The sequence below is a fragment of the Gopherus evgoodei genome, chromosome 23, assembly GCF_007399415.2.
Source record: "Gopherus evgoodei ecotype Sinaloan lineage chromosome 23, rGopEvg1_v1.p, whole genome shotgun sequence".
Taxonomy (NCBI): domain Eukaryota; kingdom Metazoa; phylum Chordata; order Testudines; family Testudinidae; genus Gopherus; species Gopherus evgoodei.
Window position 1 is genome coordinate 354,288 of NC_044344.1, and position 71,392 is coordinate 425,679.

Sequence of the window (71,392 nt, forward strand, 5' to 3'; positions counted from 1 at the left end):
TAATTAGCATTTGACACCACCAGCAGGGTGGCTTGAGGAGACCACATATAACAGACAGGACCCAGATGACATAATCCTTTTCTGAATTTGGCTTTTTTATTAAATGTTTCACACCAGTTCTAACACGGGTGCTGTCAATATATCACTGTACTGTAGACATGCTCTGAGCTGAGTTAGGGGGACAGTAGTTAAAACAACAGCAGTTCCATAAAGCACTAATCCACCTACAGAGCCTGGCTCTTTAGCTCAAGTACAGACTACAGAAGTTCATGCTTTCTGCTCTGGAGATGCCTGGTGTGTCAGACAAGACACAGCCTCATGAGACATCCTCACGTCTTCTGGGGTGTAAATGAATGTAGAGGCCTGGCTACTGCTTTTCAAAGAACTGCCTTCCACAACCAAAGCCGAAGCACAGACAACAGTGCCTAATGGTGGAGGGTGGGCTGCAGTAGCAAAATTGCACCTTGGAGGTAAGGAAAACTTGTGCACAAGCAAAACAGGAAGGCATTTCTAATTAAAGCCTTGGATCATTTTTCTGACTCAGACCTCGCTGAACTGGCCTAGATAGACCCACAAGTAGAGCAGAGAGCAGCCTCTAGCTCTCTAATCAGTTTAGTTAATCCTTTAAAGTGATTTTCTTTGAGATGTGAATTTTCGAGGAATATGTGGAGAGGTTCTGTCAGGTGGCCGAGGTGGCTTTTCCTGTTCCTCTTTCCCTGCCTGTCGGTGTGTGTGTGTGTGTGTGTGTGTGTGTGTGTGTGTGTGTGTGTGTGTGTGTGTGTGTGTGTGAGAGAGAGAGAGAGAGAGCGAGAGCACCTGCACTGTCAGTATCGAATATTCACATCCGTGGAAGGCAGTTACACCTAATGCTGCACTGCACCGCTGTGCACCTAGTGTGCCATTCATGCCAATGTAAAGTGGATGTACATTGCTGCCTGTCTGATCCAGGAGTGTTTTACACCCACTTTGCACTGGGGTAAATGATAGCACAAGGTGCAAGGCAGCAGTCAGCCCTTGCCTAAGGCTTTGGGTTCCAAATGTCTCACTTTTCAATCATTCTTACCCCAACCCTCCACCCCCCAAACATTGAAAATATCATACAATAAAATGTACTTGTGGGGGAGGGGGCTCCTAAAAGAAGCTAAGCCAGAATTTGAGTTGTTCTAGTGACCCTACAGTAAATAAAACATCTGCCTCGCTGTCTTCTGTGCTACATTCCCTTGTAGCAAAGGAAAGAGGCCAGAGGCTCCCATTTCTGTTCTGGTTTTTGCCCTCTTGAGATTTCCTTGTCCATTTTTCTCCCATGTCCTGACTGTAGGATTCTTTTTGGCAGCTCTCAGAATTAGATTTGATGTGGATTGAGATTTTCATAAGCAAATATGAGCCAAGGTCCTAGTTAATCTTGGAACACCCTGCCTTAGAAAGCACTGCTCAGCCTCTAGCCAGGAGGACCCTTCTGGCACATAACACCATTTTCTGCCCTTCCTTCTGTGAAAAGTAACAGCCTTCAACACCTACTTACTAATGTGAGGGGAGTTTCCGCTTAGGAAAAAGTTTGTCTTCACTGCACAGAACTGCACCCTCCCTCCCCTCGCCCCCTTTCGACTACAGCCCAAGGACTTCACTTCCTTAGAGAATGCAGACTCTTTATTCTCAGGGTTTTTTACAAAAAAGAGATAAATCTGCTTCTGAATATTTAGGGCCTGATTATCTTCTCATCTGCACTGTTGTAAATCAGGAGCAACCCCAATGAAGCCAGCAGAGTTAGACTGGGATAAAAACTGCTGTAAGTGAGGCAAGACCCCAGGGCCTAAAACTGTTGTGAAGTCCAGTTCACGAGAAAAACTTCTTTTCTCCCCCCAGGGTGGGCACAGGTGATGGGGGAAGGGAGCATCACTGATAGGTGCTGTCCCCATCCTTGCCCCCAGCCAGATGTTTTCATAGCAGCAATGGAGCCGCCCACTCATTCACTTGCTTTACAGCTGGAGGAAGAGTATTTGACTCAAGGGTGCTTGAGCAGGGGGACAAGGTGGCAGTGGGAAATGGGATGGAAAAACAGAACCGATTGGTGGATGTTTGTAGAAAATCATGGGGAATTTTCCTGATTTTCCTGCAGACTTTTAAAGATTCTTTTACAGCCTGGTCACTCACGCTCCTTATCATGCTTCTTAAAGGCCCTGGCTGCACTATAAACAAAGCCATGGTTGTAGCCCATTCTTCATTACCTGTGCGGTCAGGAATAAACATGTCACAGCCATGTTAGGGAACTACTTTTAGCCTCAGTACATACCAGGGTTAAAAGCATGTTATTTTAGAAGCTTTTTCTCTGGAACTGCCAATCACCATGGTGTCAGAGCACCACACAAACATTAGTGATATTATCCTCTCCAATCTCCTGGAAGGTAGAATTATCTCCATTTTAGAAGCATGGAGAAATTAAGTGACTGGCCCAAGGTCACAAAGGGAGGCTGTGATAGAGCTGGAAATTGAACCCAGAGCTCCTGGGTCCTACCCCAGTGCAGTAATCACAGGACCATCCTTCCTCTGAACCTAATCCTGTCCCTGACTACCACCCTGCTTTCTCCAATGCTGTAGCAGAAATAATTCTTAATAATATTTAGGACTAATTCTGTAGTATCAATAATGCATTTTGGTTCCAGCTGAAGTGCCAGAGCAAAATGCATTGTAACTAGGGGCTGAGACAATTCTTTTCCCACTGTAAGAGGTTCTTAGGACTGGCTTCAGTCTTCCCCTTCCAAATACTGTAATAAGGGCTTGGCTGCACAGGAAAGTCATACTGGTGTAAGCTAAGGTGTGAATTTAAGCTTCTCTGGTTATACTGGTATAATTCCCCATGTGGATACTCTTATTCTGGTATAAGTGACTATTTTTAGTTTAGCTTTTGTTGCTTTGGGAAAGATTTAAACTAAACAGAAAAATGACTCTTCTATACTGGAATATTGGGGGGGAGGGTGGAATTACACTGGTATAATTATATCGGCATAACTGGTGAAACATTCCCATGTAGACAAGGCCTAAATAGCTGGTCTTTGCAAAGTCCTCTCTTGCCAGATGATCTGTACAGCAGTTGGGGTACTCAGCTTTGAGGATCATACCTCATTCAGGTGCCTGGGCTGCTGGGAGCTGACGTTTACACCTTGGCTACTGCTGCTGATCTCTGGGCTTGAGGAAGCTTTCTGAAAGGTCTTTCGACCAGGACCAGGGCATGGTTACCCTGGGAAGGCTAGACATGTTTCTCACTCACCAGAATGCTGTGATGGCTCAAATGAAGGGTCCACACACTGGACCTGAATGGATGCAATTTCCACTCCGTCTCCTCAGAAAGAGTCTAATCCAGGGGTAGGCAACCTATGGCATGTGTGCTGATTTTCAGTGGCACTCACACTGCCCAGGTCCTGGCCACCGGTCCAGAGGGCTCTGCATTTTAATTTAATTTTAAATTAAGCTTCTTAAACATTTAAAAAACCTTATTTACTATATACAACAATAGTTTAGTTATATTATAGACTTATAGAAAGAGACCTTCTAAAAACTTTAAAATGTGTTACTGGCACAAAACCTTAAATTAGAGTGAATAAATGAAGACTCGGCACAGTACTTCTGAAAGGTTGCCAACTCCTGGTCTAATCTCTTGGGAAAAGAAATCAGAAGTCTTCCATGCATCTTCTGCCTTCCAATACACTGCCCAGTGGCATGGTCAGTGCAGCTGGGCATGGTGGGAGCATGGAAGTGTTACAACCACACCCATGTGTATTATTATCTATCGTTTATATCGCAGTCATGCCTGGAGGCCTCAGACGCATCAGGGCACCATTGTGCTAGGTGCTGTACAACACATGGTAAATGATGGTCACTGCCCCAAACAGCTCACAAGCAATGAGAGAAACCCCTAGTCTCCTGTGCTCCTTTTGATAGTTCTCCTGAGCCACTGGCTCATGGGGCTGATGTGATCAAGGCCGGTCAGTTTCACAGCCAATGGTACTGACTGCCCTAACCAATGGATCAGGTACCCATTTTGCAGCTGGATGAGTTGGAGGTGGCTTTGATAGGAGTGCATGAATTTTTCTTTTTAAATGATATATATCTGTTGCAATTAATCCTTTCAGATATTAGGAGAAGAGTATGAAATTGGGTGGGTGAAGGACAGGCTGCGTATTTTCAGGTGAAAGGCTGGGGCGGCTCAGTTTGAACTAGTAGAGCCTTGGAGTCTCTGATGTTAATACAGTTGTGTGTGTGTGTGTGTGTGTGTGTGTGTGTGTGTGTGTGTGTGTGTGTGTGTGCGTGCGTGTGTGTGTGTGTGTGTGTGTGAGTGAGAGAGAGAGAGAGAGAGAGTAATACAGTAAAGATTGCTAGGAGGTCTGTCTGTATTTTTCAGAGGTATGGAAAGTACAAAGAAGACATTTACTGAGGCCTTGCCTTCCTCCTGCAATACTGCTATTGCCAGCTGGGTAGGAAATTAAAACATTGTAGAGTAAATAAATATTGCAGTAGAAAATCCCATCCGGTTTAGAGGTCGGAGTGTAATCATATTGTTGAAATCAGAGCTGAAATAACAAAGGCTCCATTATCTCTCACCCAGGAAATGTGCCACTAGTAAAAGTCAAGTTGTTGTTTTACTGCCGCCTGCACAAGGGAGAGTGAATAGCATGGGTATCTGGTGTTAATTAATTATTTTAAGCACAAATGGAACAGATAGTCCAACAATAACCTAACTGGGAGGGTTCTTCTCATTCAGTCTCATCCTGACTATTAAACACAGATTAATATTTATAGCCTGTTTGTTGTTATGGAGGTCACAAAATAGCTAAAAATTCACAGAAACTAAAAATATCCAGGCAATTTGCCTGAGCTGCAATCTCTACAATGTGATTTCCCCCATTGAGGACTGAGTTAATATATACTAAAGTCCCAACTAAACTACACAATTGCCATGGTTGTGGGGAAGAGGGGAGGAACTATGCTGAAAGATGTTAATTTCATGATAGAGTTAAAACATTGTTCAGTCTTGTCTGTGCAGACAGTGTTGAATTGTGATTGAGCTATCAGATAATACTACAGCCTGATTTGGCAGAAGGGTTCAAAAATATTTAATTGACTGTTATGCATCCACATACCAGAGGGAGAGAGAGAGAGAGAGAATGTTTTGCTTTAATCTACCATACTGAGATTCCACTTTGATATTAGTGATGTGCAGAACATGTCACTGTGCCTAGTTTTCATACTTACAATTATAAAGACTCACTCCTCTTTCTTTCTTTCCCTTTTAATTATGACTCTCTCTCCAGTACCAATCTTTGTCTAGGGGATAATGTCCCCCATAACAATATCTTCTTGTAACTGAGTCCCTGGCCCCATGGAACTCTAAAGGAGAAATGAAAAAAAAAAAAAAAAACAAACAAAAAAAAAAATGAAAAAAACTTGAGCCACAGAGGTTTATGAAAACAGATATTTATTTCGTATGCAAATGACATTTGAACGTGTAAATGCAGGAGATGGAGCACCTGGTTTGCACACACAATGTTGGCTGTACATGCAAGTGTTTACTTCTGTGTGTGCAAATTCAGGGACTGGAATTTATTTTATTTTATTTTATTGGCACTATGTAGTTATGCCAAAAAATTGGTGTTGAAAGCCAGGGTTGCCTGGCTGGTACAACGGGACAGAAGGAGATTCTAAATGTGAGAGATATTTTCAAAGTCCCACTGAAACTTTAAAAAAAAACAACTCGTCATAACAGGATGTGATACTTTAAAAGCTGCTTTAAAATGACTCTTAACGTTGAGTGAGAGTTGTCAGGCCTGGACGTGTGCAGTCCTGGGGGAGTCTGGTGGTGTAAACCGTGCACACGCCGTGCCATGCACACAACTCAGCTCAGCACGGCTCTGGCTCCCCGTCCCTTGCAGACCTTTATGAATGAACTTTGGGAGTTTTTTTATGAATGGGAGCCCCAGCCTTGAATGAATCCCAGAGTGACGCGATTTGATTGGCCCTGGAATCTGTAGCCGCTCCCCCTTCTGCGCTGGGTGAGGGCCAAAGCAGAGCTGTGATTGGCGGGCGTGTCCCAGCCCGGGGCTTCATTCACAAAGTCAATGAAACAAAGAAGCAAGAAAGCTGAGCCTGGGAAGGAGGAAATGCACCAATGGGAGGCTCCCCCCGGGCACACAACTGTCTGAGCTGCCAGGAAAGCGAGCCCTTTCCGTGGGAGCGGGACTGGGGGAACAGGTGAGAGCCCGGACTGGGCAGGGGTGCAGAGTGGCAGTTTCCATTGGGGAGCGAGGCATCACCCCGCCTCTTCGCACAAGTTTTGCCAGATGCAGCGCGAACGACGCCTCGTTGCACATCACACCCAGCACTGCAGCCGGGGAACAGGGAGGGGCGGTGGAGCCGCTGCTGGTAACCTGCCCCGGGGTCGTTTTAGGAAGGGCCCCGCTCCCGCAGCTAGGACAAGCCCTGGGGGTCGGGGATGGGGAGATGCCACGAGGCCCAGCCGGGACGTGGTGGGCTAAAGCAGGTGCAGCCGAGACTCCAAGGGGCGCTCCCTCTTGCTCCCCAGCCCTTGTGAAACAGGCCCTCTGCCCGCCCCGTCTCCCCGCAGGTCGCTGCAGTGAGCTGGTGCTCCATGCCCACGAGGAGTTCACACGCGGACGGAGGATGAAAGGGTACTTGGACCAGCAAGTGCCTTACACTTTCACACACGTGAGTAGAGCTGGAGCCCCCGGGCCGAGGCTGCAGGCAGCGCCCAACACTCAGCCCCGGGGAGAGGTGGCCAGGGCCCAGTCCTGACGTGATTTTCCCAAGCGGGTTTGTCCTTTTCTTCAGAAAACCGCCCGGAAGTGGGACCCTCAGCAGCCGAGCTTGATGGGCGCCAAGAGACCCATGGACCCAGGCTTAGCCCCACTTCAGGACTCGGAAGGTAAAGGCAGTAGCAGCACCCCAGGGGCAGTGGGGAGGGACAGGGCTCATGGGGGACAGCGGGGGGAGGTGGGGGGGGAGGGACAGGGCTCATGAGTAGGGAGTAGGTAGGGATCAGACCCTCCCCTCTCTCTTCTTCACTCCCCCATTTCCCTGCAGTGTTTGTGTTTCTTTCCCATCCTATATCACCAACCCTGGAGCATCCTGCTGTCAGTCCAGCCCAGGCCAGCCTTCAGTAAGGGCACCTTTCACTTTTCTTGCAGAACTCTTCCAGGATCTGAGCCAGTTTCAGGAGACATGGCTGACAGAAGGTAGGCACCCATTCCTCTCTTTTTGTCTGTCAATCATTTGTTTGTCTTTGGTGTTTGCTCTGTTTCCTTTACTTCATTTGCCTAGCTCCAAACATTAAATATATTTCAGCCTGGCCAACTTCTAGTCTTGTGTAAATCAAGGATTATGAATCACACTATTGTGCTGGGTATTTGCTTATGAATGGAACTTGGCCCTTGGCCCATTTTCAGTGTCTGCTGGCAACTGCTGGGATTTTGTGTTAATTTGTCACTTATCTTTGTTAGTTGCCAAACACTGATGATTTCTTTAATAAACAATGGAATGTTGCCTTCAGTTTTGGGAGCAAAATGCTCTTCTGCTAATTCAGAAAAGCCAGTGCTCTGAGGAGATTGTCTTGGAAATCTTTGTGCATCTAAACTGTGTATTTAGTTTTGATGTTTAAACTGTTTTGCCTTTTGACTTCAGCACTGAAGGGAAATTATCAAATCTCGATGAGCCCAATTAATTTAAATTGCAACTAATGCTAAGTGGTCTTTTGTATTTGCTTTAACTGCAAGGATACCAGTGGCCTGTCCTCTGAAAGAGTTAAAATGTTTGTTTAATTTACTTATTAGCTGAAGAAGTAATCATGTGTCTGAGAAAGCCCCTAGTATGTTGTTGGTTTAACAAATATTTAAATAATATCCTAAATACATATGGTAATCTGAGCAGCAATCTTTCCCCTAATTCTACCACAACAAGAAAATACTCCTGCAAAAGCAGGGTTTTTTAAAACAAAAATTTGTCAATTGAATACAAAAAATTGGCTTTTATTGAAAAAAATGTTTTCTATTCAGTTAAAACCAAAGTGAGAAGACTATATTTGATCAGGCAACATTCAGGAATGCAGACTTCATGGGCACAAAAATCCTGGAGGCCAGTCCAGGATTAGAATACCCATCCTGTTCATACTACAAGGGAAAAAGAGGATCGATTTGCTTGAAGTCCATCTATGTAAATACTGTTCATACGCTCAGATTATGAAAGAAGTCCTTTTTACTTTCAAAAACTGTAGAGGTGTTAGCAAAGGACATCATGTCAGACTTGGGTTCTGGTGGAGTTTCCATTCGGGGCCTTCTGCTCTCTGATAGTGTTTTAAATTAAAGTCAGAAGAGCTTGCACAGAATCTCTTGTGCAATGTTCCCATAAATAATAGCGTGCCCTGCAGTAACTAATTTGTGAAATTACTAGAGGGGGAAGGAGAGGCCACATCAAGGTCTCACTGCTGTGGACAGAGATAAGACATTGTTAGATAGTAATGCAAACCAAGAAAAAATATAGTGAAGAAATTATGGTTCTCTGCCTGGACATACGTTGGGTAAAAGTTATGGAGAGCTGCCTAATGGTTAGAGTGCTGGACTAGAAGAAAGAACTCCTGGATTCTGTTTCGCAGCTTTTGTCATCGGCTTTCTGTGTGACCTTGGACAAGCCAATTCACCTCTCTGACCTCCAACTTCCCTACTTGCAAATTCATAATAAATATTAATCCTTTGCACTTCTATAGTAACCTGCCATCCCAGGATCTCAAAGCACTTTATTGACAGCGATGATGTATACATACTCTGAAGTATGTATTGCAATTCCCCTTCTGAGGCATGGAGCATCTGGGAGACTTGCTCCAGGGCACACAGCGAGGAACAGAATCCAGGTCTCCTGATACTTGGTTGCACGGTAACTTGAAGACCACACTCCCTCTCATGGGAGATAATACGGAACCACCTTACCCAGGCAACTAGTGTTTGTAAAGTGCTAAGTCATCTTTGGATGAAAATGCAGAGTTTATATTTGATTGTTGAATATTTGGAGCTGGGAAAATGATATTTTTGGGGAAGGAGTAGGTAGACTGGGGTAGACATTACCCTTCCCCTGACAAGTATATATATATATTAGAGAGCTAAGAGAAGACCATCCATGATAAGTCTATGTGAAGCTGCCTGCACCATACAAAACCCTATGGACTTTCCATTCCCACCACCTCTTTCTCTTTCATAAGATCCAACTTCCAGAGCAAAATTAAAGAAATCCTGAGCTTCCCAGTTTAGACCACACTGCATTATAGAAATGACCAACTATAACAAAAATAATTGTATTTATTTGTAAAAAGTGAGATGCTGTTTCTGTGGACACAGTTCTCCTGGAAACGCCAAACTTCTAGTATTTTAAATCTAGCTCACTGAGTCTAGTCAGAGTCCATTTGGAGCCTTAGTTGAGATCGTGCACAGACTTTCTGTTCCTTAGACCGTAAGTGTGTGGTGAATTGGCTCTTCAGCTAATCTGAGCTGCTGTAAATTTGTAAGTGAAACAAACAAATTGCAGGCTGAGGATTTAAGTCCCAATTTCCCTGAGGAGAGCTCCCCTCTCAAGCAGGCTATTATTTGTTCGCTGTACTTGCATTTGCTAACATGTTTGATAATCAGTTATTATCTAATGTCTGTGTATGTGGAGCTATCTGCTAGCATTTTTGTATCAGATTTAGACAATTCTAAGCTACAGACATATCTTTGAACAGTGCAAGGAACTGAGAAATTTAAGAAATACGAATAATGTTAAAAAAGTGAAACTTTGAAATATTTTATATATTTCCTGCCTCCACCTCATGCAATTGAGAAATATAGCTTTGTGCTAAAGGCTCCTGCAATTACTTTTAAAATAAAAGACTGAAGGAAGGAAACAACTTGTAAATATAAAATCAGGAATTAGTTTGTGCCAAGTATCCAGCTATGCACAAAATAAAAAATTTAACTATGAAACTTAACTTTGTTTTACAATTAGTTTCATTCAGGAGGTTTTTATAGCAGCAAATAGGGCCCAATTTCCACATTGCACTGGTATAAATCACCAATCTCTGTACATGTGCAAGTCTTTTTTAGCAGACACGGGAATCTTAGGCCTTATAGCCATAACTTTGATGCTCTTTTCCACATCACTTTCTGTCTGAATTGGAGCATGTTAGAATGAAATGTGACTCTGGCAGTAGGTAACTGTGGAGCTAGTTTTGTGCCAAAGCTTTCATAAATGTGACTCAGAATTCAAAGATGCAAAGGCTTCCCTGGAGAAAAGTTTCTGTATTTTCCTTAGTTGTCTGTGCTGACTCCTCTGTTTTTAGAACCACCGGGGAAGCAGGGTGGGGGAAATATTCTTCCTTGTGTGACTCTGGTCTGAAAGTGTTGGTTGTAACCCAATGGAGACTGTAAGTGCTATGGGATAAGATCGGGCAAGTGTTGATGGATTCAGTTTAAATAACTAAAATAAGCCAGGAGAGAGGCTATGAGAAGCCTCTTCAGTTCGCTACTCTCTTGGAAGCACGTCTGGTGGCTTAGGGGCAAAGAGGATGGAAGTAAATTTCTTGGACTATGTTTCAGTTATGTGAGATGGAGAACAAATTCGGAAAATTATGGTTCTCATGTAAGTGAGACTGACTGACAGCTCTGACTTCAGGGCACGGGGCCTGTTAGTGCATCCTCCCACTGCCCTCCCCCAGCCCTAGAGGGCAGTAGTTCTCAACCTTTCCAGACTCCTGTACCCCTTTCAGGAGTCTGATTTAGCTGGTGTACTCCCAAGTTCCACCTCACTTTAAAACTACTTGCTTACAAAATCAGACATCAAAATACAAGTTTCACAGCACACTAGTACTGTACAACTGCTTACCTTCTCATTTTTACCATATGATTATAAAAAATCCATTGGAATATAAATATTCTACTTACATTTCACTATATAGTATATAGAACAGTATAAACACATCATTGTTTGTATGAAATTTTAGTTTGTACTGACTTCACTAGTGCTTTTTATTTAGCCTATTGTAAAACTAAGCAAATATCTAGATGTGTTGCTGCTCCCCCGGAAGACCTCTGCGTACCCATATGGGTACACATACCCTGGCTGATTGCCACCGCTATTAGGCATTACACCTCAGAGTTGCATTCCAGCCATGCCCCTTCTGTTTGATTCCTCCACCTCAGAGCAGACACCATCCACTCTGTGGGGCTGAGATATGGACCATTGCCCTTTGGCAGCTGGTCATGATGCTCTATTAAAAACAACAGAATAGACACAGGTTCTCCGGGCAATAGACTGAGACCCCTAAACTCAGCTCATCTGTTGCTGAGACTGAATTTTAACCTACAGTCGTCCCCTTGGTGCTATTTTCCAACTACCACCTAGAGCCTGGGTGCCCTCGTTAGTCACTTGCGATGACAGATTTCTCAAAGACTGTTGTTCACTCTTTGAATTGCGTAGGAATGTTCTTTTCTTCGCTCTTGGTTCCGCTTAGAGTCATGCAGATTATTTCAAATGACAGTGATTTGAGTGTTTTACTGCCTCCAGTCTAGTCTGTTACTCAGGCCAGTACAGGGTTATTCCCTACAGTATAGTTTTGAGGTGCTTTGTCCAATCTAGTTTTAAGTGCCTCCGATGGCTGGGCTTCCACTGGTGGATGCAGCTGGCTGCCAGGCCTACTATCATAGTATTCAGGCAGCTGCTAGTCCTGTCTTGCCTCTGTCCTTTAAAGCGTATGGTCTCTATCACGCTTTCTGCAGGGCAGTTGAAAATGGTTTTGTCCATTCAGCACTAGCAGCTGAAGTGTTTTCAGCAGCAATTTGATAGAGGCTTTGGGGAACAAGCATGCACAGCCGGTACTCGTTTTCCTGCTGTGAGAAGGCCCAGGAAATGCTTGTAAGAAATAATAATAAAACATTAGCCAGGCCTGTGCTGTCTGGTCTGTATTGTCTCAAAGACTATTTCATTTATGGCAATGGGCAGGTGCTTGGTCCTTTGGCAGACATCTTATGGACATGCCCTTTGCGATTTCCATACTGCGCTAGTGAGCTGACCATGTGTAACGGCAGGTCTGTCTGAGCGAGGCTCGGGACTCTGTCCCTATTTGTGTGTTCCAGAAAGCAGAGTTGGCACTTAGCTGAGAGGAGTGAGAAGAGCGGGTAGTGTGCACACAATCACTGGTTGCCACCCTGATTCCAGTTCTGGCCCTGGAAGACTGTCTTGGGCTCTGACTGAAATGTTTCCTGATATTCAGCCTACAAGTTCCCTTGACCAGTCAAGTGAATCAGTTGGTTTTGGTTCTATCCTCTGGGATCCCACCTTAGTTTTCCCACATCCTATGCTCTTTAGAGACTTGCAGCTGTTTTTCATTCCCTCCTGCTCCCATCTACATTACTAACATTTTCCACTATTTCACCTCCACTAGTGGTGCCAATGCAGAGAAGGGTCTCGATTCTGCTGCTGTGGTCATGTAGATCTGCTCTGAATAGGGTTGGCATCAAGGTGTTACCACACTAACAGCTGCTGGAGTCCTGTCTATTCTGGAGCCCCAGGGGAGCTGCACCCTTGGGAGAACTAGCAGAAGCAGCCATAGTTGCTATTTGTCCAAGCAATGCACATTTATCTCTCATCATTGCTTCTTGTGAATCAGCTCGAGTCATCTGTGCTGTATTTTTTAGTTCCCGTTGCTTTATTGCCATCGTCCTGGCTGGAGCAAATGAAATAGTCACATGCTCTTGGAATGTTAAAAACAGGTTACAAAAAATTTGTACCAAAGGAAACTTTCCCTTCCTAAGCGGTGTCAACCAGACAATTGCTCCTGCACTTCCTGCTACTGCCTCTGCCCCAAAATGGCTCCTGCTGGAGACACAATAAGTTCTCCCTCCTGCCCTCCGTGTGTCATGGGCAAGTTAGGACAGTAGTTTTAAATTACACTAAAGCACCTTTTTATGTCAGTGTTACAGCAAAAATGTGCTCCCTGCTGTGCAACAAGAGTGACCTCCAGTGGCAATCCAGGCTGCTCCTAAGTGAAGTGTCTCTGTGCCTGTCTCCAGGGAGCACTGTCGGCTCTTCCTAGTTCAACTTGCGTCTATGGTCAGCAATACATATTTGTCACTGTGAGTCCCAACAGTCAGGATTCTGGGTGGGATCAACTCCCTTCCAGCAGGCTGGAACCCTCTTTGCCATGTTTCCAGCATAGCTTGTTACTTTGGGTTTTCTCAGCACTATCACTCTACTGCTGGAAACTCAGAGGAGCAGTTGGCTTCAGACAGTTTCTCTGTTCAGTCCCCTTTGAGTCACTTCCAGCTTTTCGTGGGACTTTATTTCCCCTCTCCAGAAGGGAGGAAGGTGTGCACTTCATTTTGGGGGCTGTTGAATGGTGGGGTTAGCAGCTAGTAGCCCTGGGGTGTAGCTCTCGCTTTAGCAGCAATAGAATCTGACACTGGTGGCTGCAGCTCTTGCTCAGCTCTGACAGGCCAGGTCCCTGCACTGTCTTCTCCACTTATCTGTGATACCAGGGAAATCCTTATATGGTTTCACTCCCCTGCATGATTTTCACTAGCTTTGAACTTTGGTTTGCAGAGTTAACTGGAAAAGAGAACAAAATAACTTGCCCCAAAACTATCAGTTTGCGAGTTTCCTAACTAAGTTTAAATGCGGACCCTAGATCTCTCCCGAGAACATACCTCTGCAGCTAGACACTGTGCTGCATCTTATTGTTCCTTAACCTGCAGAACCTGATGTCTCCAAGTCCCAGCTTCTTAACAATACAGATGCAAAACTTTGGGAATGGAACACTTTCAGCACCTGAGTAAGAGCAGCGCCGTTCCAGCCCAACCTGGCACAGATTAGTGCGATTGTCTCCTTTGGTGTCACTGTCAGTTCCCCCTCCCCCCCATTAGTTTCTGACAAGAATAGAGGTGGTGGCAGCATGAAGATCTTTTCAATCTGTTAATATGCAAGTGATATGGTAGCTGGTTGTTTAGACCCAAAATATTGCCTAAAAGTTAGAACTTCCTCCAGATCATAAACTTCGCTTTTTACCTGTAATAAAATAAACTCCCTGCTCTAGCCAAGGTGAGAACACGAGCTGTTATTTTCTAGTTCCTTAAGAAATCAAGTGAGTTTTTCCTCTTCCTCCTGCAGCGGCAGCAATGAGATGCTATTCTCTGGGCTGGCTTACCTCACTGATGCTGTGAACAAAGTAATAGTAATAATATGTATTAGTATCTGTAAATCACCGCCCCCTGTGTGTGTAGGTGCTGTCTACATTGCAAAGTGAAGCTATGCTGTAATCTGTTTTCAGGACTCATCTATATTGGAAATACCACTGAGACTTGCATCTGTCAGTGACATTGTCTGTGGACTTGGCCACGATTAGAGAGCTCAGTTGCTCCTAGATCACAGTCCTGTGCGCTGTCCACTAGATCACTCTTACAGAGTACAGAAAATGAACTATGTTCCTTTCAGCTCTGTTAAAAACACAAACGTGAGTCTTTCCCATAAAATCCATCTTTCCCAAGTGTACAAGGGCAAAAGCCAGTGAATACATCATGTTTCTCCCTTTGCTTGTAAAACCCAGTTCAAAGTTCTCATCACTTTTAGAAACATCTTTTCAACAAGAAAAGCAAAGCTGTATTCAAAACAAACAAACCACTAGCAAGTGAGCAAATTTGATCTCTGCTGTCCAAATCTAGCATTTAAAATGCATGAAACAGAGCACATGTAAATGTCAAGAATTTCCATGTTGCTTATCTCTGCTAAGCAAAGAAATACGTATTTTCACTGGGCAGAAGGAGTAGGGTTGCCATGTCTTTCTGCGTATGTGATACACATTTTTCCTGCATGATAGTGCCAGGATACAAAATGTATTTCAGGGGACTATCCCATGGAAATCAGAATGGACGTCGAGAGCAGCTCTTCTGACTCATGTTGTGGTAGCTCATTTACAAGCCCGGTCTTAAATACTCAGTGAGATTGCAAGTCTCGATTTCTGAACTGTGCAGTCCTTCTTATCGTAGTTTAGCCTCATTTAGACTAAAGTTCAGCGCCTACTCTTACAGCTTCTTGCTAAGTCTCCCTTATTTCTATTTTAAAATTTCTATACGATTTTGATCATCTCATTTTAAACCTCAACAGATGAGCTGCTGCAGTCTGGCTCTCATTTTCCTTACAGATTGTTCAGATTTATATTTATATGCGGATGGATTTTTTTTTCCTTCTGTAGTATAACTAGAACATCTCACCATATTCAGTTGCTTGGTTCCTTCATTTGTTTCATACAGAAATGCTTCAAGGGATACTGTCAACTTGAATTCAGTCTCAGATTTAATTTTAATTTTCTTTTTTAAAAAATGTGAGACTAAAATAAATGTTTCCACCTTTTAAAAAAAATCGAGACAAAGAGCTTTTTTGAAAAGGCTCAAATCCCAAGCAATGCAGTGCTATAAACCTGACAATGAAAATAGATATAAACTGTAACAAAGTTCCTCCTCTACCTTGGTGGGTCCTGCGCTTATTGGCAGATTTGTTCACCTCAGTGATCTTCCCCACAGGCTGGATCAATTCCTCCTGTGTCTGATCAGAAGTTGGGAGGTTTGGGGGGAACCTGGGCCCACCCTCTACTCCGGGTTCCAGCCCAGGGCCCTGTGGACTGCAGCTGTCTATAGTACCTCTTGTAACAGCTGCATGACAGCTACAAATCCCTGGGCTACTTCCCCAAGGCCTCCTCCAAACACCTTCTTTATCCTCATCACAGGATCTTCCTCCTGGTGTCTGATAACGCTTGTACTCCTTAGTCCTCCAGCAGCACACTCTCTCACTCTCAGTTCCTTGTGCCTCTTGCTCCCAGCTTCTCACACTGCACTTCCTCTTCTCTGGCTCCTCCTCACCTGACTGGGGTGAGCTCCTTTTTAAACCCAGGTGCCCTGATTAGCCTGCCTTGATTGGCTGCAGGTGATCTAATCAGCCTGTCTGCCTTAATTGGTTCTAGCAGGTTCCTGATTACTCTAGTGCAACCTCTGCTCTGGTCACTCAGGGAATAGAAAACTACTCATCCAGTGACCAGTATATTTCTCGGGCTTACCTCGACCGGGTCCTGCGAGAGGGCACGCCCCGCCCACCCTCCACCCCAGGCCCCGTGGACATTTTTATCGGGCCCCTGCCCCGTGGACCCAATCGGCCCCCTCACCCTTTCACTGCCAGCCGGCTGCATGATCTGCAGCCGGTTTTGTTCCAGACTGCGCCACGGAAACATCTGTACTTGCTCGTGCTCCATACCCTTCACTACCTCACCCTCGCATCCCGCCCCGATACCAAATGGCTGGATGCCAATAGGACCAGTATATTTGCCCTCTACCAGACTCCTGTACCCCACTGGTCTGGGTCTGTCACAAAACAAAAGATGAACCAGTGGCTAAGTCCCCATAAATTGCATCAACAAAATTCTTTTTAAAGGGTAACATTAAAATCTATTAATCTCTTCTTTGGCCCCATGCTATTTAATATCTTTATCAGTGACCTGGATAAAAACTCCAAACTCATCACCAATAAAGTTTGCAGATGACAGAAAAATTGGAGGAATGGTAAACAATGTAGAGGACAGATCTCTGATTCAGAGCGATCAGGATCACTTGGTAAACTGAGCACAGGCAAACAATATGCATTTTAATGTTTTGTTTCTAAAAGATTTGCTCTAGGAATTATTCTGGGACAGTTCTATGACCTGTGCTATATAGGTCAGACTACATGATCAGAAAGGTCCCTTCTGGCTTTAGAATCTAACTAAAGAGTCTCCTAACCCAGCTAAGAGAAATACAGAAAATGAATAAAGAGCATAATATTCCATGGTATTGAGCGTTCCTAGTAACCTAGGGAAAGAAATGTACCTGCTTGAAATGTGTTTTCAAGTTGACCGAGTCGCTCTAACGTTCTGGGGCCTAATTGTCTCATCAGCAGGATCAGTCACTGGGAATTATATGTGTTCTATTGACAGGATAATGGGGGGCAGCTCCATGTCCCTCTAGTTCTAACCTCTTCTTCCATTACTGGAGCTTTATCTGATGGAGAGAGCTCTGTGTCTGTCACAAAGGTCACAGAAGTCACAGATTCCATGACTTTCTGCGACCTCCATGACTTCTATAGCCACCAGTGTGGCTGACTGTGTGCTCAGGCGGCCCTGGGGACAGCCACACTGGCCACTGCTCGAGTGGCTCTGCAGCCAACCACTCGGGCAGCCCAACAGCTAGCCACATCACTCACTGCTGGAGCTGCCCCAGGGCCAGCCAAACCGGCTGCTGTTTGGGCAGCCCCTGGGGGCAGCCAGAGCAGCGGCAGTTGGGTGGCCCCAGGGGCAGCCGGAAAAAGCAGCCACTGCTCAGTGGCCTCTGGCAGCTGGTGCCGCTGGCTCCCCTCACACCAGCAGAGCAGCAGCCTGCCCTTTGCCCCCGCCCCAGCAGTGGCCCACCAGGTGCCTCCCAGAGCAGTGGCCCCCCAGCTAAGATTTATTCAGGGACGTTTATAGCACAAGTCATGGACAGGTCACGGGCTGTGAATTTTTATTTATTGCCTGCGATCTGTCCATGACTTTTACTAAAAATACCCCGGACTAAATCGTAGCCTTACTGATGGAGCTAGCAGTGATAGATCTCGTATGGGGCTTCTGGCTGCTCTAAAACCTTGCAGTGAAACTTGCTGTAGGGTGCTGGTTCTCAGGCCTGTCACAGAGCTTCGTTAACAGCAAAGGATTCTTGCTTCTTGCCCCACTCGTGTTTGTGTGCTCTGAATGTGTGTGTTCGTTTGCTCTGAAGACTGTCCAGAGGCCTGGTACTGATGATGTGTCAGTGCAGTGGAACTGGACAATCAGGTGCCGGTTGTAGGGACTATGTATCCTAACCCTTGTCTTATGGCTTTGCTGTGGGAACATAATGAAACGCCCTCGAGTTATGTGGCAGCTGAGGCCCCCTTTGAAGCCTGATGCCAGCCTCATGGAATCTGTGGCGGGTTCTGTTTGGGATGCTCTGACCTCTGGGGTGGCTAATATGTGCTTCAGCCACTGCTTGTACTTTACCTAACTGCCTGTATCCTTCCGATCAGCATCCCAGATCATTCTGTGTGACTCCTTAGGAGGCAAAGCATCTCTGGATTTTGAACAAACGAGTCTGGTTTCTAGACTTCAGGCCTCACTCTAGATTTCTAAGGAGGAAACTGCAGCTGTGCTTAGCCTTATCCTGTTAAGTTTGCATGAGTGATCTGATGGAAACAAGCGTTCAGAGGAAAAGGAGTATCTTTTATGCTGTGATAAACCTGCCTTGATCTGCCTAGTTTTTTTTTTTTTAGCAGTTTGTTCTGAACCCAAAATGTGGACTTTTGCCTCCAATGAAGAAAGACGTGGAAATCACCCCACCTTCTCTCCCTACACATTCATCCATGCCTAACCACTGGGACATTCTTGATTGCTAGAAAATTTGTTGACACTTACAAGCTTATAGCAGCACAGCTGTATATTGTAAGATCACTCATGTAGCTGCTCCCACAAATCACCCCCAACAAGCAGCGGTAGCTATGTTGCAGGAGATCGTCTCCTACCTACATAGTGCTATGCACACAAGCACTTATGCTAACAAAACGTATGTCACTCAGGGGCGTGTTTTTTTCCACACCCTGAGTGACAAAAGTTTTGCCGATATAAGCGTTAGGGTAGACATGGCCTAATACGTGACAGTGTCCTCTACAAAACTTAGCTTATGCTTGTGTTGATTCACAGCGTTAATTCAAGCCAGCTCTTTGAACCCGGTGAAATGGAAAGAGTCTCAAAATTCAGTGACAAGCTACGCAAGTGTTGCCAAAGTGTAAAGGTGACGGGAGAGAATCACGTGTCTCTCAGAGGTATGTACAGCCCATGCACCTGCCCAGGACAAGGCGTCACAGTGTATCTGAGCCTTAATCCCCTGGGTCGAGGGTCCTTGAGACTTGGGCCTGGTCTACACTGGGGGGGTGTCAATCTAAGATACACAACTTCAGCTACGAGAATAGCATAGCTGAAGTCGACGTATCTTAGATCGACTTAGAATCACTTACTTCACGTCCTCGCAGTGCTGGATCGATGGCTGCGGCTCACCTGTCAACTTTGCTTCTGCCTCTCGCTGAGCTAGAGTCCAGCAGTCGACTGGAGAGCGATCGGGGCTCGATTTATCGCATCTACACTACATGCGATAAATCGATCCCCAATAGATCGATCGCTACCCGTTGATCCGACGGGTAGTGTAGACATACCCTGAGTGATGCATGGCTTGCCAGAGCTCTGCTAGAGGGCAACATGCATGTCTCAGCAGAGCTCCAGGGAACCAGACTTGGAAACATGCTGCATTGGCTCACAGGGAGCTCCTTTGTGGGGACTTGTGACGTGTTTATAACTTGTTGACTGTCCTCCTGACCTCCTCATTACTGGCATTTTTCTTTAACATTTTGCATGTTGTACCAGCATGGTGCAGTCCTATGGGGGTAATAGCAGTGGGGCAGCCTGATGCAGATGAGGTGCCAGTGTGTCTAGACTTGTTCAGATAAACTGGGAAGGCAAGCAAGAAAATGCAGGTGACTAGAAGGATAATTAGATCGTCCTGCTTTGGCGGAAAAGCAATAGCTCTGGAGGCTTTTCATTTGAAAATTGAAGGCATATTCTTCTGTGTGAGAAGGTAGGGTAGGAAGGTAAACTTGGCAGGTTGGGTGTTTGCACAGAATTTAATGGAGATGTGCAGGTATTTAGAGGAAGCTGGTTGGGTGTGGCCACTGCAACTCCAGGTATGTTGCTTAGGGCTGAAATCTCTGCACAACATAAGTTCAGACTGGCTGGAAGAGAGTTGGTTGTGTATTGGTACAAGGGCCAATTTCTGAGCAGCAAATGCTATGCTGAAACCAGGATTCTATTCCTATTTTGATTGCCTCGGTCCTCTTTGCTGTTCTAGTAGAAGTTTGTCTTCTCATCCAGAAATTAAGGGTATTCTAGAATAAACACAGCTAGATGTTGTTGTTTTTGAAGACAAAGCTGGGTTGGTACCTTTATTTTTTATATTTTTGTCCCATTTTATAGGGAGACGATTATGAGAGAAGAACTTCAACAAAACTACATCCTAGGTTGAGGGTCATTTTGGGCCAGCCTAACTTCAATACTTGGAAAGACACTGAACAAATTATTAATCAATCAGTTTGTTAGCATCTAGAGGATAACAGGGTGATAAGGAATAGCCAGCATGTATTTGTCAAGAACAAATCATACCAAACCAACCTAATTTCCTTTGTGATGGCTACGGTGGATGGTGGAAAGCTGTAGACATGATATGTCTTGATTTAACTAAGGCTTTTGACACAGTCCCATGTGATATTCTCAGAAGCAAACTAGGGAAATGTGGTCTAGAGGAAATTACTATAAGGTGGGTGAAAAGCTGGTTGAATGAACGTATGCGAAGAGTAGTTATCCATGGTTTACTGTCAAACTGGGAAGACGTATCTAGTGTGGTCACGTAGGTGTCTGTCTTGGATCCAGTACTAATCAATATTTTTATTATGACTTGGATAATGGAGTGAAAGTATACTTATACAATTGCAAATGACTGCAAGCTGGGAGGGGTTGCAAGCACTTTGGAGGACAGGATTAGAATTCAAAATGATCTTGTTAAACTGGAGAACTTGTCTGAAATCAATAAGATGAAATTCAGTAAAGTCAGTGCAAAGTACTACAGTTAGGAAGAAAAAATTAAATGCACAACTATAAAATGGGGACTAACTGGCTAGGTGACAGTACTGCTGAAAAGAATCTGGGGTTATAGTGGATCACAAATTGAATATGGATCAATGTGATGTAATTGCAAAAGAGGGCTAATATCATTCTGGGTTGAATTAACAGGAGCATCATATGTAAGACATGGGAGGTAATTGTCCTGCTCTACTTGGCACTGGTGAGGCCTCAGCTGGTGTCCTGGGTCCAGTTCTGGGATCCACACTTCAAGAAGGATGTGAATAAAAATTGGAGAGCATCCAGAGGCGAACAACAAAAATGATAAAAGGTTTAGAAAACCTAAGCTATGAGGAGAGGTTAAAAAAACTGGGCATATTTAGTCTTAAGAAGACTGAGGGGTGACCTGATAAGTCCTCAGATATGTTAAGTACTGTTATAAAGAGGATGGTGATCAATTATTCTCCATATCCTCTGAAAGTAGGACAAGAAGTAATCAGCTGAAACTGCAACAAGGGAGATTTAGGTTAAATATTAGGAAAACATTTCTAACTATGGCTAGTTAAACAATGGAATAGACTTCCAAGGGAGGTTGTGGAATACCTGTCATTGAAAGTTTTTAAGAACAGGGCCCTGGACTGGATGACCTCTCATGTTCCTTTTAGCTTTACATTTCTATTCTCATATAGCTACAAAAGAAGGAAAATGGGCACAAATAACCTGGGAGGAGGGTGTGTCTACAGACTCATTATAATTGGAAAATCTGACTGAAAAGCTCCTTTGAATGTTTGAGGGAAATGTTCATTAAACCTCTTCCTAGTAGAAAAGAAAAGCAGAACAAGATCAAATCCCTATCTGGCTGTTCCCTGAAACTGAAAAAACTTAGGCACCCTCCAGTCATATCTATGATATTAGTAGAACAGGAATGGCAGAGTAAACTTCAATTCCTGTGCTGAAGCCATGGGCTGTAGCACTGCAGTGACTATTAATATAAAGTTTGCAGGCTGGAATACCCTGTCCAGGGCATGCCCATAGAATCTGCTGTGTCAGCTTTCATAGTTAAGTGGTGTAGTTCTTGTTCCTTTACTATATATGTTTTACTCAGTTTTATTATTATTTATATCGTGATAGTGCCTTGGCAACTCAGTCATGGACCAGGGCTCCTGGTTCAATCCCAGAACAAAGGGACTGTCCCTGCCCCCAAAAGCTCACAGTTTATGACCAGAAACAGGTAGCTAGGTGGGTGAGCACAAGATAACGGTGAGTCACCAGGGAGTCAGCATGATAGGCAGCTGCCGAGCACACCAGCTGCCTCACCATTGCAAGCTTTTCACAGGCCTCCTGGCGAAGGAGAATTCTAGGATTGAAGCATGTTTAATTGAATGTATGTGTTAGCTGTGAGAAAAGTTGAAACAATAAAGCCTGAGATGGGTGGTTAAGATTCTGACCACTCTACAAGCTTGTAACCAGTTAGTTGCTCCAGAAATTATTTGTGACCATATGCACAACATGGTTAAAACTTGCTTACAAACCAAAGTGGTGACAGTGTTTTGTCCCTGCCAGAGCCCTAGTCTGGTGCACAGATTGCTATCTGTAACCAGTTCATCACACAGCAGACAGGATGCCCTCTGTATATTTGTGTAACCAGTTTGGCTGGGCCTACTTACTCCCAGCTGCTTGTGTAGTAGGTTTCCCCAGGGTGCATTGCTCCGTGTGTCTGCTGGGCACTATATCCCCTACAAAGCTCGGATTTTCCCAGCATGCACTGCTACAAACATGGTCATGATGCAGAAAATTTGCTGTGTGCAGACAAAAAGTGTTTATGCTTTAAAGAGACTCAAAGAATTCTTATCAGAAGAAAGCAAAGAGCTGTCCCTGGAAAGGATTCTTCATTTGTTCTAGTGTCTCTGGAGTAGAGGCTGTGGGGATCTCTGCACATGAGGTTTTATAGCTTTCTCCAAAGTCTAAGCTTTCATTTAAAATAATAATAATAATAATAATAATAATAATTAATAATTATAGCCCTTTGGGCTATGGAGAGAAATGAGAATGTAAACTGCCTGGCTGTTGTCTTTTCACCCCTGCAGACAAGCAAGTGTGGCTTGATGAGGCATTAATTGTTGAAGCCTTGTTATTATTATTGAGTTACTAATGCTGTTAACCATTTCATTGCTCTTCCGTGCTCCCACAAGATGGGATGGTCCATGGGCAATGAGGCTGCAGATATTCAAACAGCTTTATCAGATAGTTTCTGGATTATTCAAAAACCACTGAGGCAATTGCAATTGTCATTAAGATGAGTGCAGTTTACAGTATCTTCAGCAGGAAGTGTAGGCCTTCTGGGATGTGACTATGAGCTGTTTAGTGTTGTCTTTGTGAGGCGAGAGATCAGGTGTTTGGCAAGTCACATAAGATGCCAATATGCTACAATTTTCTCCTAAATTTCCCACTTGAGAGAGCATGCATACACAGGGGAGGATTTCTCTCCCACACATACATACAGAGCTTAAATGCTTTCTCTGAAATGTTCTATCTCCTGTGTTAGTAACTTATGAACTCCAGCCTTCTCCACCAGTGCCAAGAAATCTGCTTTTTCTGGCACTATTGCTTTGCAAAGGCTACGTCTGTGCAGAGACATAGATGTTTCTTGCTTGTCTCAGGACAAGGGGGTTGGACTAGATGACCTCCTTAGGTCCCTTCCAACCCTGATATTCTATGATCATGGTGATGCAATGCCCCAAACATGCTCTAGCCTGGAAGTTGTGGATCTTACTGGTCTGTGGGGAGAAGAGTCTGTGCAGGGACATAGCTCCTATCCAGCTGAAGAAATGTAAACATCTACGAAAAGCTTGCGCAGGGCATGGGAGAGAATGGCTACACCAGGGGCATGCAACAGTGCCATGTGAAAATCAAAGAACTTAGGTGGCATACCAGAAGACAAGGGAGGTGAACAGTCATTCTGGTTCTGCACCACCGACATGCCACTTCTACAGTGAGCTGCATGTGATTCTCAGCAGTGACCCCCACCACTGCCGCCAAACACAGTGTCTGAGTCTGAGTCCTGGGTCACCTCAGGCAACACTAAGGAGGACATTCTGGATGAGGAAGAGGAGGAGGAGGAGAATGTGGGACAGGCAAGTGGTGGATCCATTCTCCCCAAAAGCCAGGAGCTATTTTTAACCCTGTAGCCCAGCAAGTCGCAGGACAGCGTGGTGACCAAGCATGATGCCGGGGAAGGTACCTCTGGTGAGTATTCAATTCCAACCAAACTGTAGGGGTTACATACTCTTATGCTTTATGTTTAAGATGAAGAAAAAGTAAGGTGCAGTGGGAATCTGCTTCCCAGTGGCCACTCCAGCTATGCAGAGGGTGAACCCCAGAAAAGTCTGTTTACGTGCATAGGGACAGTCTGGGAATCCTCCATGGAGACCTCCAGGAAACTTTCATGGAGGTACTCTGCAATCTTTTGCAGAAGGTTTTCTGGGAAGGAATTCCTTATTTCTCCACCACGGTAGGACACTTTCCCATGCCACTCCAGTCTTAACTCTGCTGGCTTCATTGCAGTATACATCTTAGCAGCATAAGGACCGGTTCTCTACCCAGACGCTTGCAGCATCTGCTCCTTTGCCACCTCTGTCATCCTCAGGAGAGTGATGTCACATAGGGTCACCTTCGGAGACTGTGGAACTTTTCATTACAAGTGCTTGGACCACAAACAATAGAGCATGTGATCTACTACCCGCGGTGATTTATGAGTCCCTCAACCACAGTTTCCCTAACATGCCAGTGTTTTGGTTGGCAGGGAATTCGGAATCTACAAGCCCAGGGCGACTGCTACCAGCAGCAATACGGGTTGGGGAGGGTGGGCTTCCTGTGTTCCTCCCAGCTTTGAGCTGCCTCAGATAAAAAAAACACAATTTGGAGGCTTAACACTGGCCCCTGGTCTCCAAGCGCCATCCATGTTGCGAAAGGGAAGAGGCATTGTCCACCTGTGCTCCCAAGATGGGTTTCCCACAAATTACAGAGCACATTACTGTGGCTCATTACTGAACCGGGTTTTCAAACCTCTTCGAGAAACAGAGCTCCTCATTGGACTCTTCTTATTGCCCTGGTATCTGGCCACTCAAAACCGGCTGTCAACCTATCCGCCTTCATGCCACACCTCTGCGGAAACTTCTCTCCCTTTGCCTCACGGATATTATGGAGCACACAGCAGGCAGCGATAACAGTGGGGATGTTGCTTTCACTGAGGTGTAAGCAAACTGCTCCAGTGACTCTTTAAATGCCCAAAAGTCACATTCCACCACCATTCGCACTTGCTAAGCCTATTGTTGAACCGATCCTTACTGCTGTCCAGGTGGCCGGTGTATGGCTTCATGAGCCATGGGAACAAGGGGGACTGGGTCTCCCAGGATCACTGTTGGCATTTCAACATCATCAATGATTATTTTGCGATCTGGAAAGAAAGTCCCTGATTGCAGCTTTCTGAAGAGACCGGAGTTCCTAAAGATACACACGTCATGCACCTTTCCTGACCATCCCACACCGACGTTGGTGAAACGGCCCCTGTGATCCACGAGTGCTTGCAACATCATAGAAAAGTATTTCTTTCAGTTTGTGTACTCTTTGGCAAGGTGGTCTGGTGTCAAGGTAGGGATATGCGTTCTGTCTATAGCCCCACCGCAGTTAAGGAACCCCATCGTGGCAAAACCATCCACTATGTCCTGCACACTGCTCAGAGTCACTACCCTTCTTAGCAGAAGTCTATTAATGGCCCTGCACACTTGGATCACAACAGTATCCACGGTGGATTTACCAACTCTGAACTGACTCCCAACTGACCGGTACCAGTTTGGCCTTGCAAGCTTCCTCAGAGAGATCGCCACTCGCACCTCCATGGTCAGAGCATGTCTCATTTTAGTGTGGCTGCACTTCAGGGCTGGGGAAAGCTCTACATGAAGTTCCTGGAAGGTGGTCTTCTGCATTCGTAAGTTCTACAACCACTGCTCGTCATCCTGCAGTCATGCTTGTCATAGCTGCATAATGATGTGATCCCACCAGTCAGTGCTTGTTTCCCAGGACCAGAAATGGCATTCCACCATGTTCAGCTGCTGCGTGACTGCCAGCAGCAACCGGAAGGGCTGCTTGAATGACATTGCAATGTTTCTCTTGGTGGCTCCTATCTCAGCTCTGGAAATACGGCAGGGTAAGGCGGAGGTGATTGTAATGCTCACAACAAGAGTGCACAGCTGAGCTGGGTCCATGCTTCTTGGTCTGTGGCATACACACAGCTAAGCCAGGCTTTCAAAAAAGGCACAAAAAAGTATAGGTTGTATACCGTTGATTTCAGGATAGAGAGGAAGGAAACTACATCATGGGAGGTCGAAGTCATGTTCCCATTCTCATTCCCCCCTGCAACAATATTTTGGTTCCATGAGGCATTGCAAGCCCTTCCCAAAATCCCCTGCAGCTAGTTGCACTATGGCATAGCTACCCACCGTGCACTGCTCTGTGTATAGATGCAAGTGCTGCTGGTGAGGAATGCAAGGGCTGCTAGTGAGGACGCACTCTACCAACACAATGAATGTGGTATAGACTCACCCAACCGACTTAATTACTGCGGTGGCTGGATGTCCACTTAAATTAAATCGACCTAACTTTGTAGTGTAGACGTTCTCTGAATCTGCAGGGGGAAGAATTGCATCAATGTGCTTGTAATCCCTAAGGGAAACCAGCCCTGGGACATACAGAGCCTTCCAGCTGAAAGCTCTGATCTTACACTCATAGACTCATTTCTGCCTTACTGTTTATTAACAGCTTACTAAGTGCCAAATCTAATTCTCCTCATCTCTCTTTCTCTCCCTTTGCAGCTCAGGTTCCAGACAGCGATGAACAATTTGTGCCTGACTTTCATTCAGAAAACTGTAAGTACCATGGGAATGTGTTTATGGGAAAGGGGCAGGAGATGCTTAAACCAAACAAATATATCAATAATAAGATCACTGCACCACATGGAGAATCAAAGCAAAGGCACTAGCTCCCTCCTGCACCACCCAAAGCAGAGGGATAGTGACCACCTATCCCTATCTTATCGCAGTCAAAGGCATTTGGCACATTCCCCTAACACAGAGGTTCCAAGGCTGTTGGTGTTTGGTGGCAGATATGTATGGTGGTTAATTGGGCAATTCCAACCAGCTAAGGAGTGGCATTGGCATGAGATGCAAAGGCGAAACCTTCACCTATAGCCACTGAGCTGAAGGAAATTGTCTTGGATGGAGATGTTCTCACTGGAGGGAGGGGGAAAGAGGGAAGATAAAAAAGGAGGGGAAATCCATCTTTAGTCATAAGTCAATTATTTTTGGTTAGGATCTTATTTCCAAAGCAAAGCTCTTGAGATGGGACATTAACAGTACAGAATTGGGATCTGGGGTACAAATGCCATCGGCGCCTTTAAATCTCCCAAGGCGGGGAATCTGAAGGCACCTACCCACCTTTGGCTATAAATGGAAGTGTGGTGAGAGCTCCCTTGGGAACCTCCTAATTATCACTTCTGCTGGGCTCTGAAAATCAGCTTTGGCACCTGCCACCTGGGCAGGGGGTTGGGTTAGGAGCTGGGCACTGTATAGGGGGACTTGGTGTTGCCCAGATTGGAGACACTGTGTAACAACTGAACTCTCCTGAGGTCGATCTGCAGTAGAACAATCAGTTTCCTTAATAGATCCATGCTCCAGCCTGATCCTTGTGTTTTACCAAACATTCAATGAAAGAATCACATGTGTGTGTTTGCCCATGTGTGTGGGACCATTTATATCAGCCACCCTCATTCTAACACCAGAGCACTTCTGTTCATGAAGGAGGGTCCGATACAGCATGGTTAGTGCAACACCAGGGAGCTATCTCTGTATAATAACAGTGCTCAGTCCTTGCAGAGCACTTCCATCCTCCAGGGGCTGAGCAGGCCCTAATGAACATCCCCAGGAGGGATGGCTACTTTCTAGATGTGGACCCAGATGCAAGGTCACACAGGTGTCATTGGCAGAGCTGGGAAGAGAGACCAGGAGTTCCTGGCTCTCAGTAGATGGTCCATCCCTTTTTCCACTCCAGGAGCCCCTGTGCTGACCTCAGCCTGTGTACATGGCACAGGGTGATATTCTGAGAGCCTAGCTGGATTCTCATCAGAATTAACCTTGTAGCTGAGAGCCATTGAACCTGCTGCCTGTTGTCCTGTGCAACTGCCTGTCCCATCCAGTCATACTGGAAACTGATGCTGGGCTGTTTCAGACCAAGGGACTAAAATTAATTGACTGTTCTGAGTAGCGAGTCTGTGTTCCAAGCAGGGTTGACGAGAGGGGTGAGAAGCCAGTACAAATTACCGGGGCACAGCGGTCTGGAAGGGGGCCCAGGGCCCAGCTTCCCCAGCTTCGTTGGCCCTGTTTAGCCGGTATGCCCTTGCTGGGGGCTCGAAAAAAATTTTTTTACCGAGGCCCAAACCCGCTGTCAGCGGCCCTGGTTCCAGGCTGGCTGAGAGAGCCCAGAGCCTGGCATGTCAGAGCTGCAGGAAACCCCTCTCCAAGCCCCTGCACATGTGAACATCTCACAGTAACTGAGAACAGAGAGAGATGGATGTTTAAAGCCTTCCAGACAGCTCTGTTCTTTTCCAGGGACAATGCTCCTCTCTCCCCATTAGCTCCAGGGATGGGTTCCCCTCCCCATTTCTGTGTCTGCTCATGAAAAAAAGGACAAAGCACCTTTTTCTGATTGCTCCCCTCTCGCAGTCACTGGGATTTGGCTTTGCAGCACTGGCCCAGCGTGTGCGCTGTCATATGACTTCTTTCTTCCTCCCGCTGACCTGGAGCTGAGGAGAGGGCTGGTCCCATGTTTCATTCTGAATGAATGAGCCAGTTGTAATGTGATAGCCTGTTCCAGCTATTAGGGGCCGGAAAGGCTTGGCCGCTCCTAGCACACTTTGCTTCATGAGGCTTGAATGGAGCTCAGTGTACTGGGCAGTGGGGTTTTTTCTCTCCCTTGAGAGCAGCATTTTTGCGGCTTGTTCTATAGTTTCTGTTTACTCTGTAAAACGAATTGAGCTGTCACAGACAGAAGGGGAAGGAGTGCTCTAGAGCTATGGAAAGAGATGTCTCTCCTCTGCCCCTGCTCCTGGGACTGCACTGTTTGCACAGATGTCATGCTTCAGACACTGAATCTCTCCCAGGTGTGGGACAGGCCCCAGGGGATGGGGTTGTAGGGGGGAAGAGAATTCTCTCCTGCTCAGGTTGTGCAAAGAGCTATTCATGAGCACGCCACTGGCCCACTCTACTGTGATTGATGGATGCCTCAGGTTTGGCTGTAGGATCAAGCCCTCACCACTAAGGACTGGGAGCCTCCCTGCTGCTGCAGACGTATTTATTTGTGTTGATTTCTACCTGAGGGTTTGGATCCCTGTGGGATGTGGAGTGATTTGAGGAATAAGCACATGGGTTCTTCTCCTCTGGGCTGAAAGTCAGAGCAGATGAAGGGGGTGAGGCTCCAGGTGCTTGTCTTTCCCTTGACTGAGACTGGGTTTGTTTAGAGTCACCAGGTGTGGCCTAGACCCACACTGCGGTGATAAGTTGCCCCTTTCTCCAGTCCTGGACTGGGATACCTGCTTGTTCACAGTTGAGGGGCCTCATGTCACCTCCACAGAGAGATTACTTTGAATTTGAACCACGACCTCTAGTATCACTAGCCAGTATTGTACCACTAGGCCATTGAAACAAGGCCAGCCACCTCCTAGACCTCTCCTCTCACGGCCAGAATGCCCTCTGCTGTGTCCTGCTATCAACTTCTGCCCTCATCAGGGCCCCTTAATAGCTTACTAGCCACAGGTAGTTACAGCACTCCCCTCCTAGGCTACCTGTATTCAGGGCTGGCACCAGCAAAGGAAGCAGGTACTTGGGGCGGCATGTCCAGGTCTTTGGCGGCAATTCAGCAGCGAGTCCCTCGGTCCCTCTCTTCCTCTTTGAGCTGCTGCTGAAGAGGAAGAGAGGGAGTGAAGGATCCACCCCCAAAGAAGCAGCACAATTGGGCTGCTGCCCAGGTGCCACCGATCAGCTCTCTCTCTCTTTTTTTTTTATACCCTGCTTCGCCGCTTGGGGCAGCAAAAAAGCTGGCGCCAGCCCTGCCTGTATTGAATCCTTACATAGCAGGCCTCCAGGCTCCAACCCCAGTTCCATCCCTCTCCCCCTTTATGTAGGGCATTCCCAGCCATTCTTCCCAGAGCTAGGCCCCAGGTCAAAGTCTCTCTGGCTTTAGGTGGCAGGAGTTCAGCCTCTCTCAGCTCTCTGGCTTCCAGTCCCTAACTCTTCTCTCAGGCAGGATCCCTAGCAGAAGCATCCTGCTCACTACAGTTCCTTGCCACAGACCCCTTGGGCTCAGAGTCTCACTCCTCCAAGAACCATTCACAATCTCTCTACTACAGCCTGTACTTCCTTCCCTCAAGGGAGCCTCCTGCTGCTCTTTATAGGCAGCCACCCTGATCTCCCAGGAGTGGCTCATTCTGTAATCAGGGCTGGCTAACCCCAGCCCTCCTGCCCATAACAGGTGAGCCACCCTATTACAGCCTCCAACCCACTTCTACCCCAGGTAAATTGTTTATGGGGAGTCCAGGGCGTCTTCAGCATCTCACAGAGGAGAAGAGAAACACCAAGAGCCAACTCTGCTTTCAGTTACAACAGCATAATCCCAAAGTAACACAAAGTCATTGCTCCAGATTTAGGTTGCTGTAACTGACAGCAGAGCTGCTTTCAAGCATTTGTTTCCAGCAATATCTGCTCATGAAAATAGAAAAGTTAGTGCCTAAAATGTTGGAAATTAAAAATAAATAAATAAATAAAACCAAGCCTTGTCCTGGAGAGCTCTCAATGGCGAGGCTCCTGGGTGCTCAGTAAGGCTCCGAGAATGCTCAAAGGTGCCTCCCTGAGCAGCTGAAAAGCAAAGGTGGCTGGGTTGGAGAACAACTGCTGGGGGGGGGTGGAAGTAAAAAAAGTGGGGCAACTCCTGGCAGTAAACTAGCCTGACACAGTTGGGGTGCTGCTCTTGCTATTCCTGGAGGAATTCTCAGGGGCTTATTCTCCCACCTCAGGGCATGAGGAATTTCAAGAATTCACTTGGACCCCCTCTTGTAGGAGATGAAGTAGGTCTAGCTCCCTTCACCAGCTGCTGCAGGGCAGAGTGCACAGCAGAATCTTCATGGCCAGAACTCAGCATATCAGCCAGCGTGGCTCAACTCAGAAAGGACTGCCTGCTGTTGGCAAAGGGCCTGGCATGAAGTTGACTGGCCAATTAACGTCTCAGGTTACTTAGTGCTAAAATAAACCCAGCAAGCCATTCACAGATCAGCACTTAACCTTGCCTAGGCTTCTAGGGAGATTTTAAGCACCTGAACCCCTGGAAAGTGAAATAGTATAATCTAGAGTGGATGGAATTTTTAACTAGGTATGAACCTGGTGACTGAGGACCAAACATAGACCCAGTGCAAGAGTGCACCTCTCTCTGTACCTGACCCTTCCACTTCTTATGCCTTGGGGAGAGGGATAGTTCAGTGGTTTGAGCATTGGCCTGTTAAACCCAAGGTTGTGAGTTCAATTCTTGAGAGGGCCACCTAGGGATCTGGGGCAAAAATTGGTCCTGCTAGTGAAGGCAGGGGGCTGGATTCAATGACCTTTCAACATGCTTTCCAGTTCTAGGAGATTGGTATGTCTTCCCTTATCTCCCCTCTCCTTGTTTGAATGTTCAAAATGGGGTATAACCAATGTAGCTCTTTCCTTCCTATGTCCAGTGATGACTTCAGGCAGCAGCAGAGGCAAAGTCAGAAGGTGCATACCTTGTTCACAGAACTGCATGTAGCCTTCAGCCTGAGACATGCTCCTCAGAAGAGCCTGTAAAGAGATTTTGCTCCCTGCTGGATTTAATTATGCATAAGAAGTAACAATATCTGCATCCCACTTCCTGACCCTGTAAACTGCAACCCACGTTTGTTATTCATTACATTTCTAGCCAGCTCAGAAATATTTCTTCCCGCCTGCATCAGGCCAAAGCCACTGGCTGGAGCGATGAAGTTGGGACAGTGCTTTAAATGAGTGTGGAATCAACCAAATATGCGCACATACAGAGGACGGTGATTAATTGTTTTCCATGATCACTGAAAGTAGGACAAGAAACAATGGGCTTAATCTACAGTAAGGAAGATTTAGGTTAGAGATTAGGAAAAGCTTTCCAACTCTAAGGATAGTTAAGCTCTAGGTCAAGCTTTCCAAGGAGGTTGTGGAATCCCCAGCACTGGAGGTTTTTAAGAACAGGTTGGAGAAAGACCTGTCAGGAATCATCTAGGTTTACTTGGTCTTGCCTCAGCACAGGGGGCTGGACTTGATGACTTCTCGAGGTCCCTTCCAGCCCCCCAGTTCTGTGATCTATACCTTTCTGCAATGGTTCATGCAGTAACATGCTCCTCACCCCCATCACCACTCTCCCACCCCCTATCTATGCACACACTCCTATAGGAGGCTACTGCATCTCCTCTGCAAGTTCATTCTCTGGCAGTCTATCAGTTTGGACCAAACAGGCTGCTTGTTTCTCCCTGCCCCTCCCTCAGAATGGAAAGAAGCCAAGTCCGCCAAAGGAAATCACCACAACCCATCATGCCAGTGCTGCAGAACTTGGAGCAAAGTGGCAGACACTGGAGCTGCTAGAGGCTGATTGTGGTGCACTGCATCCGGGAGATTAGTAGCATTGTCCTTCCTGCTGACGTGTAATGTGCTAGCACCTGTCCAGAGAAGTGCTGGCACACTGAAAATTAGACAGGACAAGACACTAGGGAGCACTGGGTCCCCAAGGGGTGAACTACATGTGACCTAGCTGGACTTCTCCAGCCCTAATTAAAACATTAGACTAGAAAACCTGCCTTATAGTGATAGACTCAAAGGAGCTACTTATCTTAACAAAGAGAATGTTAAGGAATGACTTGATTATAGTCCCTAGGACCTTACTGGTAAACAAAGACAAATTCAGACTGGAAATAAAGTGTGTGTTGTTAACAGTTACGAGGGAACTCTCGGCTTGTAGCTGCCTACTGACAGCCTCATGGCTTTCCATGCTCTTGTTGTCAGTGAGGGGCTGTTGGTTTGTATCTGATTTTTGCTCCTTATCTGTAGGGATTCTGGATAAAGAGCATTTCCTAAAGATCTAAGAGAAAATGCAACACTGGCAGACTGATTGTGTGACTTTAAAGTGCACAGTGCTTTGCTGATCTGTCACTCACTAGGTAAACATTTACCTAACTACATTGGGCCTTTCTCCAGATAGCTGCAACCCAGAACTCTATGTGACCGGCACTGTTCTCTGTTCTAAGTAGATAATGAAAAATAAAAAAGAGGGTGTTAGGGAAGCAGTGTCTATGCCTCCTTCACAATAAATATCTCCTCCTCCCAGCTCCATGAGCAGTCTCTGTGTGAGAGGGCACCGGGGAACATCTCTCATTGTTGTATGTCGTCTGAACCCACACTGTCAAATGTCACATAGCATGCAGCCGGCTGTGTAATGGTGCTGCAGGTGTTAGTGAACTGTGTGGGTACCCTTAACTGGTTCCCAGGAGACAGCCTGAAATCACTAATGTTAAAAAGGGGCATCTTGCTGATACTGCTAGTTAGGAAGGGGTTTTAATCTTCCAAATTAAAAAGAACAAACAAAACTCCCTAGCACTGAAAGCTTTGATCTCTGACCCGTGAGTCCTATGGTCCTGTGTGATATTGTCTGTACTGATTTTTGGGCAGATACCTTAGATAAAATTTTCAAGAGCCCCTAAGTGACTTAGAAGCTGGTCTCCTAGTGACAGTGAGTGGTATTTAGACTCTTAACTGTCTAAGTCTCTTGAAAATGGAATTTAGCCTCCTAAGTCACTAAGGGGCTCTTGAAAATATTAGTCCTTGTTTTCTTCTGCATTGGTACAGCACTGAGCAGTGAGGATGGCTCAATAAGTGTAATAATATTTCCCTACGGACATCCTTCAGCAGCCAGTGTAGCCGTTTCTATGGTAACCATCTTAAACTGTTTGTCCTACAGGACAAACTAGCATATCATGAAATGTACCTCATGAGACGGTGTCAGTACAGTACGGCACAATGTAACGACATGGTGATGTTACTCACAATACGCTGTTAGCATGTGAACCTGAGCGGGTGGTTGGCATGATGCAAAGCCAGACCTTAGGTTCTAGGTGTTGAAAAGCAGAATATGAATGTGTTACCCTTTGGGTTATAACACAAAATAATTAGACACCCACACACCATGTCGCCTCTCCCCTGCCAAGTCCTGAACTGCTTCACATATACCTACTTTCCCTCCTACCTAGCCTGCCCTGGACTTTCACAGTGCCTATAATCTCTTCCCCAGATTTGCGTCTTTAAGGGTAAGGACATTGTATGAACCTAACTAAATATTCAGACAGCAGCTAGTGTAAACAAAGGGTAGGGAGGGGTATTTGGGACAGAGTTCGGGAAACTCCAGAGAACAGTTGTACCCATTGTCATTCTGCTTCACCTGGAGGCAGGTAAGTAGGTCAGGCAGTGCGTGCCCATGTATCTCACTTGCCGTTAGTTTCTCCGCTGACACAAATGCCCTCTCTCTGGGCCCAGGAGGAGTTTTGACTTGACTGTTTCTTTCTCTCTCTCAGTAGCTTTTCACAGCCCTCCTGCTAAAGTTAAGAAGGAGCCACAGAGTCCCTGTTCTGACCCAGCACTGTCCTGCAGCCATAAGCAGCCATTTCAGTACCGCAATGGCGAGCAATGCCTTTACGCCAGGTAATGCTGCTCGCATGCAGGAGGGAGGGAAGGGTAACTAAAGATGAGGGAGTGCGACTGCAACATGTCCTGTTGGGTCGCTGGGTCTCTTTTGACATGCCAGTTACATCCCATTTAACACTGCACCCCCGGCAGCCTGCTTATCTGTTAGTTTATTGTACAGTATCACTTACCCCCAAGAAAATCAGGGCCAGCCAGGAGCGGATTTACCATGACACAACTGCTCTGCTTCGCGCCTGGAAGTGGCTGGCATGTCCTTGTGGCCCCTGGAAGGGGAGTGGGGGGGGGGTGGTGTCTCCATGCGCTGCCCCCGCACCAAGCACCGACACCACAGCTCCCATTGGCTGGGAACTGTGGCCAATGGGAGCTGCAAAGGGCACCTGTGGGCAGCAGTGTGCGTAGACCCCATGCCCTCCCCTCTGCCTAGGAGCCACAGCCGGTGGGGTGGTGCCAGTCGCTTTGGGAGCCACGCTGCCCGAGGTAAGCACCACCCCTTGCCCCAGCCCACAGCCTGCACCCCATACCCAAACTTCCTCCCAGATCCCGACTCCTGCACCTCAACCGCCTCCCCTCATCAACATACCTCGTTTTATTTTCATTTACTTCCCATTACTTATAATATAGGAGGAGGAGGAAGAAAAAAAGAATGAAAAATGGGGAGGAGATAGGAGAGAATGTTCTTTTTCTTGGCTGGGTCTAGGCGGGGGGAGGGGGGAAATGAAGCTGCACACAGGGCCCCACTAACTCTAAATCCGCCACCGGTGCCAGCATGTTTGCTTGTTCAAATAAACCCTCCCAATGTAGCCGTGCTCTGCTGTACTCCTGTTCTCAATCCCTGCATGGTCCCTTTGCATCTCTTTGTTGGTGTCTTGGCTGCCCCTGATTCTTAGAACAATTTCCCTCTTCTTGTCTGCCAAGCACTTTCCCTCTCCTCCTTCATCCCTTCTTTCCCCAGATCCTCTCTGTACTGACCTCCCCACCACTCCTCTGCACATCTTTGTATTTGCACTATAAGCTCTTCACCACCCAGGCCTTGTCCTCCTATTCATAAGAACATAAAGACAGCCATATTGGGTCAGACCAAAGGGCAATCTAGCCCAGTATCCTGTCTTCCGACAGTGGCCAATGCCAAGTGCCCCAGAGGGAATGAACAGAGCAGGTAATCATTAAATGATCCATCCCCTGCCGCCCATTCCCAGCTTCTGGCAAACAGAGGCTAGGGACACCATCCCTTGCCCATCATGGTTAATAGCTATTGGTGGACCTGTCCTCCATGAACTTATCTAGTTCTTTTTTGAACCCTCTTATAGTCTTGGCTTTCACAACATTCTCAGGCAAGGAGTTCCACAGGCTGACTGTGCGTTGTATGAAGAAATACTTCCTTTTGTTTGTTTTAAACCTGCTGCCTAATAATTTCATTGGGTGACCCCTCTGTAAAGTGCCATTAATTTGATCAAGGAGAATGATCAGCAATAAGAGGGAAGTTTACTCAGAGAGCTGCATTGCCAGGTGACTGCCTGTGGCACGTTCTCCCCAGGTGAATGGAATGGGTCGCTGTCAGGAGATTGTAATATTCCAATATCTGTTTGACTGTCTCAGTGCCTATGACCAAACCAGACAAGCTGGACTCAAGTCCCCAAACCCAGGAACCCCGATACAGTCACCGCTTCAACATTTCCCTAGGCAGGACAGAAGCTTCCTGAGCCCTCAGGGGCCGTCCCAACCCACATCCAGCCGTGGATACCTCATGGAACACAGGTGAGTGACCACACCAGTGGCAAGGTGGTAGACAGCCTCCAATGAAAGGGGCTGCTCTCCTCAAAGCTCCCTTGACGTCCCCCACTGTATCTGAATCAAAGCTGTCTCTTTCCAGCAATCATAGACCTTCCCTCTTGTTACCAGCCTGGGTCCCAAACTGCTGCCTGGTGCCCATGTTGGGGGAGTCTATTGTCTGAAGCCCATTCAGCTCTGTAGCCGTAGATTCTATATGACCTACGGCTATGCAACAGCCCCTGGGAATACCTTGCAAGGTGCCCTTTCCTTGCTAGAGTTCTGCATGTGTGTCTCTTTTGATTAAGGTACAACCTTCTAAATCCCTGTTCCTCCTACCATTGCATATGAGTCCCAAACAGTTTGTGATTAGGAAAAGCAGTCACCGCATCAGCTATTTCCCCCTATTTAGCTCCGTCTTCCAGCCACCTACGGAGATGTGCCGTTCCTTCCCCTCCTCTCGGGGCATGGGCCGAGAAGCTCCAGTTGCCTACCAGCGACAGATGTCCGAACCCTGCCTACAGTACCACCCACAGGGCTTTAAACAGGAGTACCACGACCCAATGTATGAGCAGGCAAACCAGCTGGGGAACAGCAGTGACCACCAGTACCCAGCGGGAGTGGTGATCAAGCAGGAGCAGACAGACTATGCCTATGACTCAGGTAGGGCAGGAGAATTATCCTGACTAAAGCAATACATGCAGGCCAGATGCTGCTGGGTGCGCTGGCTCCTGGGGAACCTTCTTGCTGGCATTGTCACGGGCTTTGAAGTGGCATTTTTCTTCTAGCTTTTCATTGCCATGCTATGGGGCAGCAGCGCATAGGTGCTTTGGCTAACAGTCTCCCTCCCACTGGGAAACCTCCCCTCCCAATTTCCACACCCTCAGAGCCTGAGGGAGGTTTCAAGAGAGCAGCAGAGAAGGAGCCATGAGAATGATTCGAGGTTGGAAAACATGCCTTAGGGCTGGTCCACACTACGGGGGGGAAATCGATCTTAGATACACAACTTCAGCTACGTGAATAACGTAGCTGAAGTCGAATATCTAAGATCGGATTACTCACCCATCCACACCGCGCGGGATCGATGTTCGTGGCTCTCTCTGTCGATTCCGGAACTCCGTTGGGGTTGATGGAGTTCCGGAATCGATATAAGCGCGCTCGGGGATTGATATATCGCGTCTAGATGAGACGCGATATATCGATCCCTGAACAATCGATTTTAACCCACCGATACAGCAGGTAGTCTGGACGTGGCCTTAGACTGAGTGAGAGGTTTCAGAAGCCCAGTCGGTTTAGTTTAATCATGAGAAAGGCGAAGAGGTAACTTGATACCACTCTACACATACTTGCCTAGAGAAGACATTTCTGACCAAAGATGGCTGTTTAGCAGAAAAAGGCAGAACAAGACCCACTGATTGGAAGCTGAAACTAGACAAATTCCACCTAGGAAAAAGGCAGATGTTTTTATTAGGATGAGTGATTAACCATTGGAACAATTTACCTAGGGCCATCATGGCTTCTCCATCCCATGAAATCTTTAAATCGAGACTGGGTCTCTTGCTAAAAGACAAGCTCCAGCTCAACCAGCATTTAGAGGCTTGATGCAGAAATTACTGGATGAGGTTCTCAGGCCTGTGCTATGCAAGAGATCAGACTAGATCAGGGGTTCTCAAACTATGGGTCACAACCCCATTTTAATGGGGTCGCCAGGCCTGGCTTAGACTTGCTTGGGCCTGGGGCTAAAGTCAAAGCCCAAGCCCTGGGCAGCAGGGCTCAGGTTACAGGCCCCTGCCTGGGGCTGAAGCTTTGCGCCTCCTCTCCCCAACCAGAGATGGTGGGGCTCAGACTTTGGCTTTGGGCACCCCCCCATCCCAGGGCAGCAGAGCTTGGGTGGGCACAAGCTTCAGTTCCCCCTCCTGAGGTCATGTAGTAATTTTTGTTTTAGGAAGGGAGTCACAGAGCAAAGAAGTTTGAGAACCCCTGCACTAGATGATCAGAATGACCCATTCTGGCCTTGAACTCTGTGAATCGATGAATCAGATTTTCCAGGCTGCAGAAGGAGAATCCCCCAGTTGTAGCTGCCCAGTAGGAATTTATGTTGTTAGTGCATCATTTCTATTTTAATATTGCCTAGGGGTTCTGGTCAAAGAGCAGGACCCTATTGTGCTGGGTGCTACATACACACATAGGATGCCACGTTGCCTGCCCCAAAGGGAAAGGGACAGAGCATCCCAGAGAGTCTGCAGGGGATTACAGGTCACTGGGCTGCTCCCCAAGTCTGTCCTCTACCTTTCCCTGAAGCCTACATTTACAGCTCAAAAAGAGGTGTGGCCTTCCTCCCCCTGTGTCTGAACCTTAATTACAGGAATGCTGCCCTGCCAGAGATTCTCAAGGCCCTCAGAGCTGGGAAATTAATGAAGGCTAATGCACAGTAATGCATGTTCTTTACTAGCCTGTTATTGACAATCTTAAATGGTGAAGGGGCCAGAGATGGAGGCCAAGAAGCATAATCTCTCTGCCTCGCCCTAGTTGGCCTATTACAGAGGACATTCCATGGGCTCTTGGAGCAAATTCCTTTCTCCCTGAATGATAAAGTGGAGGATTTTTGGAAAGCACCGACTTTTGAGATGATGATGATGAGTCTATAATTGCTTAGAAAATGTACTGCTGCCCTGCCAGTTTCCAGTGAAACCTCAGAACTGCCTGGCAGTATTGGCAATGCTGCCATGTCCTGCCTGCTCAGCATCCCAGTGGGTTCTGTGCTGCCCACAACCCTGCAGGGGCAGGACGATCCTTTATTATTGCGATCAATGGCAAAACTCCATCAGTAATGCAGGACTGGGCCCATATTGAGCCCAATTTGTACGGAGACATTAAAGTGCCTTGCACCCTGACTGGGGTAACAAAGACCATGGAAAAAAGCTCAAGTCCCATATTTAGTCTTTGAGCTATGCCCCACAAACTGCCTGCTAACAACAACAATACATAATAACTTTTCCTTCCTTAAAAAGATCAGAGAATGTTTCCTGGTAGGAACTCTAACTCTTGCAATAGGCAGAAATGCTCTGGCAGCTTGCCAGGCTACAATGACCTCCTCTTGATGGGTCTGGGAACACTGAGCAGGACTCTTGCTTTCTGGATGTATTTTTAGTCATGTTCTGGTTAGATTCCATGGGCGAGTCCTCAGAAAAAGGAGCCCATACCTCTGGATCCAGACCTGTGCATGGGCAATGTAGATCACATCTGGTTTCTCTGCTTCCTTGAAGAATCCTGGGGGTGCCTTGTTGTCTTCTGACACCTCCCCCAGCAATGCACAATCACTGATCCAGAGTCCCCAGTGAATGATGAGTAAGTGACAAAATACAGAGGGGAATGGAACTGTGTGTGTGTGTTCCTCACACCACAACATATGAACTGCTAATCCTGATCAGCCCAGGGGTCCATCTAAACAGGCTCCTGTCTGCAACCGTGTCCAGCACCAGATGCTTTGGCAAGCAATATAAAACACCTTATAATGGACAGTTATGGAATAATCTGCCCCTAGCCTCAGGCACTTAGAGATTGGCTCATGCCCTGAAGAAGAAGTGTTTAACACCCCTATAAATTCTTATTTTTTAATGTAACTCTGGATAGTCTCATGATTTACATAAATGTCAAATCCCACTCAGTTCTTGGCCTCAAAATATCATGTGGCAGTGAGCTCCAGAGGCTAAGTATGCATTATGTTTAAAAAAACCCAAGAAGGATAGCATCTTAGCAGCTTCATTTGCCCCCTTGTTCTTTTGACAAGGCGGGTGAGGTAATATCTTCTATTGGACCAACTTCTGTTGGCAAGTGAGGCAAGCTTTTGAGCTACACAGAGCTCGTCCTTGGGTCTGGGAAAGGGACTCGGTGTATCACTCACTTGTTCTGGTGTCATGAGATGGGTCAGAAATGGAACACTTGTCAGTGAAGACCACTAGGGACTTCAGTGTGGCTCTTGGTTTTGCATGGAAGGTGCTCAGATATTGTGCTGATGGGAAGCTGTTACTCCCTAAATAAGAGAGGTGTGATGGTGAGTGCTTTTCAGCAGGCGCTGATATCCAGACAACACATTCTCCCACCGCAAAGGGAGGAAATGTGATTTCGTAGTGAAATGCCAACAGACCCCACTCGGCAGCAGGTGGGATTGAACCTGGGACCTCTGGAGCTAGTGCATGAGCTAAAAGCCAACTGGCTGTAGAGCAGATTCATTTTCTTGCTTTCTCTCTAAGTGGTCTTAGTGCCACTAGGGATGGGACAGAACACCACACCCAGAAGGTGTGTGGGTTACACTAGCTCTTAGGAAGAGCTTTGGGCACCTAGGAGGCAGCAGTGGCCCAAGGGAATAGCAAGTGGGTTCTGCTGAAAGCAGTTTTACCCCGGTGCCAGGGGTGTTAGAACAGTTTTTATAGTGGGGTGCTGAGAGCCATTGAACCAAACTGGAAACCTGGTATATAATGAACCACTTCAAGCCAGGGGGAGCGGCTGCACCCCTAGTTCCAGCACTTCTGGTGGGAGTGCACGCGGCGAGTTCCCCTGCATTCTGTTTAGCTCTCTGCAGACTTTGCTGTGTTACACAAGGACCAGCCTTGCAGAAGTTGCACAGAAATCCCTTTGTCAAAAGCTGCAGAAGGGAGTCCAGTGGCTTGGAACTAGGACAGAGAATGCGCTGTGGTCTCTGCAGCGCCAGTGACCTTCAGATGCTAGGGGAGCTGGAGCGCTCCTCCCCAGTGCCAGGGATTGCATTACATAACCTTGAACTGTGCTCCCGCCCTGCAGCTCGGCACACATTGCTCCTCTCCCGCTGAATGGAGTCGGAGGAATTTCATTCACAAAATGGAGGGCTGGGGAAGGAGCTGAGCTCCCAGTTGGGCTGGCGGTGGTGTCGCCTTTCACCACATGCTTTCTTTTCATAGGCAGCTGACATCAGCCAGTAGCTGGTAACATGAGCTGGTGTGTTGCTGTCTGACTGCTGCCTGGAGCGAGTCAGGGACAATGAGAAACGACTCCCTCGTTTGGAGGTTAAATTGCAAGATAAACCAGCTTTGTCCTGAGAAGCAAATCTTTTCTTTTTACATCTGTGCCACTAACACCAAACTGGAGGATGGGAGCCACTCCAAGTACAGCTGGGTCTGTCTGCTGCGCTAAACAGAACTTTCTAATCAGCTGGACTCACTGTCTTCCTCTTGGCTGTCACCCCCACAGCAAGCATCCTAGGGGAAGTCAGGGGTGAAGACCCAGTATCTCAGAGGATGTCAGAGCTGATCACAGTACTACAGAAATGTTTATTTATATTCTCCAAAGGAGGCTTCCTGGGAACCCAACCAGTCAGGGAATAAAGTTAGTTTTTCTCAGTGAAAAGCTTATTTTCCAGCAGACTCCTGCCCAAGGTGTGGGCACACGCTGCCGTGAGCCACACTAAATCAATCCCCCTTTGAAGAGAGAAGGTTGCTCCCATTCTCCTGGCATTTTAATGGCCACTTTGGACTGGTTTTCATGAGCAAAAATAAATTCAGTCAAATTTCCCACTGGGGTTCTGAATGTATCTCTGTGCCCACCATGGAGACAATAGCCCTCGCTGAGTGCCTCCGCTCAGACATGGGTAAAAATGACCCTGCTTCCAGCAGAATGGCTTTCGTGAAACTAGTTTATGCCTATAATAACATACAATGCAGAGTGCAGTCAGTTCACTGTACCCCTGCCCTTAGCATCAGCAAAACAGCGCTGAAGCTAACTTCATTATACAAGAGGACATGAGAAACATGAGAAAACTCTTCCAAAGCATCCAGTTACTTCCCCCATTCCCGCTGGGGCTGGAAAACTAGTGTATAAACTACAGTAACCAGTCATACTGTATGTGCAGTATGGAACCTTTAAAACCACTGCCCTCTTCCACACCCACCTTATTTTTACCCTCTTGCTTTCTCTAATGCTCATGAGAACTCCCAATCTTTGCAGCCAGCTGTCTCAGATTAACACCAGTAAGACCCCAACAGTATGGGGCCTGCAGTCCATAGCTGCACTATAGCAAAATAGGAATGTGGGAATGGCCATACTGTGTCAGACCAAAGGTCCATCTAGCCCAGTGTCCTGTCTTCTGACAGTGGCCAGTGCCAAGTGCCCCAAAGGGAATGAACAGAACAGGTAACACTGCTCCACAGTCAAAATGCTTCTGAAATAAATGTAGTCCAACTTTACTAATTCTGGGTCACTGAGAATGAAAATGATGCTTAAAATTGTTGATTGGCTCTAGTTTTCAAGATATGCTATTGGGTCAGTATTTATGACCCTTGACTTGGAAATGGCAAAGGATAAGTGAGTTATAAAGGGAAGGGATCTCAGTTTAAACCAGAAATGACTAAAATACATCTTTGACTGGATCTATGAATAAATCTATGACTGGGTTTGGACAGTACTTGCTTTTTAGGCAAAACAATGAATGATGCAATCTGAAGCTGGTATTATTACATCATACATGATATGAATTGCTTCATGTTATTCCTAGAAGTCATGGATGATGCAATCATAACGAAGCTTACATCACTCTGCTGAACAAATTGCCCTATATCAATTCTAGAAATCATACAGTGTCGTGCTCTCTTATTTGGCAGTGTTTGATTTTGCAAAGGGACACATTTCTGTTTAGCCAAAGTGAGCAGAGATGCCTCGTACTTGTGTGAACAGTGCAGATAACTTCTGCTATGTTTGTGGTGAAGTGACTTTTGCATCACAAAAGCACAGTATAACCACTATGGTTAAGAAAGCCTATCACCTTTATTCTGGCTGCAAAATTGGAGATCAGGACAAGAGGTGGGCCCCACACATATGCTGCAACACTTGTGCAACAAATCTTTGCTAGTGGTTGAACAGGAAAAGGAAATCTATGCCTTTTGCAGTGCCAATGAATTGGAGAGAGCCAACAGATCATACCAGCAATTGTTACTTCTGCATGTTGCCTCCAGTTGGGAAAGGTGTGTCAAAGAAGAAAAAGTGGACTGTGCATTATCCAAACATTCCATCAGCTATATGCCCAGTACCCCACGGAGAAGGACTGCCGGTTCCTGATGCACCAGAATCATTCTCACTTGAGTCAGATGAGGAAGAGGATGAAACTTCTGGTCCTGAACCATCAATGTCACAGGACCCACATTTTCTCCCATCCTCCTCCTCTGAATCACACCTCGTAACACAAGGTGAACTGAATGACCTTGTCAGGGACTTAGAACTACCCAAGAGTAAGGCAGAGCTGTTGGGCTCCAGACTGCAGCAGTGGAATCTCCTGGCAGGCTATCAGGGCAAATGGAGCCCATCAATGCTTGCAGACTATTGCTGGACAGTGACAAGAGATGCTCCATTTAATGAATACAAGAGACAAGCCAAGAAGCGCCGAGTAGACACTGAATAGGACTAAACTATGTACATAATAGTTTTTTGCCTTTTGTTTCATAATAAATTTTATTTATATAACCCTTTTGCTGATTTTTAAAGTGTTACATAAACAGGACAGGTGAAATATTATCATGTAAAGCAACCATAAACACATGAAAAGACCTAGGTTTACAATTTATGATTAAAACTCTACTATCTACACAATATACATAGACATAAAATGTAAAAACTTAAATATCTTAGAAACAGTAGCCAATCAGTTGTTTTAATTGTCATATTTGAATTCAGTACATCAAAATACATAATAAATATCACATTTTATCTCTGAAGCAGACGACTTCTCAAAAATTGTAGACCAGTGTAATCATCAAGTGATCCATCCCCTGTCACTCATTCCAGCTTCTGGCAAACAGAGGATAGGGACACCATCCCTGCCCATCCTGACTAATAACATCCTCTTCATCTGTAACTATCATAGTGCAGTCCAGCATCACGTCACCTAAACCCTAAACGAAGGAGAAATAGCAAACAAATGTAACCTGGGTTAATATTCTGCTCTATCTGTCATCACGGATGAAAACAGTGCTTTGGGTGGTGTCACAATTGTACATGAATTTAATCCATGGCTATCCGTGGTGAGAGGACAAGCCCTAGAACCAGGGCCGGCTCAGGCACCAGCACAGGAAGCAGGTACTTGGGGCAGCCAATGGAAAGAAGCGGCACATCCGGCTCTTCAGCGGCAATTCAGCGGCGGGTCCCTCACTCCCTCTTGGAGTGAAGGACCAGCCACTGAATTGCCACCAAAGAATGAAGCGGTAACCATAGAGCTGCCCCTGATCGTGGCTTTTTTATTTTATTTTATTTTTTTGCACCTGCTCGGGTGGGAAAAATGCTGGAGCTGGCCCTGCCTGGAACCAGTCTGAGCTGTTGCGAAGATGGGATCTAGAGTCTCAGTTTTCTCTTAGGAGGGCACAAGGCTAGTGGTTGGCCTGGCTGCTTCAGGGCCTGAGGCTGTGATCCTATGTGATGAGCAGGCCGGCCCTGATGGGTTTTGTGCTTGGCAGTGATCTGTGTGTATTGCTCATTCTGTAGATGTTCCTGGCTGTCCTTCCATGTACATGAACGCTGAGGGGTATCAAAGCCATTCAAATACCGAAGGGACATTAGGTAAGAAACTTCCATGGCTCTGTCTCCTCTTCATCTGCTCCTGCAATAGGCCACACTCCAGTGCTGCAGCTTGTCTGTGTTCTCTGATTGCATCTGCTGCTGTCTCTTCCAGGCTATGGCTACAACAAGCAGATGAGGCCATTTGCTGATGATGTATGTGTCGTCCCGGAGAAGTTTGAAGGTCAGAGAGAAACCTGTGTGTCTTCCAAATCTTGGGGTAGGATGAGGTTACCCCAGGCCCTATGTAGCCATGTGAGCCGGAATATGCACACTGCCAGCTCTGCTTACCCTATTCGTGACCCTATTCATTAGGAGATGCCTCACCTGGATGTATGAGTCATGGCTGATGTGCTTCCTGGGAGTTTGTTTTCTGCGTTTTCATCGCAGCAGACAGACATTTCAACAGCTGAGCCCAGATCACTACAGCTGGTGGTGGATTTCTCCTCTTCACTCCTGGCAAACTGAAATGTTGCAGGCAAACACTTGAGAGATACTGATTTCTGCACAGTAGTTGAATCCAGAACCGCTCAGCCAGTGGCCCCCTATTTCCCAGACTTGTCATTGGTGTTGGGGCCCAGTCCCAGCTCTTCACAAACACCCCTAAACCTTCTCGCCAAGATCACTGCCCTTTCCTAGTGCCCACTGAGCATGGCACCCCAGGGCCTCTGTACCTGGCGTCAGTTTACAGTAGTTCCACCCAGGGACCCCTAGAGTCGCTATGTGGTTGTCAGTGTCACTTCACAGCTAGGCGGCAGCGCGTCTAACATGGGCTCGCTCACAGTAATGGAGCTTGGTCCTGATGTGCAGCCTGCCACCCACACCAGGTCAGAGTGTGTGGGATTGCCCTGGCATGAGACACAAGCTGAAATCATTCTGTTCTGCTTTGCTGCTGCAGGGAGTCGTGGCAGAACGTGTAGATGCCTCGTGCTGGAAGCCAGGCCTGGCATCTGCCCAGAATCTTGGCACCTGTATTTCCAGCCTCTCTCCTCGTCCCCTTTGGGATTTGCCCACCCCCGTTGGGTACCCAAGGGCCAGCCCTGCCTTTATGAACATTAGAGGAGGAGATTATCTAATGGGCTTTGATGCTGGGCATCAGCCAGCTGGGCCGTCTGCGCATTAATAGCAGTTCTGAGCCAGGGCCTAAATGAGTAGCTAGTGATTTCCCACTGCCCGGGGGGCAGGAGTCGAGGGGGGTGGGGGTCTGTCTCTGAAGGGGGCAGTGAAGCACATTTGCTCTAAAAGCTCTATTTCTGCAGAGTTCTCTCAGAACTCAGAGGGCAGCCGGTTCCTTTAGCACCCATCTCTGGAGGATGGGGCTCCCCTGGGAGCAGATGCCATGGCACAGTGTATTAGGATCTTGTTGCATTTACACTGTGGAGTGATCCCTGAACTACAGTAAGACTCCCCCAGCTTCTTCCAATTCAACAAAGAGCGAGCAACTCTTTCAGCTGGCTTGTCACAAGATTCCTGCTGCACTCCAGGCTCTTGCTTTCTAGCCAAGCTCTCCTCTTGGGTAAACAGCAGGTGAGAAGAGGTTAGTCCTCGGGCATCCCTGCAGTAACCTCTGTAGGTGGCCTGGAGCCTGCTTTGTCTTTTGTGGCTGTCCACCCAGAAGCTGTCTCTGCATCTTTCTCCCATCAGGAGAGGCGGAACTGCTGGAGGGCAGGGAAAGGGACATAGCAAAACCCTTTGTGTTTGTTTTGCTCAGCAGGAGACATCAAGCAGGAAGTGGGCGGGTACCGGGAAGGACCCCCGTACCAGCGCCGAGGGTCTCTTCAGCTCTGGCAGTTCCTGGTGGCTTTGCTGGATGATCCCACCAATTCCCACTTCATCGCCTGGACCGGCAGAGGAATGGAGTTCAAACTCATTGAGCCTGAGGAGGTGAAAACTCTTTAGCTTCTACCCATGGAACAAGAGGGGCCCCTGGGCTGAGTTACAGATTCCTCAGATTCCTGAGGGCCGGGGCCTTTGCCACATGTCTGTAAAGCCTCCTGCCTGCCAGTTGCCCTAGGAGCCACCACTGAGGCTGAGGTTTTAGAGGAGGAGGCCACGGCAGCTACGTGCCCAAAAATCCCAGCCTTATGATGGCCGTCCCCATGAGCTCCAGCAGGTGAACAGTCTAGGTCAGTGGGACCCAGATACAGGAGATGGCAGTTTCCCCTCCAATAGCTCCCTCATTAGGATCTCAGAGTTGCTAAAGGGAACTGCAGTTGGTGGGTTTCTCAGCTGGTCTCCTCCTTCCAAGGGGTTTTACTCTTGGGCTGTCCCACATTGGTTCTGTGCCACCTACCTCGCGTTCAGTGCCCAATGCTGTCTCTGAGAGCCGGGGCAGGAGTGTACCTCATTGATCACAGCATTTTAAATAAAAATCTGGGAGAAACCATGTCCTAATCTGGGGATGGATGGATTCGAACTGCAATTAACAGAGATATCACATCTAGTGCCACCATGTTCCAAACAGAGCAATAAACTCTGATAATAGCTGGGAAATGTGTCTGGAACATCCATTAATGTCAGGATCCGATTTATGGCTGTGTTTAGTGGCTGCTCTAGCTAATCCCCAGGCTCTTACGAACATATGCAGTGCAGATGGGCTGAGTCACTTTGCTGGGTCACTTCACTATTAACATTCATTTACAAGTGTTTTCTCAGCCTCATTTTTGTATAATAGTGCTCATCATTCAAGGCTGAAGATGGTTTCAGGTGAAGTGGCCCTCTCCCAGTGCTGACCTGGCTGTGGGCGTATCCCACCAATATATAAGCACTGGCTAAAAGTGCCAAGCACTTTGCATGTAGCCTGTAGTAACATGTGACCTTTTTGTCAGCCACTCAGCACCCAGGATTATCCTGGATTCTCAACCCCCTTACTTTGAGAATCGGAATGTTGGGGATCGAGAAAGGGAGTTCATTGCCTGACAATATTTACCCACTGATGGATTTTTTCCATCAATACAATTGCCGCAGGGACGTTTGCACACACACATTCTCTCAGTGATGAAAGGAAGCTTCTGTTTATCAGCCTTGCCCTCCTTGTTTGCTGCAGTGAAGTGTAAATGGTGCTGTATTTATTATTTGTATTCCATTGTTTGCCTGCTATAAATTATTATTTATATTGCCTTTTGAGCAGCATTCTTCCCTCAGAAGTGGATCACATGGAACATCTCCCAGACAGACAAACACAGGCATTTGTCATGTGCTCCTTCCCTCAGAGCTCACAGACATTAATGCACCCTGGTGTTTTGTCCTGCAGGTGGCCAGGCTGTGGGGTATCCAAAAGAACCGGCCAGCCATGAACTATGACAAGCTGAGCCGGTCCCTTCGCTATTATTATGAGAAAGGCATCATGCAGAAGGTCAGTTTGTGATGGGATCCAAGTTCTATGCTCGTCCTGACACTTGTCTTGGAGGTTTGGCTGGCTCATGGCAAGTTCTGAACCCCCTGACTTCCTGAGGTTCCCTCCTTCCCTGCAACTCTCTCCCTGGCCCACCATTCGCAGAGCAGGAAGCAAAGAAACAAGACCCACTGAGGAAAGGTTGAAGGAGCTGAAACCAGGCATCCTAGGGGAAAGCTGATTGGGGGCGAGGTCATGCTTTCTTCATGCACACCTGCATTGGGGAGCAAGGGGGGATCGTCTTAACAACAGTCAGGGCACCTGTCACGGGATTAGCTGGCAAGGGAGGCTCTTGTTAGTGCTACTTAGAGTTATAAAAAGGCTAAAGGTAGCACCTATCCATCTGCTCTGGGCAGCCTTGACATAACCTATAAATACAGCATAAGTCCAGCAATTGAAGATAACCCATGACAAATCCTGCTCCTTGTTGAATGGTTCTCCATCCCTACAGTTAAGAGTCTCTTCCCCGCCCTCCACATTTCCAGCCCCCTAAGGGAAAACCTGCCCCTTGCAACATGCCCTGCCTGCTTAGCTGGTGTCACCGTCCCTGCAGCTATTCCAGAACAGCCACAGAGGATGCTGGGCGAAGTGGTGAAAACTCCCTCTCTGACGTGGGGATGATCTAGAGGAGCCCAGAGTCTTTCCTAGCTCTGTGGGGTCTAGAGTGACCGGACAGCAAGTGTGAAAAATCAGGATGGAGGTTGGGGGTAATAGGAGCTTTTATAAGAAAAAGACCCCAAAATCGGGACTGTCCCTATAAAATCGGGACATCTGGTCACCCTAGAGTCCCTCTCATCCCCCACTGAACAACTCACGTGCCAATGGCTGCTGTCATTCGCTGGGAGCAGCTAGCTGCATAACGAGTGGGTGGGACAGAGACTGTAGCATTCATCTTGTCTCCTCCCTGCAGGTTGCTGGAGAGCGCTATGTGTACAAGTTTGTGTGTGAGCCTGAAGCCCTTTTCTCCCTGGCCTTCCCTGACAATCAGCGGCCAACCCTGAAAGCAGAGTTTGACCGGCAGATCAGCGAGGAAGACACTGTTCCTCTCTCCCACCTGGATGAGAACACGGCTTACATCCAGGACCTCGGGAGCCTCCCTTCCCAGCCTTACAGCAAGAGCTACCCCTACTAATTCCACCAGGAGCCCACTGCACAGCCACTGTGTTTGTATCTATGGAGATGTTTGCTAGTAATCGATCTGCATAAGAGCTTTCCTGGCCAGCTTGGGCTCCACTAGACTCTTTGAATAGTTGCCTTTGAACAGGCAGAGGTGATGCAAGCCCATCCTTGGACAGCTAGCCAGCAGCTGAGGTTCTGAAAGACATTGGCTGCATCTCATTCACCCAGGATGTGGCCCCAGACTTGGTGCAATTGAACTGGCTCTCTCTCTAATACAGAAACCTCAGTGCTGTCAGGGCAGAACAGCAGCAGCATCCGGAGCCAGTGCCACCTCCAGTCCATTAAATGTGTGATTATCTCGCATCCCCAGCATCAATCCTGTCTCTGACCTTGGCCTCCCGCCGAGTGGGGTGGGGAGGAAATGGGAGCCTGTTGGGCTCTCTCCTCTGATTTTATGATTCTATGAAACTGCAGTTAATGCCCTCACTTCCCCAGACACCGACACTCCTACACCCAACCTTCCTACAAGCACTGTTCTTAGCCACACTACTTTTTACAGGCTGGGGACAGGCCTGTCCCTAGAAGGGCAGTAGGGAGCTGAAGGTTTCAGCTCACACTTGTTCCATACAAACTGCTCAGTGGGAATGGGGAACATTTCTTCCCTTGGATGCATTTGCTCCTGTCTTGGTGCCTCCTTGCTCAGGATGCTTCATCTCTGGGCTGTTTAGTGTTTGAAGCCTATTGTCATACTGGGAACGATAGGAAGGGGATTAGCTGCTACCAGCCAATGCTGGCACGGTTCTGGTCTGCTTGACAGGAAACGTCACAGTGGTGAGCCATGGAGCCCCTGGACTCCACTGGCCTGGAGTGTGGCTCTGAGCCAGAGGAACCCTGCAGATAACTGGGAATTTGCAGCTAGAGAGCAAAGCCTGAGATGGAGTCCGAGGAAAGGGATGCTGGTGCCCCTGGCTGGGCTGCTGATTGCTCCTGACTGAGCAGGGGCTACCTACAGCAGCCAGGCTTCTCAAAACTGAAGAGCTTCCACCAAAAACATCCTCAGCAATTTTGAGAGACCCATTAGTGCTGGTCAGACCTGCTGTTCCTGGGCATGTGGGTAAACCCTGGAGGTTAGAAAATAATCTCAGCCTCTGGATGTGAGGCATTTGCTCTGCAAAAAAGCCACACTCTCCTTGTTCATCTGTAGCTGGCTTTCCCAGGTGGGCATGTGCGAGGGGTAAAGGAGGAGTTCATGAGAAGCTGTTGGGGGTCCCTACTGGCTAATGCAGCAGCGGCTGCATAATACGAGATTAGGAGACGCTTTACCAGCCTTCTCACTGAGAGGGCCCTTCTCCTACCTCCACTGTGCTAAGCAGCCTCACCCAGACACAACCACAGTAGGATCACAGGAGCAGCAGTGCCTGGGTGGTGGAGCTCAGCTTTCCTTGCACCCTGCTGCTCCTCTGGCTGACTTTCAGGCTCCTGAGGGCAGAAAGGTGTTGGCTCAGCCTCATGTGGCAGTTTGGAGGGAAAGTTTTTTTCTATTGCTTAAGAGGCTGATTTCCCAGGAGCTTCCTGTCTGTGCAGCTGGCAGGGATCCTCACTTCGGCCCCGGAGGAAATGTGGAGGGGAAGCTCTCCCTGACCCACAGGGTGGTGGGGATGTTCCATTTACAAAGTGCTCAGCCTGCTCCTCTGCACCCTTGTGAGAACCTCCCTCCTCCTCTGGCCCTCTGCAGCCTGCAGCTCTCACCCTGCTCACTCTCCATTGCCCCACAAGTGAAGGAGAAAGGAGGGCCCTTCCCACTGGCATCACTTATTTTTATTATTTATGAGTGTAAAAAATACTATAATCAATAAATTGGTCTATATCTTTGGCCGGTGCCCCTTCATTCAGCTCCCTGGCTTCTTCTACCTTCCCATCTAAGCTTGCTCTGCTTGGCTCATTGGCATAAGCATGCAGCTTTGTATGGATTGATTCAGCCAGATGGGGATGTGCATTTACTTTCATGTTCGGTGTAGGCCAAGGTATCGTCACTGACCAGAACTCTGTGCACTAGTGACCTGCTCCTGTGAAATCCTCCAACCCAAGTCGTGTCTGCCCTGCTGCAGCCCATTCCAGCAGGTGAGACAGGGACAGGCACAGTGGCAGATCATGGGCTCACAGTGTGAGCTGGGCACATGCAAGTTTTATACCAAATATTTGGGGGGATGTTTTTTCTCACTGTGTGTTTAGTTTTTGTACCTGGCTAATCGCATTTGCTTTTTATGATTTGCTGTCAACTCTCATTGAGAAACAATGTACATTATAAGACTGCGCTAGCACCAGCTGCCTGAGATAAAGGTGCGAATTCTCTCAGCGCTTTAAACCATCATTTTGGGTCAGGCCCTGTTCAGATAAAGCTTTACAAATTACAATGCGGGGCATTACAGAAATCCCTTCCCACAATCCCCACCCTGCCCCTCCCATGCATGATTCACCCTACAGCCCAGCATCGGCTCCAGTCTTACTGGGCCTTTGTCAGGGTGCTGAGAGTTGCTTTACCAATATACTAGCTGCAAATGTTTCCATGGGAAATGCTATTTGAGCTGTTCAAGCCTGCCCAGGGCTGGCTGCTGCTGGATGGATGATGGGGGCAAATATTAGATTTATAAACTTAATATTAAGTGAGAAAATGGAGTGTTTTGTTCTGTTCCCTGCCAGGCTGTGCAGACAAGAAACCCAGAGTGAATGACTTGTATTCACACTGGCACCATGCTAGGCTTCCTCTGCATGTTAAATTGCTTCTGTCACAGCACCGCATAAGTCCCTGTTTAAAAGGGAAGTTGGTGGTCCAGCAGAGCCTTTCCATTGCAGGAGGGCTGAGAGAGTGCACATGTCTGCACTCAGGAAGAGATTGTGATACCTGGACAAATCTTTGTGGTTTTTCCACTCCTCAGAAGTGGGCTCCGTAGCCTCAGGAGTCAGTGAGCACCTTCGGCTTTGAGTGCCTGCAAAGGGCATCCCAGGAGTCCTGCACTGAGGGAGCTGGGCCTGCGCACTTTGCACAACTGCCTGGGTGGCAGGAAGCAGGTGAGAGGGCAGTGGTGGGCTGGGGAGAAAAATACACCAGGAGGCAATGGGGCAAGAGAAGAAGACGACTGGAGACGCTGGCTGTGCCTGTGGGAGTCTTGTCATGCGAGGGTGATGCTGGGACTCTCCCATTAAACTTGGACAGGCAGGAGTTTTAATATTGTGGTAATGCCCAGAAGAGAGAAGGTGATTGTCATGACTCCACACTCAGCAGACTCTTTACTTCCTCCCTGACCCTGTCTGTATTCACCATCCTCAGACCCGAATAAAAGAACCCGCTGTGCTTCACCCCACCCTGTCTCCATGTTCTCTGTGTGAGGCTGTTAGCAGACGGCTGCTCGTGTGCCTTGGCTAGGAAGCTCTAGGCCTGGGGCTTTCCCCACAGGAGAAGGATTGTCCAGAGTTCCAAATCCCCCTAGTCCGTTTCCACCACCACAAACCTTCTGTCCATCTCCTTCCGCTATAGAGTGCCGCAGCCTGGGAAGGAGGGAACCTTGGAGAGTCACAAGCCAGGTGAATTTACTTCTGAGCTGAATCTCTCCTGACCGTGGGCCTCTTGACCCTCATCACAGGCAGGTGCATGGGGTCAGAGGTGGTGGAAGCTCATGTTAAATAGAAGGGTTGAAGGGATAGGAGAGAAGAGCGAGGTGGGTGCTCTGCAGGGGTAGCTGCTGAGACTTGGCAAGGGAGGGGTGGCTCCCAGCTCCAGACTGGGAAGCGGGGGGGACCCAGCAACTCATTTCTCTCCCCAAGTGTAGCTGCTGCTGGCACCAGCCTAATCACCCCAGTTCCTACCTGGCACCGTGGCAGCCACTCCAGTTCCCACAGATCCTGCTCTCGTTTTCATCCGTCCCCACCCACCTGGCACATGCATGCAGTTTACCGGGAATGACCCAAGAGGCTGCACCCACCCAATTTTTCCATTGCAACGGTGCTAGCCTCCACCCCACTCCACCCTTGCCAGTTCCCCCCCATGCAGGGTGAGAGCCTACCATCCTCCTGGATTAAACGCTGATATTTTGGTAGGTACAGCACAGTGGGGCTGTGAGCTGTGTTGTAACACACATGTACAGCTACCTCCCAGCCTGACCTTCAGCATTAGAGACTGTGAGTGATTCCCTGTGCTTAATAAAGCCCATGAAGGTGCTGCGTGTAAGCAGGGCACTGGGGACTCTAAACTCCAGCTGAGAGGCCGGACACCAATGTGCAGGGGGTGGGGTCTGCAGATTCACTGGCTGGAAAGTCCACTTGTTTCTGTCCTGGCTCTACAGTGTTTGCAGGGGTGGGGAAATCCCTGCTCTGGCAACTCCTGGTGTGTTCTACGGCGCTTGCCTGGAAGGAACTATAGCAGCTCCTGCTGCAGAAGCCCCTTCTTGGCTGTGAAGCCAGGAACTGGGTTTGTGGTGTCCCCCGGGGTGTTGCTACAGGATGAAGGAGGAACAGACTGAGGGCTTTAGGGGACACGGGAAGAAGGAAAGTTCATTATTTCAATAACTGTACCTGTATCAGCCCAGCCTGCCTTGGGGGGGGAGGGGGCACTGCCATCTGGCTAAGCGATCATTGTTCGGACAGTACACAATGAAATCGGTAGTTTCCTGCCGCACCTGGTGCCAGCGGAGTAGCTATCTGCCTCGGCAGAGAACATCCCCCACATTCCTCTGCGCAGTCCCAGGCTGATACAGGCTCCTGCCATTGGATCTCAGCTCTGTTATTTTAATTAAAATGGTCTTTTCCTGAGCCTGCTCCGTACCACCACCCTCTTGTTGGAAAGTGTCACTATGAGCACTAGGGGCGCAGTGTGGGGCCAGCTTATGACTGAGCTCCCACACGCTAGCTGCAGAGCTGCCCATATAATAGAACAAGGTGCCATAAGGCAGTATCAAGCAGGATGACATCACCCGAGTGCACAGCAGGGGTAAGAGAGAAAAGCCATCCTGGGAGGATGTGGGAGGCACAGTCATCCCCTCAGCTGAGCTTTAGAAACAGCCTAGGAAATGCTGGATCCAGCCAGCAACTGGCACAGGAGCCATCTCTAAGCCCAGGAATTCTTCTTTGCTGCAACTTTGCCTCCTGCCCCCAGGAAGGTCTTGTACATTCCTAAAGATTCTTTTCTCTCTTTTCTCTTGGGGGGAGGGATAGCTCAGTGGTTTGAGCATCGGCCTGCAAAATGCAGCGTATTGCGTTCAATCCTTGAGTGGGCCACATAGAGATCTAGGGCAAAAATCAGTACTTTGTCCTGCTAGTGGAGGCAGGAGGCTGGATTCAAGGTCCCTTCCAGCTCTAGGAGATACATATATCTTAAATTATTATTCTAGGAACCAAACGGTGCAGCTGTGAAAAAGGATCTGAGCTAGCCCCCTATGTTTCCTGGTGTTGCACTTGCTGCCTCATGAAAATTAAGAACAGTGGTAGCTTGCCTTTATCTAGTGTATTTCACCCTGTAGGATATGATGGAGGTCTATTAACTCATGAATGGTGTGGAGAAAGTGAATAAGGAACACAAGAACCCTGGCTCACCCAATGATATTAATAGGCAGCAGGTTTAAAACAAAGGCAAGTACTTCTTCACACAACCTGTGGAACTCCACCAGAGGATGTTGTGAAGAATATAGCTAGGTTCAGAAAAGAACCAGATAAGTTCTTGGAGGATAGGTCCATCAATGGTTATTAGCCAGGATGGTGAGAGATGCAAACCCATGCTCTGGGGGTCCCTAATCTTCTGACTGCGAGAAGCTGGGATTAGATGACAGGGACTGGATCACTCAATAATTGCCCTGTTCTGTTCATCCCATCTGAAGCATCTGACACCAACCACTGTTGGAAGACAGGATACTGGGCTAGGTGGACCATTGGTCTGGCCCAGCAAGGTCATTCTTTTGTTCTTATCCCGAAGTGCTTTGCATACACATTATGCTGCAATTTCTATGCTAGTGCTCAGTCCAGCCAGCCCGAGAAGAGTATTTTGGGGACTAATCCACTTTCAGGCAAAATTTTAAACCTGTGTCTCTCTTTGGATTTTTCAAGTCACTGCAGTAGTATGGACAGACATGGGGGGTGGGTCTGGGAACTGGTGAGATCAGGTTCTCATAACTAAGGAGGAGTGAGCTCTGAAGGACAGAGGTATAATCAGCAGATCAGAGCCCTGGGAGTCAATAAATCCACTCTGTGTTTCCAGCTCAGCAAGAGACTGCTGGGGCAGGTGACTAGTGAGGGAGCTGCTCAGATGTTAAAGCCCACATCTTCCATCCCTAACTCTGCACCTGAGAGGCAAGTATTGTTCCAACCAGATAAAACATTTGTCAATCCTGGGCCTGACCTACATAATGTTGCACATGCTAGTCAGTGTGTTAAAGCAGCAGCAGTTCTTTTGTTACAGAGATAATTCTAAAGCACAGTAGGGTCCAAACAGAGTGGAGTTTTCCCTTGGACTCCCATGTTACTGTCACTACAGTAGATTTCCTTAAATGTGTTAGCTGCAGTTAATTGCCTGAAAGCACGTCAAGCTAGCAAAACATACAACCTCCCCCAACCCATTAGAAAAATTCACAATAAAAGTTTTGTTCCCTAACGGGCAGATGGGGCAGAAAGCCCATGATATTCTTTGTGAAACTGCCAAAAGTCATGGGTTCTGTCACAGGAATTCTGATCATGACAAAGAGCCAGACACTGGGTACAATACGTATACTGAAAAGTTCTCACCATCTTTTCCATTATTACTGATTATACCTCTCATTTCAGCCTGGTGAATTATCCACTAAAATGTGACTATGCTACAGGACCAACTGGAAATAAATTCTCCATGATAATTCTTTGTGATTTAGTTTTTCCTAATGTGGATTTTCTATTTTCAGAGCAGTTTCTATTGTTGCTCTAGCCCCACAGCTACTCCTGCTGTAGGAATAATACAAAGCCCAGCAGGAAGCATCATAAATCTACTACTCAGAGTCTGATGCAAAGTTCCTTTCTGGTCATACTAAATAATTAACGTAACGTTACCGTCTGTCCCAGATGTACCCTTAGAATACGCTGTATGGGATGAGGGAATTAATCCTAATATTAAAGGACGGCCATGCAGAACTACACTCGCATCAGAGTGTGGCTAGAGCACTTTCTCATGCAGGCTACATAAGAAATTGTTGGTAACATAAAAAAATCCTCCTACTCTGAAATATTAATGAATGGAGATACTGAAGGACACAGGCAGCAACAAAATTCCTATTGAAGGTGGAGCCATGAGTGAACAGGAGAGGATTAGGAGAGGAGGGTTATATTATATGTTGCTTAGGTCAGATGCAATAATTTAAAGTGCCTTGTCCATTCTGCTTGGGGGTTCTGAAAGTGCTTCCTAGCACCATGAGTGAAGCAGCATTTGCAGCACTATACAGGCGAGACACATGCTGTTGGAAAGGGATTATTGCCTGGCCCCAATCCCCTGACCTGGGTCAGAGTCCCAGAGGTCACATGACAGGGGGAGTGTTGGCATGAACATATAGCTTCTCCTCAACTGTTATGCATGTTTCCAAATAACATCTTCTTGACAGCCCAGCACGCTGCTGCTGAACATTCTCTTCCTCCCACTTGCCTCTGCCAGAGAGCAGAGTCCCTCAGGCAGAGCTGGGTTCTGTGCTCTGGGGACACCCTGCCTCTCAATGCTGACTCAGTGCAAAGCAGGTCACCAGTTTAGAGTGAGCTGGATACTGGCCCATCAGTCCCATTAACGCTAAAGGAGGGACTGGAGCACATTAAGCAGACAATCTACCCAACAGCCACTGGGACAGTAACCCCTTGCTCTCCCAGGCAAGGAAATCCCACCGGACAGGGCAGTGACATGTAACATGGACTGAGACTCTGGAGCGAACTACACCTTCACTTGTGACCCCATGATGCCCTCCCAGCCCCACCATGAGGTGGGTCAAGATAATTCACCCTACGTTACTCAGAAGGAAACAGGCATCGAGAAGGGAAGTGACTTCCCCGATGCTCTAGAAGTAGTCAGTGCCAGAGCCAGGAGTGGGACGCAAGAGTCACATGCTCCCTATTCTGGGCTCAGCCCCGTAGACCACAAATCCTCTCTGCTTCACCATATCTGAACATTGGGATGGGAGCTTGGGACAGGAAGCCGGTTCCCTCTGCACATACCCTGCCCCCACTGCAGCGAGAGAGCTGCCACAAAGCATACCTAGGAACAAGTCAGACTACATTCCCTAGGTCACGTGTCATGTGTCCCTAGGCCAGCCCCAGGGGGATTCATGTGACAATATTGAGATGTTTGAGTCCTTGTAACAATTTACAGCTGCATAAAGCCCCCGAGAAGAAGGTTGGCATGAACTTTGCTGATATTCTCAGGAGATTCGTTCTGTCAAATGAATCAGCCCTAATGATATCCATACCTTGCCTCCTCCTCTGCATTTCAATCACAGAAATATCGTAATCCGTTACAACACTGGAGACCACTTGATACAATGAATATCGATCTCTGTGTATCTTGATAGCTGATATACTCATGGAAGGGCAGAAGGAGAAGTGCCCACCAGCATGTTAAATGAGCCAGACAGAATGAAAGAGCAAAGCACTGACTCAGCGAGGGCAGCAGCCCTGTCGGTCCAAACTCAGCAGCTGTCCCAACCCCATCCAGAAACTTGTCTGCACTGAAGACATAAGAACAGCCAATCATCCATCTACCCAAGCTTCCTGCCTCCCACCAGTGCCCAACGCTTCAGAGAGAATGAACAGAACAGGGCAATTATTGTGTGATCCAGCCTGCCATCCAGTCCCAGCTTCTGACAGTCAGAGGCTTAGGGACACCCAGATCATGGGGTTGCATCCCTGACCATCTTGGCTAGTAGTCATTGATGGACCTATCCTCCACCAATTTATCTAATTCTTTTTTTAACCTGGTTATACTTTTGGCCTTCACAACATCCCTTGGCAATGAGTTCCACAGGTTGACAGTGTATTGTGTGAAGAAGTACTTCTTTATGTTTGTTATAAGCCTGCTGGTTCCTGTGTTATGTGAAGGCATAAATAGCACTTCCTTATTCACTTTCTTCACTTCATTCATGATTTTATAGACCTGTATGACATCGTCCCTTAGTTATCTCTTTTCTAAGATGAACAGTCCTTGGCTTTTTAATCTCTCCTCATACAGAAGCTGTACCCTACCCCTAACCATTTTTGTTCCCCTTCTTTGTACCTTTTCCAATTCTAATATATCTTTTTTGAGATGGGGTGACCAGAACTGAATGCAGTATTTAAAATGTGGGTGTACCCTGGATTTATATAGTAGCATTATGATATTTTCTGTTTTATCTATCCCTTTCCTAATGGTTCTTAACATTCTATTAGCTTTTTTAACTGCTTCTGCACACTGAGCAGATGTTTTCAGAGAACTATCCAGGATGAATCCAAGGTCTCTTTCTTGAGCTGTGATAGCTAACTTAGACCCCATCATTTTGTATGTACAGCTGGGATTATGTTTTCCAAGAGTGCATTAATTTGCACTTATCTCCATTGAATTTCATCTGCCGTTTTGTCGCCTAGTCACCCAGTTTTGTGAGATCTCTTTGTAACTGTTCACAGTCAGCTTTGGACTTAACTATCTTGAGTAATTTTATATCTGCAAACTTTACCACCTCACTGTTTACCCCTTTTCCAGGTCATTTATAAATATGTTGAACAGCACTGCTCCCAATTCAGATCCTTGGGAGCCTCTGCTGTTTACCACTTTCCATCCTGAAAACTGACCATTTATTCCTACCCTTTGTTTCCTATCTTTTAACCAGTTACTGATCTATGAATCCCTCTGATTCCATGACTTCTTACTTTGCTTAAGAGCCTTTCATGCAAGACCTTGAGAAAGATTTGCCACTACCCTGTTTATTCAGCACATTACTACTGCATCTGTCCCTGAAATTCCCTTCTCCATTATTGCTCATTGATCTGTCATTTCATGCTACATGTTTCCACTTTTCGGAATTAGCTTCATGCTCCTTGCAGGTGCTGCTTGTTGCTATTGCACTTTTGCTCTGGTTGTGTGTGATTACCTCTGCCTACTTAGAGCTGTCAGCAGTGAGGACTCTTCCCATCAGTCTAGGTCACAAACCAGCTTCCAATAACATCACAGCCCACTGGCTGACTTTCAGTGCTAGATCCCAGCTGCACCCACTGAATTGAAAACTCCAAACTACCCTGAACTAACTGAACTAGATCTCATGGAGGGAAGAGCTCTTAGAAGGATGAATGGTTTAAGAGAGGAAGACAGGTGTCAATCATGGAGCTGAGCAAAATGTTTGCAGCACCAGGAGAAGAGACTGCAGGAAACTTGCCTGCTTTTGTCACACAGGAGCAGAGCAGGTGATTGGCATTCACTTTATAGCATTGCATTTAAATCAGGGTTTCAGGGTGAAACTTGCTCGTTCCAGCTGCATTTTGCAGCTGGATTTGGAGTTTGTCTGAACCCAAATCCTATGGGCTACAGGCTCCTATAGATTGGAACCAAAGGATCTCATCACACAAACTGCCAAGGCAAACCTCTACCACTTTCCACAGCGTGGGGAAATTCCTTAATTTCTGCGCCCCTTGTGTGTGAATGCTGAACTCAGCGCTCCCTCTGCTGGACTCAGGGAGAGTCAGACTAGTTTTAGTTTTAGACTAGTAATAGGCTTGCCAATTACAGAACCAGTTTCTCCTCTCTTGGTTTTCACACCTCAACTGCTAGAACAGGGCCTCATCCTCCCTGATTGAACTGACCTCATTATCTCTAGCTTGCTTGCTAGCATATATATACCTGCCCCTGGATATTTCCATTACATGCATCTGAGGAAGTGGGTATTCACCCACGAAAGCTCATGCTCCAAAATGTCTGTTAGTCTATAAGGTGCCACAGGATTCTTTGCTGCTTAGACTAGTTTTATGTAAGTAATGCTGCCTAGGCCCTTGTTCACCAGGAAAGTGGCTGCTTCGCTCCAGCTGTCACTGATATCATTCCTCAACCTGGCTCTGCTCCTGGCCAAAGAAAATAGATGGGACCAGGGCAGCTCCACCACAGCCTGACTGCTACAAACCACAGACGAGTAATGGTGCTTTACACAAACCTTCCCCACATCCCCCCACCTGTCCACACACAATGGAAACAGGATCCCTGGCTCCTCAGCTTGTCTTTCCCACTATTTATCCTCTCATAGGCTCTACATTTCTGTTTGTTAATGGCAGAGGATTTGGGAGCTGGTAGTTCCCCCTTCTGGGATTTGCTTTAAACCTCTGCAGTTTGTGCAAACTCTGTCTGTTGGATCTTCTCCAGGGAAATCGTTGGGAAAATAAATAGGGGGGAGGGAAGGCCAGAGCCCTAGAAGTGACAGTTTTCTGCCACATATTAGCAGGCACAAGTCAGCCAAGGGGAGCACAGGGCTGTACCCTACATTGGCATTTCTACCCCTCTGCCCCTCACACCCATCCTCAGCTGGGGTAGATGCTGCCTCCTTTTCCTGCTGAATTCAGGGGATTTATCCTGCGCTAGATCAGACCCAAACCCGGATTTCAGGCTTTAGAATTACAGCAGCTGCACTGGTTGAGGGGACACAAGGGATTGCCTGGGGCCAGGAGGCTGCAGGGTGAAAAGGCAAACCCCACCCATTGCCCTATCTCTAGGTTCAACAGAGGAACCCATCTAAGCTCCCCTCTCACTCACTGACTGCAGGCACACACCACCCCCACTGATCTTAGACTGAATTTATTGCCTGCCACCCGTCATGTGACTGGGGTCAGGGTTGAAAGGGTCAGCACCCTTATCACATGACATGTTAGTGTCACCTGATTGCCCAATTGCAAAGCCCTACCACACTTCCTGAGCACACGGTGCTCAAAGTTCCTGATCTTTCAAATACAAACCAAGCAGAGGCCCAGGCAGGCCTCTGCGGGGGGTCAGTCTCTGGCCAGAGCCCTGCACATAAAGGGAAGCTTAGAAATTTTTTTCCAACAAAAATGTTGTTTCTCTTTCATTCTCCTATAATTAAAAAAACTTGGAAGGGAAGTTGCTCAGAACTCCTGTTTTGGGAAAGATATCTGTAGCAAACACCACAGCGGTGAATGCTGCAGGAAGTTCTGCAAGTGGGAAACGAGGGTTGTAACGGAAAGTGTTTTCCATCCTGAGCTATCGCGTTAGCTAGTGACCATTCTAATATAACAGTGAGAAACCTGCTCAGGAGTAGCGCCCCATTCCTACTGCTGCAGGAACAGATCATTCATAGCACAGCCAGAACCCAGCCTTTCTTGGCAGACTGCGTCCTTGAAGGTTGTGCAGCCCATCTGAGCTCCAGCCAAGATGCCAGCATTGCTGAATCTCACGATAATTGTTTTTCTTAAAGCCGCAGCTTCCAGAAGCAAGAGAGTGCCTGACAATCTGTTTGGTTTTGGTTTTTTTAAGTAAGTTTCTAGCCTTCATGGTTGTGAAGAAAAGCTTGAAAAACATGAAGCAAGTGCAAAAAGGCAAAGAAAAAGAACCAAACAGTGACTTTAAAAAAACCCAACCTCATGATTTTAAGACAGTCACATGATTTTTGAATGCTGGGTCTAGCGCTAAGTGGGATGCGCAGGCTGGGCTGCTTACCTCACATGTATTTGTGTTGACTCAAGTATCCAATTGATGGAGAGAGAGTGAAGGGCGAGCAGCTGTAGCCCAAAGCTCGTCACAGACTTCTCCATCAGGAGATGGAATCAAATAAGTGGCTTGAATTTATTTTTCCAAACTTGAAGGAAATCAAACAGTGGCCTTATGCCATTGCTCTCCTTAGACAGAAACCCTGTCACTCGGGCTGGTTTGAGTCATGGGACTTGAATCAGTTTTCTATTATGGCTGTGACCAAACACTGTGGTTTGCATCTACACACTGCCATAGATCACACTCCATTCTAGGGCCTAGCTGCCAGCACTAGAGGCTCTCGTGGTTTCTGATAGTAAAGTTGCTCTTTCAAATATTGTTGTCCCCTGTCAGGGCTGGCCTTACCCTGAGGTGACCGCCTCAGGTGCTAGACTGTGGGGGGCACCACTAGGACCCAGAGTGTAGAAAATTGTGTCTGCTGCTGGTCAATATGTATTCTCTCTGCTCTGGATGCACAGAGATGGTGGAGTGCTGTTCTGGAGGAAGGAGGGCACAAGAGACATAGCAGGCAGGCAGAAGAAAATGTGAGAGGGAGATAACAATGCCGCAGGAGCCGCAGGGAGAGAGAGGAGGAGGAGCCTCTTCTGTACCTCTCTAGCACCCCCAGGAGCCTGGACTGGTTCCCACCAGCTTCTCCGGGAGCTTCCTGTTTCCTGCTGCTTCCCTGAACCCACTTGAGGAGAACTGGCAGTCAACTGAAGTAGTAGGAGCCAGTTAGGCCCTTAAGACACTGATATCTTGCCTCACTCAGGCCCTGCTATCAGCCTGCTTATTTGTCCCCTTCAACGGAGTGTTGAGAGCCACTATAGCTGGCACAGAACAGCAGTCATGAGCGAAAGAAGAAAACGCCCCTTGGGGCAGCATTCAGAAAAAGAAAGCAAGCAAAGGAAGCTTTTCTATCGAAACAAGAAGGAGCTCTCCTGAGATACAGACACAAATGTTCACGGTGAGCCTTCCGGCCCCAGTGAGGATGGGAGTGGTGAGGAGATGCCTGATCTTCCAGTTTGTCAGGGAGCAGGTGACCTGGCAGCTACTGCAGCATCCATATCTCCATCTCAGATGGATGTAACCATGCACATTCCTGATGAAAAGTGTAGATCAAAGAAGTGTGGTGGAGGCGCAAGAAACAGCTGCTGCTGAGTTTAGTTCCTTAAGTCTAGATGACCCAGGACTGTGGATCCACTTGAGCAGTAGCCTGAGGGACTTCCTTGTACTGCATGGGCCACAGCAAGTGAAAAACTTCACGTTCCCCAAAGACAATGAAAATAGAAGTTTCCATCCAAAACATTACTGGTGTGAAATCCCCAATGGTGACAGAGTGCAGAAGCCATGGCTTAAATACTCAAAAAAACAGAATGCTGCATAGTGTTTCTGTTGTGAACTCTTCCAGTTTAATGTTCCAGCCATATTGGGTTCTACTGGAACAAAGGACTGGAAAAATCTGGCTAGGAATCTGGCATGCCATAAGGCGGCAGCAAATCACCCAAGAGCATTCCATAGGCGGAAAGAGCTTGAGATGAGACTAAGGTTAAAGGCCAACATAGATTATCAGTATCAAGAGAAGATTGCATCAGTCTCTTTACTGGCAAAATGTTCTGAAAAGGCTCGTTGCCATTGTGAGAATGCTTGCTACCCAAAACCTAGCACTGCGTGGCACTTCAGATCAGCTGCAACAATGGAAACTTCCTTAAAATTGTGGTGCTGATGACTGAGTTTGATGCTGTATTCCAGGAGCATCTACGAAAAGTCACCACCCAAGAAATGTACACACACCATTACCTTGAAAAACAATTCAAAATGAGATCACACGGTTACTGGCAACAAAAGTCAAACAGAAGATTGTGGCAGATCTGAAGTCAGCAAGATATTACTCTGTTATTCTGAACTGCACACCTGACATCAACCATATGGAACAAATGACTTTAATGGTGCATTTTGTAACAACAACAGAACCTAGTGAAAATGTCCCCGCAATGGTGACTGTCAGAGAGCATTTTCTAGAATTTATTTACATTGATAATACTACAGGAGCTGTTATGACAAATATGCTTCTTAAAAAGCTGGACGATATGGGAATTGCAATAGCTGACGTCAGAGGTCAGTGCTACGATAATGGTGCCAACATGAGAGGAAAGAACAGAGGAGTGCACACACAGATCCAAGAGTTAAACCCTTGAGCTTTTTTTGTTCCATGTAGTTCTCATTCATTGAACTTAGTGGCCAGTGATGCAGCATCAGTTTCTAATGAGGCTGCTGAATTTTGTAATGTAATTCAAAGCATCTATGTATTTTTCTCTGCATCCACTCATCGATGGCAAATTTTGAAGCAACATCTGGGAACATCCTCTCTGACACTGAAACCACTTAAGTGCCACACAATGGGAAAGTCGAGTGGAGGCGATAAAGCCTATCAAACTCCAAATTGGAAAGACAGATGATGCCATAGTTGCCATTATGGAGGATAATGCTATGACAGGAACTGTTCGTGGGAGAACAGTGGCAGAGGGAAATGGAATCACCAGAAACATACAGAACTTCAAATTTCTGTCGGGCTTAGTGTTGTGGCATGACATACTGTTTGAAATAAATGTTGTACACAAGAGACTCCCAAGGTGTTGACCTTGGAATATCTGGAGCAATGGAACAACTGGACAAAGCAAAGTCTTACCTACAGTCTTACCGGGTAGATGAGGGATTTCAAAACATTCTGAAGAGTGAACAGAAGTTGGCAGAGGAACTTCAAACTGAAGCTATTTTCCCGTCCATTCAAAAATACAAGTCACCGAAGAAGACGACGTTTTGATTACGAAGCACGGGATTAATCCCATACGAGACCCCAAACAACAATTCAAAGTTGAATTCTTTAACCAGGTGCTAGATTATGCAATACAGTCAGTTGAAGAACATTTCATGCCGCCCAAGGACCACAGCAGTATATTTGGGATGTAGTATGATATTCCAAAACTCTTCACTATACCTGAATAAGACCTACACCAGCAATGCAGGGCACTAGAGACAGTGTTGACACATGATGACATCTGCGATATTGATGCGAGTGATTTAGGTGATGAACTGAAAGCCCTTTCAAGATACATTTCAGCAGGATCAACTCCAAAGGCTGTTCTGGAATATATGTACATAAATAAGATGACCACCCTCTTTCCAAATGCTTTTGTTGCTCTGCGCATATTTCTAACACTTCCTGTAACAGTTGCCAGTGGAGAACGCAGCTTCTCCAAGCTGAAGTTAATACAAACACATCTACGCTCCACAATGACACAGGAGAGGCTGGTCAGCCTTGCAACCATCTCAATAGAGCATGAGCTGGACCAGACTGTGGACCTTCAGGAAGCAGTTCAAATCTTTGCAACCAAGAAGACATGGAAAGCACCACTTCGAATATTCAGATAAAAATGCCAGTGTTTACTATGCAGATAAGAAAAGTTACATAACTTTTAAATACCTGAACAGCAAAGTGTTACTTAAAATTTTTGAACAAGGCATTTTAAGTTGTTAGTTCTCCTTTATTGGGGTAGGTAGCAGAGAGTACCATGAGAGTAGAAGAGGAAAAAGGCAGAACTGAGACCTTTCAAAGTTTTGGCCCAAGCAAGGGGGAATGGGGGCATCATTTGAGCTCCCTGCCTCAGATGAAATGTTGTGGGCCGGCCCTGTCCCCTGTGCTAAAATCATGCCAACCTCAGCCATCTTGGAAGGAACAAACATCCTCTCCAGCACAATTCTATCAAGCCCGTGTGAGACACCATGTCTGAACAAACCTGCAGCAAGCACAGTTCAGTCTCTAGGGTACGTGAGTGCCTAAGCTGTGCTAAGTGAGCATGAACTAAGAGAAGTAGAGCGGTTAGAACACAGGACTGGGAGTCAGGCACCTAATCTCTGCCACTGACTCAAAGTGACCCTGGGCAAATAGCTTCCCCCTGCCTGTGTCCCAGTAGAAGGGAGATAACACTGAACACAGACACGATCAGGACACACATCTACAGCAAACAGGGAGGTGCTGTTTTGAGTGGCATTTTTTGGTGTATAACTGCACTTTGACTGAGCCAACTGCTCACCAGCCACAAGCACAGTGTGATTGTTCTGAATTTAAATAAACTAGTGTGCAGCTTTCTTCACCCCAAGCCTATGGTCAGACCAGCTACAGGATTTATGCATGCTGCAGAACATACACCTACAAACACATTTTGGAGATTCAGATACTCAGTTATCATATTCCCAGCTGGCCTGAAAGAACAATACATTCATAAATGAGAAATTCCACCAAACTGCTAATGGGTCAGTATCGTGACCCTCTCTCTAATTGTCACAAAATCTCATGAAAACCGAATTAGGAGAAAACAAAACTCTCATTGTATGGCAGCATACTGCTGTCACAATGGGTCTGGTAACAAGCCCATTAAATGAGGGGAAGGCAGTTGCTATAACAGATGGAACACGTGTGGGGCTGCCTGTAAAAGTCTTATTTATCTTTCTTGGATTAAGGGCAAAAGGTTGATTTATTTGGAGAGAGAGTGTGCGTGTGAGAGAAGTTTGATATTTTTTGTCCAAGATACTTTATGTGACAAGCAGGCTGTATGCAGGCAACACATACAAAGTGGACTGCAGATCTTCAGCATGTGCAGCTGGAGTTTGGACAAGTGCACTGCATGTTGTGTCCCCCCACAAAGATTCACCACTGAACTCAACAGAATTGGAGGGGAGCAGGCTGGAGCTTCTTGTACTTGGGGGTAGGAGAACATCACACCAACCTCTGAGAAACCAGTGGGAGTGACCTTACTTGAGGCTAGTTACTGCACCTTGCATCAGGGTGCTCCACGAGTTAACACTCCCAGCTTCTAGAAGTGGAAAGTCCATAGAGACTTTGACGTGAACTGGGCAGGAGAGGCTGCAAGCTCCTCTTTGTCAGAGCCCAAAGCTCCAGAGAAGAGCAGTGTTTCAGATTGCAGCTTCTTGGACTTCAACAGAAAAGCCTTTTGAATAAAGCAGCTGATACCAGGACACATGATGCTATAGCCAGCTAGCAGAGGGCAGGGCAAGGCAGCCCTTTGCCTACCCAGATCCTGAGCATTGATGGCAGCCTGCCCACTGACTATTGTAGCAGTTTGGTTATACATTTTTAATCCTTGGGTTCCTAGATCTGCATCCCTGGTTTTCCCTGTGCTTAACTGTAACTTGCCTTCCGCCACCAGCTATAAAGTTAACAAGGATGCTTTTGCAGCCATTTCCCTGCTTAATTACAGCTTATGGCTTTATGCAAGCACTTCATCCAACTGCAACAGGAAGCAGAGAGCCACCCTGGCCTGAGGGCATATTGTTCTCTCCCACCCCCACACCCATACGCATAAGCCTGCTGCTGCCAGGGATGAGAAGCTAGAGCCAGTACACCCTATCACATCATGTTCATGAAAATATCTCTGCTATCATCCCCAGCACCACAACCAGGGCTGCAGAAGTATAAGGAGATGGCTCATTTCTATGACTCTGATCTCCAGTGGTGGAGAGGGATGGATGAGGAGACTATGTGTATGGCTCTACATACACTGCTCTGGGTCAAGAGTTCCCTCAGGCCTGTCTACATGGGAAAGTTTTTACCAGTTATACTGGTTTAACCCCCTCTGTTGACACACTTATGCTAGTGAAAAAGTGGCTTTTTTGGTTTAAACACCTTCTCAAATGGATATAAGCTAACACCACTCATACCAGAATCCAAGTGCCTACACACTGGGGCTTACATTAGTATACCTATATTGATTTAAATTCACATTTTACCTTATATTGGTATAACCTTCCAACATAGACAAGTCCTCAGACCTTCTGTCACCTTGCTTTTCCCAGAGCTTAGTTACATGCACACTGCTGAAATATTTATTCTTTAGACTAACCGCAGATGGGCCTCCTAGAGGAATCACTGAGTGAAATTCTATGTCCTGTGTTATACTTGAGGACAAACTAGATGCTCATAATGACCCTTTCTAGCCCCAGAATCTACAGATATCATTGAACAGTTGCTTAACCTTAGACTAGAAACCTTTGTAGTGACTGTGCTTCCTTCTGACTCCAATTCCATGGGTACAGTGACTGAGGTAACCACTTTCTAGCATCTGCCAGTGGATACATCTCCAAGCAGGACAGGTCTATAAAGCCTGTTGCAAAGGGTTGTGTGTAAACCAACATGTTTGTTTCATAGTTCAGTTCTGGAAGGCATGTGCACGCTGCCTTGGAGCCCAACAGTTCACATGGAAAATACTGCAAATGAGAGCGTATAATTACAGCAAGAGCAGAGCTACTCCCAGTCAAGAGCACGACTGATGACTTCCAAAAGAGAAAACAAAATTCTGTCTTTTGATTCCCCTACCAAAGAAGGGCCGAGCTCCCAAGCCAGCCAAGGAAACAGAAAATGCTGTTCCAAACAGGAAGAGAAATAAAAACAATTTGGAATTACGAGATCTTGTTTTGAAGCCCCCTGAGCCCCACTGCTGTCTGACTTGAGCCCTCAGTGAATATATCTCAAATCTTCCACCGGCTTTTAAAAAATGTGGTTCAAATACAAAGTTTCACCAGAATCAGTGTAACAGTTACAGCAGCACAAATAGGTTTTACCACGTTGGATGCCATTCTGTCACCACCAAAGGACAAACCCCTGTGCATATTTGATGCTGAAACAGTTTCCTGTTTCAGAAGTTTATTTTGATAATAATTTTCTTTGTGAAGGCTTCTGAGGAACTTAGGGCATTTGTACAACATATTAAAAACAAACAATATTTATGCCATCCCTCTCACTACCCTCTTCACAGACAGATGCAGATTTCAAATGTACCCAATTTTCAGTGAGCAATCACTGTGTTGTCTTGTAGCTCACAGAGTCAGGTGCAAATCACACCAGTCAGCTCTTCTGTGCACTTTTCACCAGTCACTTCGTATATACACCAGCTTGAGAAAAGTAACAAAGTTTGGGTCTCTGGCTCTGGAGCCAGGTAACTATTTCCAGCTTTGAAAAGGTAGGTCTGAGCATGGGCATTACCATAACAGAAAGAAAATAAAACACGTTTATGTACAGCTTCAACATGACAACACACACACACTGGCAAGTCATTCTGGAATTACATTTTCATAACAACTGTTCTATGCAGGTCTTTGCTGAAATCTATTTTTAGCCCTAAGAAAATATCGTATAAAAAGAGCAGTTCTGATGTCAGCTAATGTTGTCAGAGGAAACAAAACACATGACACATTGTGTAGAAAATCTCTCTCTGGGACATCTGTAACCATTTAAGTTCACAGACTGAGCTGCGCTGCAGAGTGGATGTGGTTAATTAACATGTGATATTCTAGTTTTCAGTGCACAGGAGATGCTGATGAAAGATAAGACCACCAGTCTGACCTCTGCCATTGTCCAAGTGTAACAGACACTTGGGTTGGGTTTCAGGGGATCTCTTCCACCTTATTCCAAATCACAGATACTAAATCTCTCTCCACAGCTGGCTGCAGGAGTTTTTGATTTCAAGTAAAAGACAAATAGTTACAGCAAGTAAGAAAAAGGAAAAGTTAAAGGAGGTTGAGCACAAGTGGTGAAGTCTGCCAAAGAAAACTGGTCATTGTCCAAGAGCAGAAACAGACATGTCAGCCGAAATCAATCCCTCTTCAGAGTGGCTAGAAACTCAGGCCATTCTAGCATCTGAAGATCCAGTCAGATGGGAGACAATCAAGTTGACAAACAACTGGTTTTTAGATCATTGCCTCATTTGTTAGTTTTGTTGATTAGTGCCCAGATTTCAAAGCCTTCAGATTTGCAAACGGTTGGAAGTAGGAGGAAGTGATACAACACACCTGAGTGAGCCTGGACATGAGAAGTGACCTGCTAACTGTAGCAGTTGAAGGGCAGAGGACATGAATCAGTGATATTGTCCAGTTCTTTTGGCCCCTAATGAAGATATTTACAAAGTGAATAGGAAATCAGACTAAAGCCTGAATTAGTTGGGATTTCAGCTGCAACTGGATTTGGGTTCAACTGCATGTGTCCCGAAAAGGAGATTTTAAAACAATGCAGAATCTCATCCACCAGGAATACTTTGCCAAAAACAACCCATGCCAGAGCCAGGCTCATCGCCTCCTGAATGCACGAGAGATCCTCCAAGCATTGGGCTCCTCATAGCGATTGTACAGGGGCTCAAGCCGTTGCTGCTTCTTCTGTTTGCTCAGTTTGGTTGGATCAGAGACTTTGAAGAAGGCTGGTGCAAATTCCACCAGCCAGCGTGGGTCAATGGTGGTCACTTCGCGCATATACTCCTTGGTGGTCAGCACCAGCTCATGATAGACCACCCTGCAGAGAGAGAAGGCAGCAGTATTAATGCTTGCAGAAGGGAAAACTAATGGTTCTTAACAATGACAAGGTCTTTGGGGCTGAAGACCTCATCTCATGTGAGGGGTGCTCGAGACCTGTCCCCCAGGGTCCAGTTCTCTAATTCTCCTTCCCCCCTTCAACATCAGGACCCCTCCAGGATCACCAGACCCCAAAAGAACCACCCCCAGCAGAAAGCCTTTCTCATCCACCTCCCACATTCTGCAGCATGGAGCTGCTTGGTTTCATGTCAGGATCCCCCTCTCGCTGACTTATGCTGCTGCGTTGAACTCCATACGTGGAGGAGAGGCACAACAGGACAGCTGGAGGCAGGACTCCAGACAGCCTTGGTTTGCAGTAGTTGTAGCATCTCATATGTCCTGTACACGTCTGCTCAGGAGCTGAGAACAATCAGAGTCTGTATCTTTGCTCTCTATTCTTGTTCCATGCCCATCACTCAAGTATCGGAGCATTCACAGATTTTGATCTGTATTTTATGTATAGCCCATGCTGAGGACTTTCTAGCTGTAGAACTGAGAATTAAACTTAGAATTAAGAATCCCTATTTTCCTACCATTCTGGCTGCCTGTTGAAGAGGGCACTGGATGGGTGAATATAGACCACCTGCTGGTCAATGAGAGTCCGGTAGCCCTCCTGGGGGTCCTTCTTTGCTGCATTTCGGAAGAAACCGCTGCAGATGGCCTTCTGGACTCGCACTGTCGCCTTCCCACATGACACCACATCCAGCTTGTGTCTGCCAGAAGAGAGTCATAAAGAAAGAATTTAGAGGGCCCCCGTGTTTGGTGTTCAAGGCACAGACACCATAATACCCAAACAGCAAGCACCAATC

At 46.9% G+C, this 71,392-nt stretch overlaps 2 protein-coding genes across 5 annotated transcripts in view; one reads left to right on the plus strand and one right to left on the minus strand.

The window, feature by feature from the left end:
- Positions 1 to 6,847: 6,847 nt before the first annotated feature.
- On the plus strand, positions 6,848 to 52,789 carry ETV4 (ETS variant transcription factor 4). 4 transcript variants are annotated; one of them, XM_030541665.1, is made up of 11 exons: positions 6,848 to 6,934; positions 7,197 to 7,244; positions 26,644 to 26,697; positions 34,479 to 34,605; positions 36,205 to 36,363; positions 36,788 to 37,038; positions 44,878 to 44,952; positions 45,065 to 45,133; positions 46,661 to 46,833; positions 48,203 to 48,304; positions 49,254 to 52,789. In XM_030541665.1, exons 1-11 carry the CDS (start codon positions 6,880 to 6,882, stop codon positions 49,473 to 49,475), a joined length of 1,335 nt encoding a protein of 444 aa, XP_030397525.1. In that variant the 5' UTR covers positions 6,848 to 6,879; the 3' UTR covers positions 49,476 to 52,789. The 4 variants fall into 4 exon arrangements, with proteins under 4 accessions (XP_030397525.1, XP_030397526.1, XP_030397527.1 ...); XM_030541666.1 differs by having other exon boundaries at positions 46,664 to 46,833; XM_030541667.1 differs by having other exon boundaries at positions 34,482 to 34,605.
- A 16,058-nt stretch (positions 52,790 to 68,847) lies between these two features.
- DHX8 (DEAH-box helicase 8) overlaps positions 68,848 to 71,392 on the minus strand; it is an 18,499-nt gene continuing 15,954 nt past the window's right edge. The window contains exons 22-23 of the mRNA XM_030541215.1: positions 71,117 to 71,296; positions 68,848 to 70,524 (exon numbers count right to left, since the gene is read on the minus strand). Of these exons, the coding sequence (XP_030397075.1) occupies positions 70,305 to 70,524; positions 71,117 to 71,296 (400 nt within the window). The 3' untranslated portion in view covers positions 68,848 to 70,304. The remainder of the gene's footprint in view (positions 70,525 to 71,116; positions 71,297 to 71,392) is intronic.

Coding starts and splice junctions, on each gene's coding strand:
- ETV4 (XM_030541665.1), top strand. CDS start 6,880: ATGGGCGCCAAGAGACCCATGGACCCAGGCTTAGCCCCACTTCAGGAC. Junction 44,953..45,064: donor AAATACCGAAGGGACATTAG/GTAAGAAACTTC, acceptor TGTCTCTTCCAG/GCTATGGCTACAACAAGCAG. Junction 46,834..48,202: donor AACTCATTGAGCCTGAGGAG/GTGAAAACTCTT, acceptor TTTGTCCTGCAG/GTGGCCAGGCTGTGGGGTAT.